The sequence below is a fragment of the Martes martes genome (genome assembly GCF_963455335.1).
Source record: "Martes martes genome assembly, chromosome: 14".
NCBI lineage: Eukaryota > Metazoa > Chordata > Mammalia > Carnivora > Mustelidae > Martes > Martes martes.
This window is the reverse complement of record NC_137902.1, coordinates 63,296,156-63,368,244: the sequence shown is the minus strand read 5'-3', so window position 1 is coordinate 63,368,244 and position 72,089 is coordinate 63,296,156. Positions and strand designations below refer to the sequence as shown.

The 72,089-nt window shown below is 35.4% G+C and overlaps 1 protein-coding gene across 1 annotated transcript; it reads left to right on the top strand.

Moving 5' to 3' along the window:
* Nucleotides 1-30,165: 30,165 nt before the first annotated feature.
* On the top strand, nucleotides 30,166-62,928 carry CABCOCO1 (ciliary associated calcium binding coiled-coil 1; the record flags this gene model as incomplete). The annotated part of the gene is made up of 5 exons (XM_080822936.1): nucleotides 30,166-30,234; nucleotides 40,363-40,466; nucleotides 45,204-45,373; nucleotides 58,210-58,354; nucleotides 62,642-62,928. The coding sequence occupies 5 exons, from the start codon at nucleotides 30,166-30,168 to the stop codon at nucleotides 62,748-62,750; spliced, it is 597 nt and encodes a 198-aa protein (XP_080679062.1). The 3' UTR covers nucleotides 62,751-62,928.
* Between the last annotated feature and the right edge of the window lie 9,161 nt (nucleotides 62,929-72,089).

Here is a 72,089-nt window from a genome sequence, read left to right as displayed (position 1 = left end):
AAACTGTACTCCCTCTTCGCTAGCTCCTTGAAAAAGAATGTTGTGATAGTTGGTGAAGAAGCACTTTCTAAAATAAGAATATCTGTTTTGGGTACAGAACAATTCTTAATATTTCAATGTTTAAAAGCAATAGTTTCCAGCAGTGTTGAAAATTAGTAGAGTATAATGTTCCAGAATTCTCATGCCCCTTTTCTGAAGACACAGAGTGGGGGAGGAGGGCTTTGCTGCTATCAAGTCATGAGCTACATATGGCATACCTCTTGAGTACTTGCTGGCACAGACCTAATTCTACTCCCTCCATTGCCAATCTACTTTTCTTACCTTTTAAGATATAGCAGAGTGAAGGTTATACCTTCATCTTTTTGATGGAGATATAGAACTTCATTCTCTAAGAGAAAGATACTTTCTGAGTATTTGTAAAGAGATCTTATTCCCAGGAGGGCTTAATGAATACCACAGATGCCCAGATGTCAAGAAGACTTTAGGAACAGTCCTGCCTAGAGGCAGAATGACATATCTTAGCAGGAGGTGTTTGAATTATGCTGGAATTCAGAACATGCAAAGACACACTATAGTACTTTATATCAGTTCATTCCTATCCCTGACTCTTAAGTAATAAAAAGAGCAAAACAACCTTCCATGTTTCTACATGCTGAGGATGTGTGGGTTGCATGCGCATATGGGGTTAGGTTTGGAAAGAGAATGTCTTTACTCCTTACTGAAGTGCCCCTCTTGGTGTTTGAGCCCCATAGTTCAAGTTTAACAGTCGATCTAAGAGAGAATACAGAGCTGAGGAAAGATAGATGCTCAGCAAAGCTGGGGAATCAGTAAAAGTTATCACCAATGTCTTTTTATGGGACCACAGTTACCTTTCTTCCCCATTGTGTGACTTTGTGATTCCCTTTATGTTCAGTTTTCCCATCCTAACCACTCTACCCTACCATTACCCAAAAGCCATATGCCAGAACTTTCCTGAGCTCTTGTCAAAATATTGACTTGGACCCTTTCCCCTTCCAGGCACAATGACATGTGACTGCACGTGTGTCTGTCATGGCTTACATAGCGTCTTTTCAGATGTGATTTAGTGCCAATCATGGAAAAGTGAACAGTGTTAACATACAAATCTGAATTTTGTACTTCTCCAAAACAACTGGGGGATCTAAAGATACTGGGTTTACCATCCTGCAGCACAACAATCTCCAGGAGTGGAGGGGCTGCTAACCCCCTCCCCTCAAACAAGGTAGACACATTGCAGTTTCCCAAGCTCCCAGAGGCGGCCTGGCCCCTTTTTTACTGTTTGCATGGGGTAGGGTGTGTGGTTAGGGGCTTCTGGCCACTGTTAGTCTCTGCCCTGGCCCTGTGGGAGCACAGTGGGGAGGAGTTCCCCATCCAGAAGCATAGAGGGGAGGTGAGCAGCCTGGAGGAGGGGACTCCATGGCCAGCAGTTCGGTCATTATTGGCTGTTCACCCATAGGCACCACTAAGGTCACACAGATTTGGGGAAATCTTTCATGCTTGCTTTGTTATTTTACCCAGAGCAAAAACTAAATTAAAATAGCAAAAGGAAGGAATCAAAGATGAAAACTACCCACAGCCTCATCACCCAAACCAATCAGTGCTGTCTTTGAATGTGTTACCTGGAGAACTTTTTCATAGGTACATTCAGTGATTACCTACTTGAGGTAATTGTAGATTGAACAGTGTTTTTCTATATGTTCCCTTTACATTATACTAGGAACCTACTTACTGTTTTGCCCTCTTTTTCTAAATCTCCTTCCAATACCCAAAGTAACTCTACAAACAGGTAACAACACCAATAAATGTAGATCTAGGAGCATTTTGTTAGGAAAAAATGGGATCATGCTGTGTACATTTCTCTGCAACCTGCTTTTGTCATCTAACAATATACCATAGATACAAGGGAGGTTTATGTGACTTAAAAACCTGTGGCAAAGTCTCAAGGAGTGTCCTAGGAAGGCTTTGTCTCTTCATAGAGGTTCTGTCTCTACCCACATGACTCTGTGAGTTAAGTAACATGAAGGGGTTGGATGTATCTCAGGCATGGCTCACTGGGAAAGCCATGTGATTGGAAGTCCGGGCTTTGGCATCAGACAGATCAAAATTTGAATACTTGCTCTGCCACTTATTGTCTCTGTCACCCTTGGGTGCAATTTCTGCTTTATTTAAGAAGCTAGCTGAGAGCTCATACTAAAGGCACAGCCAAATGAGGTTCCCTCAAACCTGATACAAGTCAACCTTTAATTGACTTACCCAAGGTTTAGCTATAAGAAAATCTGAAAGTAAGCTATTTTGACTCTAGCATATATATGAATATAATGTATGATATCTTATCTTTTTCTGAATTATATATAGGGAAGGGTATCATAATCTTCTTGGTGTTGAACTATTCTAAGGATCTTAATCATGTCTCATTTTTATGTGTGTATGAGGGAAGTTATTAATTAATTCATTCATTTTGAAGTTTTGATCATGAATGAGACCAAAAAAAATTTATCTTTAGGGCCACCTGGGTGGTTCAGTTGGTTAAGCCACTGCCTTCCACTCAGGTCATGATCCCGGCATCCTAGGATTGAGCCCCACCCATATCAGGCTCCCTGCTCAGTGGAGAGCCTGCTTCTCCTTCTCTCTCTGCCTGACACTCCCCCTGTTTGTGCTCTCGCTCTTCCTTTTTCTCTGTCGAACAAATAAATACAATCTTAAATTTTTTTTAATCTTTAAATAAAGCTAATAGCAGGGGACTCATGAAGTTTGTAGGAGATGAATTACGAAAAGTTCTCGGCTCCCTCCTGGCACCAGGTGGGCGCGCGGTTCTAAAGAGTGTTCCCTTCTCCCTTCTGCCTACTTGCTCCATCACAGCCCTCCAGGTCTGGCCCCCGGACGCCTCCCTCAGGAAACCATTGCTAACCTCCCTCTTTCTGTCTCCTCATCAAATCCCTTACAATGTTCTGGGTCGTTTTCTGCATCTTCGATCCCCTTCTCTCTACTGCCAGTCTGAAAGCTCCTAGATGAGTGGCAGGAACCGAATCCCTCCATCCCCTCAGGTTTCTTGGAAGGAAGACTTCGTATAACTCTACTCACACACTGGAAGACACATAGCACAGGGGAATGTGTGGAAAGAAAGCAGCTCCCCAGTACAGATGTCGCAGGTGGTTACCAGCTTCTTCGAGGGTATGCTCCCTCTGGGCTCTTGTCCCTCTGTCCCTTCTCCCTGTGGTGCCACTGCCTATTTTCTCTGCTTACAGTCTGCCTCTCTTTTTCGGCTCAGGTGTTGGAGTACACGTGTTAAATGCCCCATTGGCACCTTTTTGCTAGGGCCTCGGGGGAAGAGATGCCCTAGAGTGGTTCCTAAAACTAGAGACCCAGCCCGAGGCCCTGGCAATGAGGCAGGAGCCTGCCTCCTGCACTCTCACCTGGGCACCAAAGCAAAAGATGTTGCAACCTTGTTTCCATCTCAGCTGTTGCATCAGCTTTCACTTGGGGCTTTACCCAGTTTCCGGTTGTACAACCTGGCCGCCGCTTCTTTTCCTTTTAAGGGCCAAAGCGTATTCTTTATACACCATTTAAAAGAAAATACGGCCTTCAATACTCTATCAAGTATCTTTATAGCGTTGTAGTTACTCAAAATAAAATTAGGTAGCTGTGCAATGATAAAGAGGATTTTAAGATTTAAAAAAATTCATTGCCATAATTTGTCTCCTAAATAATAACAAGAGGATGAGCTATAGCCTCTTTTATCTGAATTTCTGCTGTCTTCGTTTACTCCATGACACAGGGCCCAAAACCTACATTATTGCATTAAGTTTGCAAAGCTATCGAGATGCCCTTCAGTGAGATTCATCATCTTGTCCTAAATTCTCCACACGCTCCACTAAAAGCCTAGTGGCAGACTGAAGGGATTGTCAGAAAGCATAAAAGACAAAATAAAAATTTTATGCTCTTTTAGGCAAGTGAAGATTTGCCCTCTAGCAATTTCTGATATTAACTCATTAATCCTCACAACCTATCCAGAGGATAGATTTCGGGTAGGAGCAGCCCCTGTCATCTCAATCGCCTTGAAACTTGCACCAAACAGAGCACTGGCCATTCCCCAGGGCTTGGTCTGAGCATCTCCTCGGAGCCCAGAAGGAGCCAGCACTGGGACAGACAGGATACAGACATGTCTCTCCTACTCCCTTCCTCTGTCACCAGGACCGGCAGTGGCATAGGACCTGTGCTTGGTTGAATGCACTGCTGTTACCATCTTGAATTTTTGTTCAGATGAATGTTGATCAAGAAATCCTGCGTTTTTATTTTGCGCTCCCCTCCCCCAAATAATATAGCCAATCCTGCTTCTCACAACTCTTAGAAGACAAGACGCTGGTGGTCAAGCATTTAGGTCAAGACATGTGTCCTTGATCTTCAGACTGTTGCCGGGGATGCAAGAGTGAAGTCCACATGTCCCGTTGCCTCATCCGTACTGAAGTTTCGCTCTGCTTGTTTAAAACTAAATTGGGCCGTGTGCTGAGAATGGTATCTAATGCTGAAGTCTAGATATTTTCCTTCTAAATTCTATTTATGCCACATTGACTTTATGTTTTCTTGGTTTGAAATCCTGTTTACTTTACTTTGTAGTGTTTTTAATTGTTGCCATATAATACCATACCTTCTTTGCATGTGGGATCTCAACAATGTGCAATTTCTAATAGTCAGCATGAAATCATAACTTAGGAAAACATTGCTGAGCTAATTACAGGGACTATCAAAATAAATCCAAATCTTTTCTGGGCCACAGTCCATATCTGAATCATAATAAGTGTGAAAATGTTTACAAATCATTACAAATTTTCCACATAGTTTCGCTCAATGTTAGGACCAATCGTGTTTTTTCAGACATTTGAGCCGATGTGTTGGATCGTCTCCAATGAGAACACTGATTTAGGAAAAGAGTTTCTTAGAATTTTTAAAAATCAAAAGACAAAATTAAGATATCCCCTAAAACATAAACTGTAAGGAACATATCACAGAACTATTTGAATATACCCATGAACATAATATATTGTTTATTTTGGAAAACACTGCACTGATGTTGCAAAGGCAAGAAATAGAAGTAGAGTAGATAGACAATTTAACTATTTTGTATATTTTAATGAATTCACAAATGAAGAATATCCTATTTACAAAAAAAGAGAATTATTGTAGTAAGTATTTATGTAATGTTACTTTTGTGACATTAGAACTGAGCTGCTACATCAGCATAATTCTAAGACTGATTTTTTTGTCACTTTATATTAGATTCATTGTACCTACTATGTGCAAGGCTTTGGAAGAATCCATCAGTGTTCCACGTTTCTTACTCCATTCACATGTTCTTAATTCTACAAGGTTGAACAACTAGAAATACATTTTGAGAAAGAGTGAACTCAAGCTCTTCCAAATCCCTAAAAGCTATGCCTGTAAAAAGTCAATTATTATATTTTAAAATTCAAGGAAAGGGAGTTTCGTTTTTGTATTCTGATAAAAATGGTCTATGTGTGCTTGGGTCTAAAAATCAGTTTCAGGATGTTCATGAACCCTCAAAATTGTATGTGAAATTCTGAGTGGATGCATATTGTCCTGGTATGAGCATTTGTAGCTGTCACCTGATTCTTACTCCAAGACTCTGACTGACTCCAAGCACTACCAGACTGCCTGATGTACTGCCTTCTGCTAAGCTGCTCAGTCACTATCATGAGACCCTGGTGCACTCAAAAACCATGAAGTCCAAAATAAGTCCATATTCTTTGTTCTGAAAATCCTGTGGGATTCTATAGTTGGATCATTTTGTTGTACTTGGCATCCTCTGGTTCTGTGATTATTCTTCCTGTAAGTGAGGTGTACATTCTCCATGGGGATACAAAGTAATTTTGAGCCATAATTATTTTTGGCTACTGCAGCTTAGCTTAGATACATGTCGTATCCTCTGATATTCATGCAGTGTGAGCCATGGTGTTCTGAGAATGTCAGAATTGAGAGCATAAATTTTTTTGCTAGAAATAGAAAAGAATTTCCAACTTGATTAGTATTTTGTTAAATAATATGTGTGAAAATAAGAAAGACAACATGTTGATAACACCGTGGATTGCTAAAAGCAGAAATTATGATTGTGGTGAAAATGATTCAAAGGAATTCATTGCAATCTCATTTCTATCTTACTTAATAATACTTTTTTCTAAAGAAGAAAATTTGGTTACATAACACAAAATACGACCCTTTAAGTACCACCCTCCAGAGATTCTGCAATGTGCTGTATTTAATTTAATTGATCTAGACCTCCCGTCCAATGAGACAAAACTTTCCATATGGCACTGCTTTGGGAGGAGGTTGAGAAAATTTGAATAGAAGTAAGTAATTCTTTAAATACCTTCATGATGATATACTTATGTCTATAACGATTACTAATCTGTGAAAAAGCAAAGAATTTGATGATCTATAAAATAAAGAACTATGGTTATATCTAACATTTGATCTCAAACTTGGGATACACCACTAGCTTTGGGGAGATATAGCATTTTAGTTTACTCGTTATCCATTGTCTTTCTCTCTTAATAATCCTATGCTGATTTTCTTTTGAGTATATTTTCCTCCCAAAACAGCATGTTTAGTAATGGAAAGATGACTTATCCTCAACACCAAAGATGGATCCAGACTCCTTGAAATGAGTTAGCAAATTTACTCTCTGACATAATGACCAGAGCCCATTGAGGGTCAATGAAACACAAGATCTTTGCTGAGAGTTTCTGGAAAAAATAAGTTTATACCCTCTTCTCTGAGAGCTACCAGAGGAGATCTTCTCTCTTTTACTGCTTAATGTGAGTTAAGAAGCATTTAGTTCCCCAAAGCTGAGCCTTTCTTGGATGAAGCATAGACTTTGCAGGTAGAGAGGACAGTCAGAAAGAAAATGGGATCTTTGACAATATCTAATTTCTTTTTAAAATTTTTTTATTGAGGTATAATTGACATATAATATTATATTAGCTTTAGGTGTGCAACATAATGATTCCATATTTGTATATATTACAAAATTATCACTATAATAAATCTAATTAACATTCATCACCATAAATAGTTGCAAAGTTGTTTTTCTTGTGACTACAACTTTTAAGATCTACTATCAAATATATTATGCAGTATTATTACCTGTAGTCACCATGATACACATTACATCTTTGTGGCTAATTTATTTTGCCTTTCTCTGTCTGACTTGTTTCATTTTACATAGTGCTCTAAAAGTCCATCCATATTTTTGCAAATGGCAAGGTTTCCTTCTTTATGGTTGAATAATATTCCATTGTATATATGTTCCACATGTTCTTTATCTGTTCATTCACAGTTGGACATTTAGGTTGCTGTGATGAATATAGGAGTGTATATATTCTTTGAGTTAGTGCTCCCATTTTCCGTGGATAAATATGCAAAGGGGAACTCCTGGATCATACGGTAGTTCTATTTTTAATTTTTTGAGGAACCTCTATATTTAATCCTTCATTAATTTCTGAATCAAACCTTGCTTGAACACTCACCTACCTTTGACTCACCAGCTGGTCATTAAGTTACCTTTTGGGTTGTTTTTTCTGCATCATGCAGATGAGATTGTAAAGTCTATAAGTCTAGAAATACCAGCATGGGACAATTGAACACATCTGCAAATTTTTTCTCTAAATACTATCTTTAACACTTTTTTTCAAATAATATGGAATAAGAAATATTTTTGGACATAGTAATGAAGCCTCAGAAATGTTTCCTAGATTCAAGTTATAAATAAGCATTTACTGAATAATAATGAGAGTAATATTTATTGACTACATATTATGTTCATAATAATAAACAAAAGCTATTTTCTTTATGACAAAACTGAAGCTTCGTTTAAGTAACTTGTCAAAAGTCACCAAGTAGGTGGCAGAGACAGGACTTGAATCCATGTCTGTCAAACAGCAAAGCTTACACTCTGAATGCCCACCATATATCCAAACCTCAAAAGACTAAATGCAATTATTGTTTAAAGTCGTTGGCATCCTCATGGAGATACATGCTTCACTCAGAGGAACAACACTCAAAAAGTCAAATGGTACAAAGCACAACAAAATGATGGATCTGTAGAATCTTAGAGAGTTTTCAGAACCCCATGCCCTCAAGCAAGTGACAGAGGGGTACCAGGTAGAGCTGTGACCTACTTGAAGGAAGTGGAGTAATGTAAGAATGTAATGAGTAAACCCATCCTCGGGGTTTCAGGCTCCTCATCTTGCAAATGACCCAGTGAACTGAGTAATTTTTAAATTCCCTTCTAGCTCATACAATCACGTAAGCCTTGTCAGAGGAAGATTTCAGAGCAAGCTCATATGAAGTTTCAGTTTTAGTCTTTAAATATGGAGCTAAATTCATCTTTTGGGTGATATTAGATATTTCTTTTATAACCTCATTAGAAGGATTCTGAATCATGGCTAGACAATTTCAATCCCCAGATAAGTTAGTCCATGGAATAACACAACCAGGAAAAATAAGATTCTGTTCAAAGAAATATGGCTGGTGCTCTTCCATGCATAGAACACTGTTTTGTCTAGTTTGGATTTTTCTGATCAATTGTTGGCTGATTCTGTTATATTACGTTACATAGATCTTTAAAATATGTTACTTATAGTACTGGCAGTTTTCCTGCCAATAACTTTATGATTTTGAATGTCCAATAGGAAAATCAGGAAGAAGATGAGTATTTGTTGTTGAATCTTGTTATTCTCATCTTAACACACTGTTTTCCAAATTGGCTCAAGAGTTCAAAGTCAAATTCCTGTCTCACGTTGAGGTCTTTTATCCATTTCGAGTTTATCTTTGTGTACGGTGTAAGAGAATGGTCAAGTTTCATTCTTCTACATATAGCTGTCCAGTTTTCCCAGCACCATTTATTGAAGAGACTGTCTTTTTTCCACTGGATATTTTTTCCTGTTTTGTCAAAGATTATTTGACCATAGAGTTGAGGGTCCATATCTGGGCTCCAAGGAAAACTCTACTTTGATTGCTTTCCAAAGATCAGGGTTGAATAAATGTGTCATAGAATTCCTTTGACAATGATGTTTTAGATGAAAAGCTAGTATCAAGTCACTGAATTAAGGCCTGATTTCATGTTTTCTGTAATAACACTCTATCATCATCAGACATCTACCAGTTTGCATACAAAGTAGAAAACCTGTCTGCACCTTCTAGCCCCAGAGCTCTAGCTCACCCCATCACTTCTTAAAATTACTAATGCATGTGTATTGCACAGAAGCTATTTAGAGGAACACAGTCTTTCAGAAGGGAAAAAAATCAGAAATATTTTGCAACATTACACGGAATGACCCAGTCTGACAAACTGGCATACAGTGTATCAATATAATATTGTCACAGAGCAACAAATAAGTACAAGAAGTCTGCAGATGACTGGAAGCCACATGAACAATTTCAGGTCTCCTGGGTCCTATCTAGTGCACAGAAGAAGTCATTTATTAAATGGATCTCCAGCCATGAAAAAAAATTTTTTTTTCAGCCATGTAAAATCTTATATAGCTTTGAGGAGTAAGTTACATCCTGAGGAAGTAAGGTTAATTGAACTCCTTTATAAAAAGGGGGTCCTATCCATATCAATGAACTTTGTGGAATGTGAAAATGACCCAGGGTCTGTGAGATTGCTAACATTTTATAAATTTTGTATAACTTATCCCCAAATTTGTACCACAGTGTACCACATAACACAGAGATTTTTTAAGGTGGTTAATAGTAAAAATTAGGTTGACGTGAATAGCATTCAAATCTTTATTAAAATAATATCCAAGAGGCCCACAACACTCAGCACTCATTATTAACACATTAAATGGCAGGTGCCTATAGCAAATAATAGATCACTTACAGGCCTGAAGGAGTTAATGCAATTGCCTCAGTCACACTAGGGTAAGACTGAAAACTGAGAATCTGATTCTTTAGCATTCATTCATTGATGAGAGGGCCAGTTGTCATTATTTCTAGAAGAGCCAGATACAGTATCCTTATGTCCTCTCACTTTCCAGGAACATATTTGTCGAATAAAGTGAACATTGAATAATATTTTTGCGTTGACTTGCACTATTCTCCCATAAAAATGTTCTTTCCTAGGCATATTGCTCCTTGCTGTCTACAAAACACATTTTACCTTCCTTTTTCCATCACTAACCATATTACTTAGCATTCCACCACCTGAAACTATCTCTCCTCAACCTTGCTACATTCCACCAAGACTTTTGACCCTGCTCCAGTGTTGCTACCAGTACCCCTACACACACACACACACACACACACACTCTCTCTCTCTCTCTCTCTCACACCCAACCAATATCCTCTCTTTCATTCTGTGATTTCTCTTTATGTGATAATCTCCACAATGAGTTCATAGGCAGCTAGGAGATAGAAAGCATGCCGTACCTCTCTGGGCATTCCCCACTGTATATGAGAATTCTTTCTTATAGTCACAATGGAGATACCAGAAGGCTGACTTAGATAGAGGCAGCATCTTCTTTTTTTGATTGACACTCAATTTGTAACTGACCCGGGAGATGCTGGACACACTACTATAACTTTGTCTTCATTCCATTATGCCAATCGTTGTTTTTCAAATTATGTGACATCAAGAAGATGGCTGTTTTAAGAAGTCTGGCTATGAAGGAATGAAAAAACCAGAGTCAATTGCATAAAGAGAAGGTGGGATCAGGAAAGGGATTGTTTTATGGACAGGGCTTGGAGAGAGACTGAGAGCGTCCATAAGTTGCAGGAAAGAGGGTGGTGGAGCAAGACAGCCTGAAGTGATAACTGATGATGCAACATCTCAGAAATGGTGAGAGAGGATGGCGTCAGCTGGAAGTGTTTCACATACTTAAAAAAAAAAAAAGTAGGGGTGCATCTGACTGTTGATTTCAGTTCAGGTCATGATCTTAAGTTTGTGGGGTCGAGTCCCACATTGGGCTCCATGCGGAGCCTACTTGAGGTTCTCTCTCTCACTCTCCCTCTGATCCTCTGGCCCCTGTCCTGGATCACTCTTCTGCGTGTATGCTCTCTCTCTCTCTCTCTCTCTCTCAAAAATAAACAACAACAAAAAACCCAAATAAATACATAAAATAAGATAAGATTAAAAATACACATTGGTCTGTGATGGGAAATAAAGGAAGGCATATCCAAGTTTTCAAACATGACAATTCAGGTGGATGTCCATTTGAATCTCAATATATGACGTGAAGAGGGTCAACAAGCAGCATCACTGCTGTATATTAGCACGCACCAAGTGTTCATCACCTACCACACACTGTACCAAAGCTCTCACATACATTATCCCATTCAGTTACCACCCTGGCAATTTAGCAATCTAACACCATGAAATTATTAAATGCATTAAAAACTTCCACCAGGAAAGTTTATCAAAAGGGTAATTTGTTTTTTAACTGAGTGGTAGCAGAACATCTTGATGCCATTTACAGGAATCGAAGGAATGTATTTACATAGTGACTGCCTCAGAATAACTCCCTCCACGGAAGTTCCCACGAGGCAGTTACAGTGCTGTTCTGGAGTTGTAATAAAGCAAATGATTCAGTAAGTTGAATCCTTCCATTGTGTGATTAACAAAGACACAGAACATTACACATATCACCAAACTGCAGCGTGCTCAGAGTGATACAGCTTTAGTCTGAGAGCCTTGAGGACTGGATATATACTGGATGGAAACTGCTGTCCAGAGGGAAACCAGCCTTATCTGTAAAAATGCTTAGAGCAAAGTCCAGAAACAGGGTTTTCTTATTGTTTTGTTTTGTTTACCTTTTTTTTTTTAATTACACAGGTAAACCAGGCATCATTTTAAGGTATATAAAAAAAAATCAAGGTGCACATTTTTCAGAAAACTCTTTTATATTTTTCAACAGTATTATGTAAGAATATCACTGAGAAATACCACAAAAATATGAACTATCTGGATAACATTCACGTATGAGTCTCAATCATTGTAAGTATTTATGTTCTGAAATCATGAGTTAATTTTTTTTCCTAGTCATTGGGATGAGTTAATTTGTGGAAATACAGAAAAGTGGGAAATGTTACTACTACTACTACTACTAAGGCTAGGGAAGCTACAGAATATTTCAGAGCATACAGAAAGAAGTAGAAACAAATTAAATTAGATTTTAAAAGGTAACCTAAAGCCAAGAAAGCAGGCTCAAGAAGCGCCGCATGTCATCAAGATTGCTTCACTCATGACATCAATGTCCATGCAAACTTCCCTGTGTTCCCCTAGATTCTCCCAGAGAGCCTAGAGTTACAAAGAACTAACCTTCAACTCAAGCGGACAGTCTCACCGCACCGCCAAGATACCATTTCTCTAATCAGTGCACGGGGATTCTTGAAACACGATCAAAGCAGACAGACTGAGTCATTAAAACGCAAAGAATGAAATATGAATTCTTGACAATCCTATGGCATTCCAAAATCCAAAAGAAAAAAAAGATTACATTGTGATGGGACTGACAAAAAAGAATATATATATATATTTATTTGTTGCTTTAACTCATACAGTAGAAAGATTATATTACAGCTGGATTTTATTATTCTACTCAACGCGCATAGATTTTCGAGGTACTATATCTACCTCATATCAATAAATAACATTAAATGAAGTAGGACTGATTCATGGCTGGCATAAATTTTTTCTGTATTACTACTTTCCGCGGACATTGCCGCTGTAGTGTTTGCTCTCTAATACCAGCACACACACACACACCGCAATCATAACCATAAACTAAATGACTACATACTCAGAATAGAAGGCTGTTAGAAAATACTCACACTAATTGATAATGACATCATGCTGGTGTGCACATTACAATGTAAATGAGGCTTCCAGACTCATTTATGGCTCTTTTATTCAAAGTTTAGTACTTAGTACTTTTTTTTCATGGTTTAGAAGGTTCTTCTTAAGGCTGTGGGATTACTTATTCCTTCTGATTTTGCCCCTTGGAATTGGACCAAGAGTACCAATTTTTAACTGTATTTTAAAACAGATGCTTACCAGCAATGAAACAGAATTGAAACGTCTAATGGAAACCACATTACTGAAAGAAAACAAGCAAAGAGAAAAACTGATTAACAGATTTATCCAGGCAGCCATTTCGCTTTATTAAAAATTTGAATTATTCTCTGCATCAAAATATAATAGCAGTTTCCATGCTTCCGTCTGAGTGCCTGTGAAGAGAAAGCATCCAAATGAATACTCTTTGCTACTGATACATTTTGAAAGGTGGCTTAAAATACATCTCAAGCACATCTGTACGCTTAAGTGACTTCTCAGGGTCATAGGAAAGATCAAGGAATAATGCAGAACTCTAACCTTTCCCTGAAGTGTTTGTAAAACACAGGCGGATTTTGCAAAACCTGGAAAGAAAACAGTACTGATATAAGGCCCAGCTTTCCTTTGGTTCTCATTTGTGATGATTCACAGCAAGACCACATGGTTTCCCTATGTCTCAACTCCTTTTTCTTAGAACTCATGTTTCTAGAAGCATGCATTATCCTCAACACTAAGAAGTAGAAAGGACTATTGGAGGACTGCAGAGTTGGAGTCCTGATGGAAATGTAGAAAATATTTTTTTCTTCTTCCTTAAGGTATGGAAAGCATATCAATCACAACTTTTGGTAGCAGATTCTTGAGTGCAAGTGGGTTTATGTTTAATCCACTTAGAAGACCATTCCTTGATATTTAAAATAATTGCACTTGACATATATAAATCATAGCATGTAACTCCTTGCCTAGATATTTTTTACCAATTACATGCTTCGTAACAAAGGTGGGAGAAAACTTCTGGTGTTCTCATTTTCAGAGCGCTGAGTAAGTTTTAAAAAAATTAATATAAGTTCTACCAAAGTGAAGGGGGATCAAACAATTCATTACCAAAAATAAATTACCGAGATGCAAAGTTGGGATCAGAAATGATGGAAGCATTAAGAGAAGGAGATTGTGATGATCTCACCAAGTGATATCACTGCAGTCATTCTTCAGTGCAGTAGTCATTTGGCAGAGGGATGGTCTGACAGTAGCTCTGCATTTTGCTTAGCTGAGAGCTTCCCTTGTAGCATAATACATCACGGAATTGAAAGCATTCAGCTTTGTTTTGCAATTCACAATTCAGCCCAGGTGGGCCACTATTACACAATAACTGTGCAGCTGTTAGCATCATTGCCTAAATTGCCCTTCCTTTTTAAAATTTACAGTATAATCTGCTCAACCAATAGATACTAATGTCCAAAAACTCAGCTCTTATTTACCATTTACTCCCTATAAAGGTCCAGAATAACTAACAAATCATTCTCAAAGGAATTCCAATTATGCTGCTTGTTCCCTTAAAGAGTATAAAGGAGTAAAATGTCAGCATTGTGTGTAAGAAATAAAGTGCTCATAACACCTGCTAACAATACATACTGTATAAAGCACTTAGCCTGTAATGCGTTTCTGGAAATCATTTCAGAAATTTACAAACATAATTTTTGGCCTATCTTCCCACCATTGTAAAGACTCTACCATATGCTACAATTTTTATCTGAATTGCCTGATTCTCCATTCACGATGTTAACATGGAGGGAGTGTTTTACAGATATATAGGTTACATCAAATACATAGATTTTTGTCAGTTAATGCTCATAAAAATTAATAGCTTCTGCCAAAACTTTCTGATCCCAATGAAGTTCATTTTTTTAACTGATTGTGTTTGTCTTTATCCAAAAGCTGTTGAGCACATCCAAAGAGCTTTGTTCAGCCTGACAAAATGATAAGTAGAGCATGTGTTTACTCATTTGTTTCCAAGGCTTTAAAAATATTTTTTTGATGTTCTAAGTGCCTTTAGAAAGGATAATAAATTAAGCCAATTAGTGGGCTGAGGACTGAAGGGTCAAGCCTAGGTATCGTCCGTAACTTGTCAGTGGATGTTACCGAAATTAACAAACTAAGAGTCTATATTTTACTGGTAATACTGACTACAGGCTAAAGAGGCTTTTAGTCAGTTTTGGCAATTTTTGTGGGATTTATAGGAAGGAGAAGATTTCTTTTTTTCATCAATTTCTGCAACATCATGTTTAAAATTAGCTCATATGCAAACAAACTCACTCAGACTCTCGTCCCATACAAGCATCTGGCTTTATTGTTCACACTGTCCGTGTGGGCTTAGTATCTATTTTCTGAAGTAATGTTTCCCTCTGACATGGGTATTTCCACTCCAAAGTATTTTACTAACAAGCATATGAATGAATATACCTGGCCCAGGTTATGACTATAATCTCTGTGAGCAATTTCTCAGTTTGTGTCGTATTTCCACTCCAAAGTATTTTACTAACAAGCATATGAATGAATATACCTGGCTCAGGTTATGACTATAATCTTTGTGAGCAATTTCTCAGTTTGTGTCGTTAAAAAGTTATCTGATCCTCATTCTGTTGTTTTCTGTTCTCCAAAATAGCTTCTATTCATTAATTATTTATTTTATATATATGAAATGTGTTCACTGCCCAAGGACTTCTGGGCTTACGCATAAAATTTAAACTAAGTTCAGCAGCTAAAATCCCTTTTAAACTATAATGAAATTACCAAGTTAATGGAGTGGTGTAATCAAACCAGAGTTAATAAATATGGTGTGGCCTTAATAGATGCCATAAGAACAAATGTCAATAGATATTGACAATTTGCCATGTGAAAACATGACATTTATTATGTTTATACTCATGTTGTCACACATTTATTATTTTTATGGTTCAGTTATACTGAGTGCATTGGAATCACAGTATTGGGCCTTATGGGGAAAAAAAAAGGAAACAATTTTCCACTATCCAAAAGTAAATTATCCAGGATTTAAAAAAAAAATAGTGCACAATTAAGTTCGCACAATTAAGACTAAGGGGTTAGTCTATCAAAATGCACACACTCCTACTAACACACAGTGTGAAAAGTTGTCTTTAAGGCTTGGTACAAACTCAAGGGTCTGGAGAAAGGTTTTTAGTTGTAAACATACTGGATGGTGGTTGATGCGCCTCTTTGTGTCTTTTACTCTTCAGTGGGGAAACCATTTAACTTGCGGGAGTCCTTTTTTCGCATGTAAGCACATAATCCTTTGGAGCAAACATGGGTCTTCACTTCTCCTAGAAAACCCTGGTAAACATCTGCCTGCACAGCATGTTCTGTATTTCAGTTTCTGAATTCAAGAATGAAAGAGCGCCTAAAACTGATTACAGAATATAGAGATCCTTTGACTTAAATGTGCTTTACCAAATTTTGCCTCATCCCTAACCTAGAGAAAGAAAGGCATGGCGAAGAGTACACATCACCTTTTGGATCTCATTGTTCACAGGTTCTTTTTTATATATATTCAAAGTAGCAATGACTAACTGCCAGAAAACAGAGATGTGTTTTTTTTTTTTTACTTTGATAAAAAAAAGTAAGAAATCATATTATTGATGTACTATTTTTGTTAACAACATTGAAATGCTTTTAGTTTTCCTTTATAAAAAAATTTAGTGACTAAGCCAATGTTTTGGAAACAGGATTTGGGCTGTGGAAACAAGTTATTTTTCAAGGGAAGATATGAGAAATTCTTTATGAAGAATCCTAATTAATATGATCATATAGCTCCAGGGAGTTTGAACACAATGGTTTGTGGGTAATTAAACTTTTAAAAATTTGTTTTAAAGGGACTTCTGTTGATAGCTGGTGGAGTGGAATAACTAGATACATGTAGGTTCATTTTACTATTCTCTCTACTCTTGTGTAAGTTTGAAATTTTCCATTAAAAATGGAAAATGATATTGCTTATTTACTATAGAAAATTTACAAAGTACAAATAAGCAAAAAAAAAAAAAAAGAAATCACCAAAAGAAACTAAATATTTTAATGAGCATTTCTCCAGTTCTTGCACTAAATGTGTATAGATTACACATGATTATTATGCTGTATTTCTTTGTACTATACTCTTTTAATTTATCATGAATGATTTCTGAAAAATGATACTTCACAACTATATAAAATCTCATGTCTTGTATTTAATTAGATTTATTTTATCTTTTCCTCCTTATTAGACATTATATTTTTTCTCCCCTCCACCCCCAGATTATAAACAATGTTATATCAAAAAATACAGATGGGATTTGTAGACATTTATATTTATGTCCTTAGAATACATTTATAGAAATGTAATTCACAAGCCAAGGAGTGTGCAAACGTTTATATTTTTATGTATATTGTCATATGAACTTCCAGAAACTGCACTAACTCACATGTCCATAAAAAGTACTGTATTTCCCCCCTTATCCATGAAGGATATGTCCCAAGACCTCCGGTGGATGCCTGAAACCAAGGATAATATCAAACCCTATATATACTACATTTTCCTGGTACATGCATACCTATAATAAAATTTAACTTATAAATTAGGATCAGTAAGAGGTTAACAATAATTATAATGAAATAGAACAATTATAATAATATACTGTAATAAAAGTTATTTTAAGTGGTTTCTCTCTCTCTCTCAAAATAACTATATACTGTACTCACCCTTCTTGGGACAATGTGAGATGATAAAATGTCTGTGTGATAAGATGAAGTAAAGTGAAGGATGCAGGCATTATGAGTGACATAACATCAAGCTACTAATGACCTTTTGATGATATGTCAGAAGGAAGATCACTTGCTTCCGGACCAGGGTTGTTGGAGGATAAATGAAACCACAGGAAATGAAACCATAGGTAAAGGAGGACCACTGTGCCTGAGAATGTGCACTGATCCACACATTTGTGAATCTTGATAAGCAAGACATGCTACGCTTTCTGTAACTGGTAGTTCTTTCATCCTTAGTGAGGTTGAACAGCTTTCATGTGTTTCTTTTCATTAATATTTCTTCTTTTAAGATGTGCCTATATACACCCTTGTCTAGTTTTCTCCTAGAGGTGGTGGGTACATTTTTCTCTCTCTTACTATTTCACCTCCATTTAAATAATTCCACTAGTTCAAAACAAAATAAGTTTTGGGTTTATATTGTATGTCTTGATTTTTCCACATTAAAATATGGTTTCCATATAAAGGAAACCATTTTCAACTTATTAACCAGCCACTGGAGACAATTCACTCTAGTGACCAAAGTAATAATTATGGAAATGACATTATTAATGCCTACGTCTCATGTTAGGACGAGCAATAAATAGTGTACATTCTACCTGGATAAGAAGGTGAACTTTAGGTTTAAGTCTGTAAGTGAGTTGAGGGGTGATGAGGTAAAATTATAAGGGTCTGTTGACATAGCAGTGGCAGTCTTAAATTCAAGTGAATTATCTTGCCCCCAACATCCCAACAATAATGTCCCTTCAAGTTCCATTACCTAAGTCAATGATTGAATAATGAAATTATGAAGGTTTTTACACTATTCTATTTCCTTAATGGTATAATTATATAGATTAAAATAGGTGAGAGAAAAAACCTGTTTTGATCATTGAACTATTTTATATTCACAAAAGGAGCAATATTTCCTAGTTTCATGTGGGCAAGTATGGGCACAATCTATGCTATTTCCTAATTCCTTAGGTAGTTGTCATTTCAGAATCATTTCCATGTTTGCATCAATGGATTTCAACCTATGTATGCCCGACCCTTTGATATTTTTAAAATTATGCTTCAAAACATAAATAGATGAAAGTGTTATATTGTTTATATAAATATACTGCCTATAGTCTATTTTAACATATGATTATTATAACTATAAACATTTATTTGCTGATTATAACATATACTTGTTTATAACTATAAAAATTAGCATAATGAGACTATTCTAGCCATGTCAGTCTCACTATTGAATTTATTCCAATATTCTAATCTGATAACATAGTGTTAAAACAAAAACAAAACCTTGATCTACATAAGTAATTTTAAATGATAAGTTTTAAAAGCAAGCAAACAAAAACCAAGCTTTCCCATAGTCTCAAGATTCTTAAGATATTCTTCAATTAAGTAATTCAAAACTAAAGATAAAATCAAGGTTTAGTCACTAATTATATCTCAGCTTTTCTCAAATATAAGTCAGGCAAAAAGCATCTAAACCTAACAAACAGTACTAAATTACCTTTCATATCACATTATATAAGCATGTTATGGTTTCCCTTGTTAATGAATTGTCAACAATTCCATAATGATGAGAACACATACCCAGCAGACATTTCTGATCCTACCCTGTGCTACACATGAGGTATTTCATAGTTTTATGTTGAACAGACATGCCAAGACCTGATTTTTTAAAAAATCATGCAAAATTTAAACATATGTAACCAATGAAACATTTATACAGCATTCAAATGTATGCACAGAGGTCGAAAAAAGTATGCATGCAGGCATTCAAAAAGTTCCTAACCCAGTTTTCGGAGGTCAAGAATCCTCCACTATGTTAACATGTGGATTATAGTATCATGAATACACGTTTTAAAGATATGGCTAATAATAGATGTTTTGAAAAACTAATGTCACATCAAATTTCGGTGCAACCTCCAAACACAGTTTGTGAACCACTGCCTTGAGACACAACAGTGTCATGTCACTTGGGCTTTTAATCAGATAGTCCTGAGTTTAAATTCTATCACCTTTACTAAATAGCTGTGTAATCCAGAGTAAATAATTAACTCCTTCAAGCTTCAGTGACCACATCCGTGGTGAGATTTAAATAAGATAATGTGCAGAAAGCAGTTAGCCGGAACACTAGTTATGATAACGGTGATGAAAACCTTTGCTCAGGCATCATCTTTTCTGTGCCGCCTATCCTGACCATCCTACTTAAAAATGTAACATGCCCAAATTCTTCCAAACCCACCCTTCAGATCCCCTTCACTCTGCTCTATTTTTTTCTCATAGCACTTACCACTTTCTAACAAACCATTAACCATCAACCAGTAGGATATGATTTCCAGTTCAAGAAACATCATCTATCTCATGCTCTTTGAAGATCTTAACTTCTCAGACTCACACAGGCAAAAAAGCCTTCCAAAATATTAATTAGTGGGTTCTTATATATGAAATAGAATCTAGGTTTATTAACTCACTAGAGTGGAATTTGAGAGGAAAGAGGGCTTTTGTTCACTAAAAGCTCACAATAGTGCCTGCCCCTAGTCTGTAGTAAACAAACATTTGTTGAACAAATGGATGAATGAATGGTAAGAAAATGCTTCAGGCTATATTATCAGCAGTTTTAAACTGCCTTAAATTATGGAGAAAATTCCTTTTACTCCATTTTCAGTTCTTACAACTCAGTATAATCATATAATTAAGCAGTATTATTGGAGGTGGTTAGTTAGAAGCAGGACTCTAGCACTGTGTTTGTCTTCCCATGAATGGATACAACTTCATGGGCACCCCCATCTAGGTTTTAGTAGGGAAGACAGAGAAGTCTCCCTGGGCAAAGAGGAAAGTTAAAGTTTATAGTGGTTTACCACTTTAGAAAGAGCCTAACACCTGATGTTGGAGAGGAGTAGATAGAATTTTTCCAGCAGCATATGGAAAAACAGGACATTTTCTGTCCAGTCCAGAGAGAACAGTAATTCTGCCAATGGATTCCAGAGGACACAACAACAATAAGAAACTAGAAGCATGTTCTGCCCTGTTGTTTTAGGGTTTCTTGGAATCTGGACTTAAGACTACTGCTCTACCATTCATGAAATCCAGGGAATAGTCCAGCTCGTCTTGAGTGTGGTCAAGCTGTCACATGGACAGTGAGAAGGCTGTCACATGGACAATAGCTAGGCATCCAGGGGTGGGTTGCCTAGACAAGAGCAGCCCACTAGCCCTTTCAAAATCTACATTTCAAACATATTTCTAATACTTTTTTGAGTTGCTGCACTTTAACAAACCTGCATCAGTCAACTTAGTATCTATGCCCACGGTGTTAACTACTTCGAGAGAGAGTTTAACGTTAGAAAGAAAAAAAAAAAACACAACAAAACTGTCTCATTTGCTTAGAAGATCTAGGTCCCAAAGAGGGGATTGTCCTAGCAACACTTCTACCAAGGGGAGGTAATTCCAGAGAAAGCAGAACCTATCAGAAGACTCTGGCCAAATCTCTTTTAGAGCTTACTCCTAAAGACAGGAGTGCAGTTCTGCGTTGTGGTGGTTTCAGATAAGGTGTTTTTTTGTTCTGTTTTGTTTTGTTTTTTAATTCGACTTCATTTTCTCTCTCCAAAGTCTGAAGATGACTTTTGTTCTACCATCCACCTTCTCTTCTCTTATTTTCCAATCTTATATTCTCCTTTTTCTAGGCAAATATTCTCAGTTTAGATGACTTAGCATAAGGAAATATTTAATGATTTTCTAAGAAGAACAATTGATGTTACACGAAAAAAAGTCATTTTTCCTAAAGTTACTAGCCAATCAAAAGTCTCACTTGACAGGATTTACTGTACCACCCTGTACTCAAGCTATGTCTACCAGGGATACTCGTGGCCATGAGGTGGGACCATAATGGGCATGTGGAACTATTATCACAGTTAACAAGATGGAAGTTAACCAATAGTCACAAATAGCTATGACATTGAGTTGTAATCTTTCAGAACTAGCTTTCCAGCACATATAGACAATCAGTTCTTTCAAAAAAAGTTAATGACTCCTATTATAAAATAAAATAGAAAATGACAGAAAATTCTGTGATACCTTAGTGTACTCCTCGGAAAGCTGCATAATGATATCATGAATTCCTGTAGTGTAAATGCTTAACCCAGCATAAAGGCACACAAAAGTGCATTCCATCTTAAAAGACACACTTGAACCTTTTGATGAAACAGAAAAATAATGTTTAAAATTATACAATTTATTGTAGAGAATCAAGTATCACCATAGCTACAAGTAGTTTCTATTGGTTTGTTTACATTTTCATCATCCTGCTCTACCTATTAACTGGATGCTTACTAGAGCACTGCAATAGATGCTGTGGAGGATAGAAGAAATCACAGCATCTTATGACTCTAGTTAATGGAATTAAGCTGTCTCTAGGTGAGGTCTAAGAAGACACCAGAAGAGACCTTCTGTGTCCAAAATATAAACTCCACAATTTGGCAATCCTTTACTAAAACCTCATGCATTTGGAGTTACAAAAGAATGTTCCAACTTAAGGAGTTTCCTAGTAAAATACAAATATTCCTTAGTAGGTGCTAAGTCCTATCACCTCACACTTTAGTTATGACTGTATACTTGGTAAGTAACCTGCCAAGAGTAAAACACTAAATGCATTAGCAATTATTGTGAAGGCACTGGGGAAGTGGGGCAGGGATGAGAGAAGAATGTGGAGGGTGAGGTGGAACGTTGCCAGTGACAAACCTCCTCCGTCCACCCAGGCTCTTAAGTATATAGCACAGCTGAGGTAGTGGGACACAGCAGAGCAGAGCGAGTGGGCCGTGCAACCACAGGAACTAGTTCATACTTGGGCCTGCCTGCTATATTCTTCATCACAGACATTAGGTCAGTTGGCTCTCTGAGCTTCTGTGTCCTCATCTGTAAAACAAAATAATACCATTGTATTAGGGTTCTCCAGAGAAACAGGACTGATGGGATATGTATACGTACAGAGAGACAGAGAGATTTATTATACGGAATCGGCTCGCGTGACTATGGAGGCAAGATGTCCGTGATCTTCCATCCGCCCGCTGAAGGCCTAGGAGAGCCATGGTGGAGTCCAAGTCCAAAGACCTAACAACCAGGGAAACCAATGGTGTAACTCCTACTCTGAGTCCAAGGGCAAAAGAAGACTGTTTCAGCTCAAAAGCAAATTCTTTTTTCTTCCACCTTTTTTGTTCTGGTCAGGCCCTCCTGGGATTGGATGATGCCCCCCACATTAGGGATGACAATATAGTTCTGTTTCTGTCTACTGCTTGAAACGTTAATCCTATTCAGAAACAACCTCACAGTCACACTCAGAAATAATGTTCAGCCGAATATCTGGGTACCCTGTGGCTTCATCAACCTGTCACATAAAATTAGCCTGGGGTGCCTGGGTGGCTCATTCGGTTAAGTGACCAACTCTTGGTTTCAGATCAAGTAATGATCTCAGGGCTGTGAGATGAATCTCTCTCCCGCTCGCTCTGCTCCTCCCCACCCCCACCCCCACTCATGTTCACTCTCTCTCCCTCTCTCTCAAATAAATATATAAATACATAAAAACAAATATAAAAATTAGCCATCAAAACTCTATACCTTGTCAGCTTGGCACGTGTATGCATTTCCTTAAACCATACTTAATCTCCAAATAAAGAAAATAACATGGTCATAATTCTGTTTAACATGATACAACTATCCTATGTATGACTGAAAATGCACCAACCCTTTCTCCATAAAAGAAGGTAAAGTCCTGGAGTGATATTTAGTCTTCTCCTTGATTTCCTATGACTTGAATACCATGATGTAAATTAATAATACTTAAATACTATGAAATGAAGTCAACACATCTTATGTTACATAAGAGAGGAAGGGAGGAAAGCAAAATCACACATACACAAACATATAACAAAATAAGGAGAAAATACTCATGACAATCACAGTCTTTGTTTCTCTAACTGATCCTTGGTCATAGCTAGCATTTATAACTACCTTCTTCCACTAACTCATTTTGTATTCCCTTTGCCTTCAGCAAGTAACTTAGCTGGGTCATGGTTCTTTACCTTGTGGGATGACCTGAAACTTTTTCACTCCTGAAGAGCCTGGACCATTACTAGTCCTGCCTGGTTAGGGTTGTTGTAGTTTTCCATTGACCTTAATCTCAGGCCATTGTAATATTAAGAGAGGACTTAGGGGTCTCCTGTATACCTAATATACTCTTTTTTACCATCATTATAAAGTACAAGCCCAATTTCCCCTTGGTGTTAAGGATTAGTCACCCTAGCCAACACCTTAACTTTTAGGCACAGGAGAAGCCCAAAGTGGTCAGGTGGCAGTTTTAATTTCCATTTCAATGGGATCATTGTTACATCTCCTGGTAGAACATTCCTCCCTTTGGAACTAATTCCTCTAGGCCAGCAGAGCAGAAGTTGATGGGAACAGGAAGAAAAATTTTTGCTGGTGGCTTACTAGGGTAGTAATAGTGAATGTTGTCACTACCACTTCCACTCTTTGATTCCTGGACCCATGAATCCTAGCCATGGAAGAAGTAACACCATATACTGGATGCTCATTCAGAGCCTATACAGCCTTTTGGAGAAACTTGCCTTAGCCCTGCCAGGTACTGACACCTCGCTGGTATCTTCAAACCGAGTGACTGAGCCTTCAAGAGGCCATGCCACTGTTCCATCACATGCTTCACTTCAGGATGAGGGGAAACATTGTTAAGACCAATGAATGTGGGCCCATTGCCATGCTTCTTTTGCTGTGAAATAATTTCCTTGATCAAAAACAATGCCATGTGGAATACTGTAACAGTGGATTCAGGTGATTAAATAATATAATGTATGTTATTTTACTTTCTTAGAATCATAAGCAAGCATATATACCAGAAGTGTTTAATAACAGTAATATTGTCTATTTGCCAAAGTGAGCATTTTAGACAATGAATGCTTTGGGAAATTATGTTGTAATAGCATTTTCATAGATGAAGTTTCCTTAGAGATTATCTAGAGGCTTTCAAATTTTTTCAAGCTCACAATCCTTCCTTCTAACAAAATTTATAAGAAAGCTATTATGTAAAACAGGTAAAATTAGACTTGCTATATTTAAAAGTAGGATGGGGTGGGAGGCAGTGCAGAGAAGGAGGCAACACTCACCCGCCCAGTCAGGCACTTCCCAGAATCCCCCAGGATAAGCGTTCTCAAAAACACATTGAAAGAGTAATAGATTCCCTGCCATTAATGAAGTGGCACCCAGTCACTTTTAGGCAGTTTTAAAAGGAGAGAAAATCAATGTAACTATTTTGATCCTACATATTTCACAAACGTAAAATATGGGATGGATTTTGATTTTTACAAAAATTCTTTATGAATAACACAAATTGTGTGTTTAAAGATTCTGCTTGCACTTTAAGAATTTAGGTCAGGCTGCTTTGGCTAACATTTTGGAAACAGGGTGCAGTTTTTGTCAGCTGAAGCATTTTACTTAATATATATGCCATTGCCTAGGTTTAACTTGTTTTTTGACATTAAATTACCAGTCAGCAAATATGGATGGATGATTCCAAAATAGTTCACTGAAGCATAAAAGGAATGATGAAACTATTAACATAAATAATACAATAAAGAATAATTTGTAAATTAAAATAATTAGCAGGACTTGTGTGCAAATACAATTATAAATCTAAATGTGTTGGGACGAGTGAAGCTGGGAACCACATGCATTCTCACAAGCCACTCCCCTTGCTGTTGTGGCGTTCCTGGTTTCCAGATGAATCCCAGACCACATGGCATGGGAGGTTTTATTGGGAAAGGTCAAACCTTCAGGGCCAGGATCAGCATGAAAAGAAGGCACTGCTGCTCCCCCAACACTTCCCATCATTCATGGGGAGAGCAGGGCCTGGGCTGAGGCCCAGATGATCTGCTATTTTGTGTTTTTATAAGACAAATTTTAAAGAATTGTCAACAGGGGAACTATATAGGCTGCTCGGCATCCAAAGGTTAGAATTTGGAGAACCAGGAGTTTATATGCGCTGTCTGAGACAGACAGCTGCTTAGGACATAGATGACACAAGTCCCATGGGAATTTACAATACTCCCCTGCCTGCCATCAATTCTGAGGGTAGTGGAACTTGGGTGTGGCTCTTCTAGGTAGAGAATGGGTGAGGGTGAGATGCAGTCCTACCTAAATAATTGTTTAAGATTTCTTATAGACAATATTGTTCATTGCAAAACAGCTAAACGGTAGACAACAATGGTGTTGAGCAAGCCAGGCTTAGTCTTTTGTGCTAAATATTCTGGAGTTAATTTTTGCTGATACCAGTCAAGGTACCAGCGGGAAACAGATGGCAAAAGGTGGGAATGAGAAAAATTTAGTAAAGGAGCTATTTATAAACATGTGGGCAGACATGAGGGAAAGCAGCAAGGGATGGGGAACCATCCTAGGGTTAGCAGCAGGAGGGAGGCATTACCACTTCTCGGCCTGGAAGGGAAAAGGGGACACAGTTACCAAAACCCAGAGACAGCTGGGCTCTGGAGAAGCTAAGGGATGGGCTGTGGCCTTGAAAGCCTTCGGTGTAGGAACCTGGTATTTCCAACCTACTATCCTGCAGGGAGGAAACAAGGGAGAAGAAATGACCCTCACCTCACTCTGCCCCGCCTCCAAATCCCTGCTGGTGTTTCCATTGGCCAAAATGAACCACAAGTCAGAGTTCAAGGAATGTAGTAAATCTAACTGTTGGAGTCCGTAAAGGTCAACCATCCCGGTCACAAGGATGAGTGGAGAAGGAAAAGAGTGGATATGAAAGGGAACAGAATGTCCACACACCAGCGAAGACAGAGCCTAGTGGCAGCTCTCGATGAGGGACAGCTTGGGTAGAGCAAAGGAAGTAAGGGCATGGAGTGCTTTAAAGGGAGATGAGGAGTAAGATCTCACTTTTTCAACAAATTGATCAGGAAGAAAAAGTATAAGTTATAAAGCTATCTTAAAGAGGTGTCTGGATTAGGAAAAGAGAGTATTTGCTGATTAAGGAAAGAAACTTATTCCATTTGAAGAACAAAAAGGACCTACTGGGAAAGGAATCACTGGAAAGAGAATAACAGAAAAACCCACAATAGAGAGTATAGAGTTTTGAAGACAAGTTGCACATAATGAACAATGTCAAAATTGTACCAACTGTTTGTTGAAAATCATTACCAGTTCCCATAGTTAGTCAGTCTTAGAAGTACTTAAAACTACTGCAATAGGTTTACTATGCCGTCTCCTAAACATATTTTACTTTAAAATGTTTTAAAATGCTTTAAAATGCTTTAAAATGTTCTCACATAGGACTTGAACTGGTTAAGGTACTTGATTGAAATAAGAAGGCCAGATTTGAGGATTAGGTAAAGGTTAAGAAAATGGAATAGATTTCAAAATTGATTATCTATTGGACTACTTTCTTGGCTAAAATTAAATACAGAGCAGAGAATGAGGGCAATTACTCACAAATTAACTCTTTTTATATATTTTTTGTTCCACATCTAACAATTTTAATGGATTTCGAGGCAGATATGTGTTGTCTGAATTCCATCTGCAGAATGTTGTGGTGTCTCAGAACTGCTTAAAGGCCAAATTGAAATTTTTCCAGCTTGATCACTTAAGATCATCAGGAGTGTTAAAAGATTGAAGACCTCAGGAATCACATTGTTTGAACTACTAGTATATCATTAATCACATTAGTGACATTGTTTCATTTGTTGTTAAAGAACTTCATTCATACTTAAAAGGAGCCATTAACACAGGTACCATGAAACGTTTCCTTACCCTAAAAAGTCAGCTGACATCTTGCTATTGGAGCTCATTGCCATATATTGCCACACTAGGCCATCAACACCCATCATAGCAATGTCTAGACGTTTCCTAAATGTTTCTCAGGTATTTAAAAATAGGGTTTATTTTAAACATCCAATACTTGAATTAGCAAAATTGTGAAAATGTCTCTCTTCCAGAAAATCTGATTCTATTTATAAAAAGCACAGGTTTACAGGTACATGGATGAGAATACTTTCATGAGAACAGGGGCCAATCCGAATGGTCAAAATAACAGTATCGAGCTATCCCATATTTCACTGTGATGTGGTAAAAGTCAAAGGTCTTTTCAAACAATAATTGTAAACTACAAGACCCATATGTTTCCCTTTCTCTTCCATCCTACAACAATAAGATAAAAAATGGAATTTTACAGGCTTTGGTTTGAAGCCTTTATCTTCAAAAGAGACCTGAGAAGGAAGACTTAACTGACCTTTCCATGTAAGAAAGCACATCACCTACTGAGATTTGTCTTCCTTGTTGGCACCTCCCTACAAAAGAAGTGGGAGGCTAAAATCAGCTTCAACTTGTGCAAATTAAAAGTAACCTTCAGGCTAATGGGCTTTCAACACCACTCCTTACTGGGCAAAAAATTTTGTGTCCCATAAAATGAAATTACCTCCTCGAAAATGACTTCTCCAATAAATTACACCATTAAATACAGTAAAACTGGAATTCCTACAAAACAATTCTCCCCTTTCTGAGGAAACACTCCCATCACTGTGAAAATTGATTCCATCTTTAATGGAGTATCCATCTAGTCCCAAAAAGGGGCACAGAAAACCTAAAAACTATCAAAGAAATAGCAGTACAATTAAAGGCCAGAGAAATAAATCAGACCTTTGAGGTAACTAGAATGGCAGTTTGGAGAGATCAATGCTTTAGCACTTTATCAAATGCTAGATTTAAAGAACGTGGAGAGCTGTCACCTAGCAGAAGGTGACTTGTTATTTTCAGTTTCTTTGAAGTAGCTATCAGAAGGAAACAATCAAATAATTAAGTATTGTAATGAGTTTGTGAGGTGGTAGCTCTTATATTAACTCTGGCAGTCACTATAAATTGACTATATTTTCACTAATTGAGGAAGTTCTAATGTAGTTCTCTTTGAATGGGGTTGGAAGTCATAAGCACATTGTTGAATGACTACTCTGTGTCAGGAGCTAAACCAGTTTCTTTAAGAATGAAGATATCAAGGAAAGGACCCTACAATTCACTAGAAAGATTGACCAAACATACACAAAATGGGAGAATTCATGAACAAAAGTTGACAGTATGAATTGTCTGCATAATTGAACTGTGAGGCAATTGGGCACAATTATCATGAGGCTATGTAAAGCTACAGTGCTCAATTTGACCTGAAAGGCATTGAGTATATGGAGGGGGCAAATATAAGAGGTCCATGATGAAATATTATCCTGGCTGCTGTGTACTGGGTGGATTAAGGTCACAAGAAGCATAACACAAATTAATACGAATCCTAATAACATCTAACACTTATAGGTGCCAGACACTGTTCTAAACATTTTCATATATTAACATGGTAAATCCTCACATGTAAAATCCTCATGTATTAGCATGTTAAATCCTCAATGCTTTGAGGAAGGCCCTGTTACCATCTCCTTTTACAGATGGGGAAACCAAAACATTTATGTAATGTCTGATTTTTACAGTAAACTTTCTGCATAGCAACCCCCATGCAGGTAAATTCAAAGTGAATTTTCAAAGCGGGTGTTGTCATCAGAGAAGAATACTAATAGAGCCACTAGATATATTATTTGTAAATGCTTTATTACGGAAAATCTCAAACATATCTAAAATATAGTGTAATGACCCCGCCTCCTCCATATACTCAATCTTGATTGACCTACCATAACTCCACTCAATGATCCAAACCCCTCCCCTCACTATTTTGGAGTAAATGTAAATATTGTATCACTTCATCATCCCTAAATCTGTCAGTATGCATCACTAATAGGAGCCTCCTTTTTTTTCTTTTCTCTTTTTTTTTTTTTTTAAGATTTTACTTACTTATTTGACAGAGAGAGCCAGCGAGAGAGAGAGAGAACACAAGCAGGGGGAGTGAGGGAGAAGCGGGATTCCCTCCGGAGCAGCTAGCCCCATTCGGGGCTTCATCCCATGATCCTGGGCTCATGATCTGAGCCAAAGGCAGACACTTCTGGACTGAGCCACCCAGGAGCCCCAACCTTCTTTTTTTTTCTTAATAACATCATATAGCCTTAAAATTACAATAACTCCTTAATATCCAAAATCAATGATCAAGTTCCAAAAATATATCTCACTTTAATATTCATTGAGAACTTGCTATGCTAGCATTAGACACCTCTCCACATACTAACTCATTTAAATTGCTGTAATTTAAATTGCCTTTTTTCCCCCTTCTTGCTTTCATTCTTACTAAAAGGAACAAGTCTGTCTCTACCAGATGATTCAAAGCGCTCCTGAGGGGGGTCTTTCCCGGCAGAGGAGCCCTGCAGAGGCCTCGGCCCCGCCCCTGAGCGGCCCAAGTTCCGACCCGGAAGTCTCCTCGCGGAGGGATTCGCTCCCCAGACTCGCGCCTGCGGCCCCGCCTCGGTTGCCTAGGCGACGAAGGGCCGCAACTCCGGGGCGAGATCCTGAGGATGTCCATGGGGACCACTCCCGGGGGGACGACCCCCGCGGCGACGACCCCGGCGGGAACCACACCCGAGTCGGAGGTACGCCGCCCCTTCCCGGCACCCGCGATCCTCGACCTCACGCCTCAGGCCCACGCGATCCGCGGCTGGAGCCCGTCCCCAGGGAGGCGCCTGGCTCCCGGATGGGGAGCGCGGCGACGAGTGGCGGCGGGGCAGGGAGCGGACCGGAGCGGACCGGAGTGGACCGGAGTGGACCCGAGCGGTGCCAGGGTCGACCCGAGCGGTGCCGGGGTCCGGGAAGCGCCCTGCGCTCCCCGAGCCTTGCCGCCGGCCGCGCCCCTGCCCCGGAGCGCCGCGAGAGGTGCCCTGGAGTGAAAACTGTAGAAATTCCTCCCTTGGTCGGTTCCAGGTCCCCGCGACCTCACAACGCCGTGCTCTGCCAACGCTCTGCCCTTGAAACGGGATCTTGGAATCTAAAATGGACCTCTCCCTTTTGGAAAGTGCTGCTAATTCTTTTGCAGTGATCATAGCTCCTATTGCTCAAAGGTGTCATGGAATAATAACTCTTCATTGTTAGTAGATTGATTAATATTTGAAGGTCAGGGCTTGGTGTCTCCCTGATTATTTTACCACTTATCTAAATACGGAGATACATGATAGGACAAAGGAGGGGCCCTGGAAAATCGACCTTTTGGTTTTGGCTTAGTTGCTCATCATCCACTTGTCTCTTTACGAAGGTTAACTTTCTCCAGTGGTTTCCTGTACGTGGGGAAAAAAAAGAAGAAGAAGAAGAAGAAGAAAGGATTTATCTTTAGGCCCCTCCCAACACCAGCTCTCAATAATAAATGGGTTTTAGATAACTTTAATTGCTCATAAGCTTAGTATCCTGAGATTTTAATTAAGAACATATCTGCTATTCCAGATACTGCTAAAAGAAAATGTTTAAATCTTCACACGGAGTCCATCATGTTCTAGAAAGTTTTTTCTTGAGTTTTTTTTAAGACTGAAGGTGAATAATAATGTTGTAATTAACATGGGTATACTCAACTCCCTTAGTCTAAATAACATTTTTTGTGCAGAAGCTAAGTATTAGCTGCTATTTTCTAAATGTAGAAACACACAGCCAATAATCTGGTGCCTTGCCGCAGAGATATATACAAGTCGTTCCCAATCCAGATTCTTCCCAATACTGCAGACCACTAAATTAGCACACTGTCCTATGAGCCTGTTGAAATTAGCATACATTAAAAATACATTTTAATGTGATAAACTGATTACTAAGCTAGTTACTCCCTTGTGATCTCTAATGTAAGTAATACAATTTCGAAAGTGGCAGAGAAAATTTCCCAATTAAGTCGTGTTATTTAAAATTATACAAAAATTTACCTAACAAAATGCGCAATTGTCAGTGTACACTTGTATGTATGTACTTATCCATGTAGATATAGATACGTCCTTTCTGATAATTTGGGGCGGATGAATCTGCACTTCAAAAAAAATAAAGGAAGAAAAGAAAAAGAAATACCCCCCCCCAACCCCGTTCTTTTTTGAAGATGCAAAGAAGTGCTATGCCCCAAGGGAAAAGAAAATCACTTTTATTTTTTGGATGGGTCAGATGAGTTGAGTTAATTATAGACCCCGGGAGATTGCCATCTTAGCACTGTTGGTGGGCACATTTGTTAACTTCTTGGAGGAGCAGGTATTCCCTGTGACAAGCAATTCAGAAAATATTCAGTCTTTTAGTTGGTAACAAACTGAAGAAATCAGGAGGGAATTTGGACTCATTGAGCTGTACTCGCTTAGCCTGTACTGAGATGAACAGGCTGATACACTGCATGGTAGAACCCAGTTTCTATTCCAATGATAGCAGGGTTCCTCTAGGTCACAGAGAAGCCAGTGGATCTGTAGAGCCTGCATTCTTTAGAGTAATGAGGTATGTTGGCTGCCCATTTGTGCCCACAATATGTTTTAGGGGTTATATGGAAAAGATGGCAGATACTCCTCTTTCAGTTAGATACTGAAAAGTTCTTCTTAGGTCAGATTCTTTCCAGTGTTGATCTCCGAAGACCTGAGGAGGACCATGGGGAAGGATGCCAAAATTATTACTTAAAATACTGTTGAGAAGACAGTACTAATATTCCTCAAAATGTTAATATACTGTAGTATTATTTATAAAACATTTAGAACTTCTGGGAGTAGTGGCTGTGGGTGTGGAGAATTTGACAAACATTTGGGCTTGTCCTTCTTTTTATTAGTGGTCTTTGGGTTTCCTTTCTTATTTTCAAAGTCCTGTTTCTCCTGTTTTCATCCTCCCTTTCAGATGATGCAAGTAATCTTTGCTCATTTCCTAATATATAAAGTATTGTTTTACTAAGGTTTAGCCTTTAAGATGGCTAAAATTAATTTTTGATAGATATATTTGATATATTTGAAATGAGTACCTAATTTTATTTTCTTCTAGACATGAACTATCAATTATGCCAGCTTCATTTACTAAATAAACCATCCTCTCTCTTCCCATTGAGAATGGACTACCACTATCACATTATGTGTATATACATGTGAATGAACACAAGGATGGGCAGAATAGTGGAACAGAATAGAGACTCCAAACATTTATTTATTTATACACACACACACACATATGTATACATGTGTATGCATTTTTGAATTTCTGAAAATTTATATATATTATTATAGATATATTTTTGAGTATCTTTTTCTTTTCCACTGACCAGTTTTCCCATTCTTATGTCAATGCCATACTATTTTATTTTTAGCTTTAATATCTAATTTGGAAAGGTTCCTCTCACTATTTTTATTTTTAAAAATATATCTATTCTTCCATGAGAATTTTAAAAAATTATTTTATAAAGTTCTAGAATGATACAGTTGAGATTTAAAATTGCCATCACGTTACATTTATAATGTAGGAAGGATTTAATTTTTTTTAAGGTTTCCAATAAATCTCCTTTATTAAGTTTTTTATTAAACTTTTGATAAAGTTTATAATTTCTATAGGTCCTATATCTTTCTTATTATATTTATAACCAAGTATAGTTTAATCAGATTTCTGCCTTTTCCATTTCTAATTAGTTTTGAATATAGAGAAAAGCAATCAGCCTTTATATATTTGTGTTATGTTACCATCTTATCAAATTTCTTATTAACTGAAACCATGTTAGTACAATGTCAGGTGTCTTAGGTATACAACCATGTAATCTTCAAATAAAGATTTCTTTATTTCTTCATTTTTAATATTTAAGCCACATGTTTAGTTTTCTAATTATATTAGTTAGAATTTCTACAGAGTGTTAAATTACAATAATGTCACTAGCCAGAATCCCTTTTTAGTTTCTGGTTTAATGAGAATGACTTCAGTTTTTTACCATTCAGTCTGATGTTTTGACAAATAATCTTTTTTGTGTTTAAGCTATTTTTTTCTTTTCATGTTTTACTAAGAGTTTTGCTCCTGAATTCTAGCAAGTGCCCGCTTATTATTTCATTATTATATCATTTTTTATCATTTAATTTGACACAAAAAGTATCTTGTTAATGATGATTCATCCTTGAATTTCTGAAATTAATCTTATTTGGTCATAATGATGGCTTATTTTTCCTAGTACACTGTTGGATTCAACTTTCTAAAACAATATTTTAATTAAAATTTTTACATCTGAATTCATGAATGATTTTGATTTATAATTTCCATTTTGTGCTTGTTTAGGTTTTTGTGTGTAGACTCTCCCAGCTTCTTAAAAATGAATTGTCTACAGTCTGTAATTATTAGTCTAACAGAATTTATCTGTTTTTCATTGTTAGGTAGAACTTCAAGTGTACAACTATCTGGGCGTGGTGACTTTTTTAAAAAGTAGACTTACAGTTTAGTTTATGTGGTCAGTTCCGTTCTCTTTCTTACCCCTGTTCAAATTTGATAATTTACACATTGTCTTATAATTTTCAAATGTAAGTCTATAGAATGTGTTGTATGTTTACTTTTTCATTTCATCATGTTTGCCAAATATTTTTGCCTATTTTATTCATCACTTTAAAGAACTAGTTCTTACTTTCACTTATCCTTCTTTAATCTGTTAGTTTTTTTTTAAAATATCTTTCTTTTTCTTAAATTGGCTCCTTAGCATGGCCTGGACTGTAATGAGGCAAGTAGGGCAGTCTTCTTGGGCATAAAATTTAAGAGATGCCAGAAATTCAGTAGTCAAGATACTTGACTTCAGTGGAAGGCATTTTTTTTAAATTAAAAGTTAATACAAAAAGCTCATAGTGGATCAAAATTTTAAATAAAGACGGAATCAGTAGTACTGATCTTTCCTTTTGCCTCAGACTCTGACATGGCTCAACACAGTGTTGCTCCTTAGTTCATTTATTTTCATGCTTGAAGAGAGACTTTCTAAGTATAGAAATTGTAGGCTAGTCTATAGTCTTTATGACTGTGAAACCCCTCTTAGTCATCTTTGATGAACTATGTTATCTTTTTTTAAATGAAAATTTATTAAGAATCTTTTGGGGGACACCTGGGTGTCTCAGTTGGTTAAGCAACTGCCTTCGGCTCAGGTCATGATCCTGGAGTCCCAGGATCAAGTCCCACATCAGGCCCTCTGCTCATCAGGGAGCCAGCTTCTCCCTCTGCCCCTCGCCCCTTTCATGCTCTCTCTCTCTCTCTCTCTCAAATAAATAAAATCTTTAAAAAAAGAAAAAAAAAGAATCTTTTGGGATACTACCAGTGATGGACAGAAATATATCTCAAAAGCTTAAATTCTAGAAGGAAGACATACAATGTGGAAAGTTTAGGTGAATAAGAGAAGAAATTCAGAGAAAAGATTATCTGGCATGTAATATTAGGCTTACAATTTTATTGCTTCTGGAATAATTGCTAAAATTACCAGGTGGTGGAATAAAATGAGTTACAGTGAAGTTTAGCTTATGTATTTTTCTAGTCAGAGGTGGAATTTTACAGAGAAAACCAAATTACATATCACATTTTTATTAGCCTATTCATGAATTTTGTATTGTATCTTTAATTTTTATAAGTCAGAATATATGTGTTGAAAGATTAAAGAGTTTTACCACCTTATATCCTTTCAAGTGCAAGGCACTATATAAACAAACAAGAAAGAGCACTAGTTTAAAATAGGTTCGGGAATTCAATTTAAGACAAAAGAAAACAAAACAAAAACCAGAGGCAAACCCTCCTACAAGATGATTATCTTAAACTATCATGTTTTAGTAAAAAATGAGGTACTAATATTAGGCATCTTACCTAGAATTATTATTGTACAAAAGGTTTAAGATTATTGTATTCCCTTTCATACAGTCTTGTGTGACCTATTTTTCTCTATCCAGAAAATTTTCACATCAAATAAAATTGATCTGAATGTCTGTACAGTGTACCTTCCATGCATATTTTTATTAATAATGACAGTAATCTTGTGTTTTAAAACATTTCAAAATGATTTTTTACCATGAATTCAGCTTAGATTCGAATGACTTGCTGTAAGTCACAAAATTAATCAGTAGTCAAACACTCTGAGCCCTCTAAATCCAAGTCCTACTATTCATCATTCACTATCATCTAATAATGTCATCAGATGATAGAGATGAATTCAGACAGTCGATTAACAACCTATGTTGACATAACTAGCATCTGCAGAATTGTAAAAAGAAGTAAAAGATTGAATGACTGTCCCTGAGGAATTTATAGTCTAATGGAGTTGACAGTATAGGAATAATTATACTTTACAGCTAATAATAAAAAACATAACCAACAAACATTTAACAAATATGTAGTCATATGTTATTGACTAGAATACCATCCTGTCTAAAAACTGAGTTCATACAATGCAATTTACAAGATCTGAGAGCCTACTAGGTGAAAGGTGTTCTATTAGGTACTAAAATATTTTTTTTCTTATTGAGTTTATAAACTAATTGAATAACCAGTTTAGTTACTTTGCTAATCCTAGGTTACAAAAAGATAGCTAATAAAGTAGCACATTTTATGTCTAAATTAGATTTTTAAAAATAAAAATACAATAACCTAATATTAAATACAAACATTAAGTTGTTTGCCATTACCAATAAGTTTTAGTTTGGGGATTTTAGTACTCTTAGAAAGAAATAAGGAAAATGTAAGATGTGGTCTTGTTAGCTATAGCAAAGCATTTTGTTCTTCTTATTCCCTAGAACCCATTCACATGGAAGGATAAATTAATATTTATTGAATTGAAAACATTTGCCCCCACCCTCCCCCAAAATCTCACAGTTTTTTATTTTTATGGAGCTACTGCTTTTTACCTCTGCTTCTCAGTCTCCTCTTCCATCCCTCTTTCACAGCTCTTCTCCCCATGCTCTGGCTCTGGGCAGTTTTACCCATTCTCATACTTGGAGTGACTCTTAAGCCAATATTTTTAAACTGGATTTTTCTGAGTCTAGCGTTTCTAATTACCTTCTAAACATTTCTTCCTCGATATGCGTATTCTACCTTAAATTCAACCACTGAAATCAAACTTATCATGTCGCCCTCTTGGGCATCATCTTCCAATGCTTTTATTTTTATTGGTGTAACAAGAGTACCACATACGGTTTTTACAGAATGTACTCTGAACAAAAGGACTCAGCTTCTGGAGGGCCTGAGAATTTCCACCTTTCTCTTTTTTCAGTCATCTATTTCAGATACGCATACTATTTATTCTTACAACTTTTAGTCCCCCAGATAACGTTGCATTCACCCCTTTCTTTTCATGCACACTGCTAGGAACCCAGTGCAATCCCATGCCTCATTCCTGACCAGTTTCAAAGACATTGTCATTGAACTTTCCTCTGTGTCCTTTCTCTGCTCCTTTCCTTCCTTCATTCCCCTACAAATTGCCTTTCCTTAAAGGACAGTTTTATCTTGTCATTTCACTGCTAAAAAACTTCATGGGTTCCTTACTGTCTGTAGTATTAAGAACAAACTCTTCAGGGGCATCTGGGCGGCTCAGCAGTTAAGTGTCTGCCTTCAGCTCAGGTCATGATCCCAGGACCCTGGGATCGAGCCCCACATCAGGCTCTCAGCTCAGCGGGAAGCCTGCTTCTCCCTCTGCCCCTCCTCCCACTCTTTCTCTCAATCTCTCTCTCAAATAAATAAATAAAAATCTTTAAAATAAATAAATAAAGAACAAACTCTTCAGCTTGTCATTCTTTGACCAGCCAAGGATCTAAAGTATTTGTGATCTCTTGTGCAATATGTTGCATTTTGTAATCACTCAGTAAATATTTATTCAAGTATTAAATTTGAGATCTCCCACAACATATTCCCAATGCCCACTTCCCACTTAGGTCCAACTAGTCCCTGACTTATACCCAAGGCACCATTGTGTGAATTACTTGATATTTACAGAACCAGTCCACAAGTATTCTGTTGCTGATTCATTCCATCATTCTTGTCCAGTCTTACCAAGTGCATTTCTGGACCTCCTCTCTATAGGCTTTCTTTGTCCTGTGTCTATTCTTGTCCTTTTATTATGACTCACTTATTTTATTTTCTCGTTTTAAAGTCACCCTTGGTTTGTTCCTTCCACTAGATGTTAAGTTATTGAGGCTAACAAGTGTTTTTTACTTGTCTTTGCCTCCTCCTGAGCCCCACACTCAATGAGGAATATGTAGGTATTTTTTAAAGTTTGTAATTGACTCATTCTTGTTCGATCAGTTCCTGGATGCCTAAGAGGACACATACAACAAGACCACAGTCCTCCATTAAAAACTCCAGATACCCAAGCAAAGATGAGGCTCATGCTCCTTTTCCTTTCTGAGTCTTTAGATGCTTTTACTGTATCTGCTCTCATCTCCTTGGCTTGCATTTGATTTCCATCCTGCATGAAGCAAGCACCCACTTGGCTGGTCCTGTGGGACCCACTCTGGGTCCTCAGACTTGGGTTGCCTGCATCATCTTGGTAATTATGAAGTGACACTCAGAGGAACAATGGTACCCCCAAATTAAGTCTGCACAGCATAATTTGACTTTTGGGGATTGCTAAGTTCCTCCTCTGTGAAACAGAGTTGGCGTAATGCTGTTGTAATTTCTGTCTCTGTGCACCTCTGTGTAACTGGTCTATTTTCTGGGGAAAAGGAAAACTGGGAGAACTGATATGGGACCTATTCTCATTCCCTATTCTCACTCTCTTTTCATTCCCTGTGTTCTGGATTGCTTTAGTTGGCTCTGAAACTTTACTCTCACTTTAATTGTAAGACTCTCTGGTTCAGTTCTTGGACAGTTTTTCTTTTTTTTCTTTTTTTTTAAGATTTTATTTATTTATTTGACAGAGACCACAAGTAGGCAGGGAGGCAGAGAGAAAGGGGGAAGCAGGCTCCCCGCCGAGCAGAGAGCCTGATGTGGGGCTCGATCCCAGGACCCTGAGATCATGACCCGAGCCGAAGGCAGAGGCTTAACCCACTGAGCCACCCAGGTGCCCCTGGACAGTTTTTCTTAAGGCTATTAGCTGGCATAAGAGACTGAATCACTCAGCTCCAAAGAAAAGGGACACTTGTTTCTTCCCATCAGAAAGTGTTTTTAGGTGACTAAGAACCCAGGGAAGTGTCAGAAGTTATTTCTTATGTAGCAGTCCCTATAGAGGAAATCTTCTGCATGATAATTTATTTGTGGCTTGCCAGGAACACACACTTAAGACTGATCATCCAAGTCCTCCAAACCCCCACAGTGATTTAAGACTGTCACTGGGAGAAACCAAGACACATTTGGGGATGATCAGCCTATTGGTGACTCTCTGGGAAGTTCTTCCCATAAGCAGCACATTTGATCCACCACATTTTCCCTAGAATAGAACGCAGACTTCTAAGTCTTTCTTTCTTTCTCATTGCTGGGTGGATGTCTCTTCATTGTAATAATATGATGTTGGTATTGCATTGAGGACTGGTGGCCAATCCTGTTGAGGGCCAAAACTCTTAGAATAAAGAAGTGGTCCTACTATACCCCTAGTTGCACTGGGTTTTCAGCTTCTAGGGGTAAGATATATGGCATGCTGGTCACTGCCGGGTAGACGTTGTGTCCTTTAATGAAACATAGTGGATATTTCAGTGAGACACATGGCAGACTGGTTACTGCTGGGTGGATGTCTGCTTGCTGAATTTCCTAGAGACATGTAATCTACCAAAACTAAAGCAATAAAAGAGAGAGAGAGAGAGAGAAAATTTGAGCAAACCAGTTACTAGCAATGAAATTTACTCAGTAACCAGAAAATGCCCAAAAAACAAAAGCATGGGACCAGATGGCTTCACAGGCAAATTCTACCAAACATTTAAAGAAATGTTAATACCTGTTCTTCTCAGACTATACCAAAAAAATACAAGAGGAAGGAAAACTCCCAAATTCCTTCTATGAAGATAGTATCACCTCGATACCCAAACCAGATAAAGACACCACAAAAAAGAGAAGTACTGACCAATATCTCTCATGAATAAAGATGCAAAAATCCTTAATATCCTTAAATCCTGTATATATAATATTATATAATATATAATAAGAATATGTGGGATGTATAACATAGTATTATATAATATTTTATTTAACAGAATATATAATTAATTATAATTATTAACAATAATTTAATATAATATATAATAATTTATTATATGATACTATATATAATAAGCTATATATAATATATACACATTATTCAGCCATAAAAAAGAATAAAATCTTGCCATTCATGACAACATGGATAGAGCTAGAGAATGTAATGCTAAGTGAAATAAAGTAGAGAAAGACAAATACCATATGATTTCACTTGTATGTGTAATTTAAGAAACAAAACAAATGAACAAAGGTTAAAAAAGAGACAAACTAAAGGACAGACTCTTAACTACAGAGAATAAACTGATGGTTACTGAAGGGGAGGAGGGGGATGTGGAATTAAAGAGTACGTTATCATGATGAAAAAAAAAAACAAAAACGAGTTTGTTAATTGAAAGCCATCACCCAGTTTTAAATATGCATAAAAGACAGTTTAACTAGACATTCAACTTTTGAGAGGTACCATTACTTGAAAATGAAGAGAAAAATGATTATCTAGAAGACTGTTGTGTTTCACTTTTATTTCTGATAGCAACTAGAAACAGTAAGCACATTTTGATATTATTGGGTTAATAATATTATTTAAATAACTCATTCCTGTTGTTTTGTTTTTGTTTTGGTAGAGAGATGCTGAATTCCAGGAACATGCAAAGATTCTGTCTCCAGATTTTCTTTCGGCTGCTCAAATCACTGAAATGCTGGCAGAGGACATAGATGGAGTTCAACAGTAAGCATTTCAATATTACAACCAAATATAAAACAGTTCTAATTCTGCATCTGTAAATGATCACAATATCCTATTACATATTTTAAACTTTTTTCTAAAGAATTGTTATTATATCGTGCAAATATAGATAGATATGTAGATATAGATATAGATATAGATATATCTCCAAATACATATAATCCCCAGAGTCTGGAACACCAAAATTCTCAAACAACTGACTTTTTACACTGCTCAGCTGTCATCTTTATGCGAGAAATGCATTTCAGACCAACATGCAAATGTTAATAGAGAATAGGGATTTATTGTTAAAAGCAGTCTTTAACATATGCTGTCTTCTACTTCTTTTCTCTTTCATTCGTAAAACTGTCAATTATGCACAGTAACCTTTAGGTCTTCTGTCTCATCATGACAAGAATAAGTTGTTTTTTCTGTAATATTAAGAATTAATATATTTTAATACTTTGGAAATTCTGAGTATTAGCCATCCACCTGTGATTTTTATTGGATATGAAGCTATACTAAATACTCTAATTTCATGTTTTTTCCTAAAAATGTGAATATAACTGAATTTATGGGAATAATTCTAATACATGTACATCTCATTCTCAAGACCATTGATTTCTATAGCAAATCATTTACGTAGAACTCTAATCAGATATATATAACACACAAGTTCCTAAAATGTGTTTTGAGTAATCAGTCATCTTAAAAGTTATCTTGCTCTAATAATATGAAGACTGATTGACTATAATGTGTAGAGAGCCCACTTTACACATGACGTGATGTTCTGGACTGTAATGTCTCTTCTGCAGGCCAGTCATCTGGATGTTAGGAAGGTATTGTGGACCATAATGGACAAATAGAAAATGACTCTGTCAGTGGCTATCATTTGCAAATCTTTCAAATATTGTGTAATAGAGGTGATTTACTACTAAGAAGGAAATATGACAGATGTACTGGCTGGAAGAAAAATCTGAGAAGGGAAGACATATTAAGAGCAGACAAATGACACTGACAGGCCTTTTCCCAGGATGGTCTTCAGTTTCAGGGCCTGCAAATCTTGCTAGAAATCCTGGTATCTGTGATTTGGCCATATTGCTTACCATCTATATCTTTGTAAGTATTAAGTCAATTAAAAATTTCACAGATTTGTAAAGAAGTATATCATGGTAATTTTAACATTTTTATAGAAATGAATGGCCATTGGAAATTCTGAATTTTAGTATCAGAATTGATAAGCAAAATTCTTTTATTAGTATCACTGATTATTTATGCTTTAATTAAATAATTTCCATTCCTAGATAATTCCAAATATTGACCATTAAAGTGCAAAAAATAGGTATTTCATACTAGGCAAAATAATATGATGACAGATATTTCTTAGAGTTTACAATTTATTTGTATTAAATATCAAAAATGTTATATTAAATGCAATTAATATTAAATAAAAGATCATGCAAACAAATTTTTTATACTTGTTTCTTTCTTACCATATCTTAAGTTGTACTATGTACCATACCTTGTGTGACAATCTTTTTTTCCCACTTAATGGCTCTTTGTTGCCAAATATTTAAATTCTGAAAGTATTTTTAATCTTTAAGCAGTGATGTCTAGGGTGAAGGAAATAACACAGAGGGTGATACAGAAGTTAACTGTATAAAAACAGCCACGTTCAATATGGGTTGACCTTTTAGACTGTTTCATTAATAGAATTCACCTGAAGTAATCTCAGATTTTGGATATCAATTTTGGATAAATGACAGTGTTATGTCAGGAGCTATTTCTTTGCAGAGTAATTTTTTTGAGGTTCTTTATAAGATTTTTGTAATAGTAATCCTGAAATATTTGCAATCAATCATTCACTTCCCATTTAAAATAGCATTATTATAGATAGGGATTATATACTTTTCAAAATGACAGAAATATAATTTAGGTACCCTGTCACCAAGTAACAGAAGTATGCCAAAATCATGCAGTCTACAAAGCTATAAACCTATTTAAATAAAGTATAGGAAATCACATTTCCCTACATTTTAAAATTAAAAACTGTTTCATGAAAGCAGCCAACCAAATGAAACATTATAGTATCATTAATACATATTTCTAGATTACACTTCAAGTAAAGTTAAACCTCTGAGTACATTTCTCATGATCTCCTAACTATTATCAAACATTCATGCTTTTAATGTAACCCTGATTTTTTACAGATACACCCAAATCCTTTTTGAAAAAAATATTAAGGACTAAATTGAAAATAATTAAACACAGAAATAACCCTGAGAGATCTTTTAATAACCTTCCATAACTGGGCTTCCATGAGCTGTTCAGCTCTTGCCTTAAGGCTTATTTCTGAATGTCATCATATTTAAAAAATAAGATGCACTCCAATTTCAAGAGCATGTAGGAATAATGTAATACCTTTCCTGGGCTTCTTGATGAGACGAAGTAGATAGTTACATCACCTGTCACTATAGTAAAACTTCCTAAATCCCAGTTAAGTATCTTTCTCTTTCCCCATAGTCTCTAATGCCACAGCTATAGCCTTCTCTCCTCTCCCACGTCCCGTCTTCCCTTATCCCCAGACGAAAAACTTAAAGATTTGCCAGTAAAATGCATGGAACCTTTGCATTCAAATTGCAGCAGCATCTTGCTCCAGATGCTTCCCTGCATAACCTCCTTTGGGGTGAAATATGTGAGCAGAGAATAGAAATGGTGAATATTCAGCCCTGCAATTGAAGTTGAAGGTTAAGATTCAAATGGTACTAGGGAAGGTGGTGGAGGGGAGGTGGGGGAGAGCAAAGATAGAGGTAGTCAAAGAAGTTTCACTAAAATACTCTTAGACAAATAGTTGGCTTCATTTAAATATAATCAGACACTGAAAAAATGAAAATTAAAAGCAAAGAGCACATCAACTATTTAAGTCAAATATTTAATTTTTTTTTAAGGAACAGCATGGAGATGGCAGATGAAATGTACAGTTAGAAGGAAGACTAACTGTTGGGAATAAAATGTTCAGAGGTATTTGACTCCAGAGTTGATTGACTCAAGTCCTCCATAGTATCATCAAGAAATTTATAATTTTAGAATTGATTTTCTTATGACTATAAGATGGCTGCCAGTAGCAATCAAACATACTTATTTACTCTTGTATTTTTGTTCCACAGAATAAAATAAACCTCATCCTTAAGAATTAGAACAATTTAGAAGAGTGCCCACCACAGACCAGTAGTTACTATAGAGAATACCATATATTGAATACCATTATATTGCATTATGGGAAGAGGGGGAGATTATCTTAATTGGTTTAGAGGAATCAGGACTCACTTTTGCCATTGAGGTCTACCTTGACACCACTGTAGATGAGTTGGATGTTAGAGGTTAAATGCAACATCAGCTTAATTTTTTCCCAAACTTGTTTCATCCTGCTCTATTTATTCTGATTATAGAACCTATTTCAATATTATGAGTAATAAGGACTTCCTTTTTTGAAAATGGTAGTATAAAGTTGTCACACACCCACACACAGTCCTTCAGAAATGACATATAAGCAACAAGGAAATACCAATAACTTCTTTATCCAAACAAGGAGAATGCTATACATCCAAACCACAAAATAGAGGATGACTGCCAGAAGCATTATAGTTCAAGCAGAAGTGGAAGAGAAAGAATGAGAAAGATACACATAGTTGAAGATTTTAGAGTGAGTTAAAAAACGTAATTATTCTCCTAGGTAAGAAGAAAACCCTGAAGTGCTATTTCAAGAACACTTGTTTGCAATAGCAGGACAGGATATACAGGCTTAGAACAGATAATTCTCATATTTACAAGAAATAGATTGTTTATGTTATGGTAATGAGAACCCATCCTACTTTTTTTTTCCTTTCCCCCACTAATTGAAAAAACAGTAAAAAACTAGAATAAATGACACAAACTTATTCTGTACAGAAAATAGCTTGTCACATGGCCAAGTCTGAGTAAAAAAAAAAAAAAAAAAAACAAGGAATATGCATACAAAACCATTTTGAGAAAAAAAAGTAATTAAAGAGTAGGGAGAAAAAAACTGGCAAGAAAGAAAATACAACCAAATGAATATAGCCATGAGCAGAAAAAAAAAAAAAAGATAATCAAACAATTATCATGAATTAAAAAGGACAACTTATGAAGCAACCACAACAAGAGTATAAAATAGAGATATAAAAACTCAAGGAAGAGATAACAAGAAATAAAAGGTAATAAAGCACGTAAAAAGGCAGAGTAGAAAAGAGAGAGCTCTGTAAACAGCCCAAGGGGCAATTAACACTGCTGAAAACACTAAGAGACCTAGAAGATGGTATTGAGAAAAGTATAAAAAAATGAAAAGGAAATGATTTGGAAAAAAAAAATTGAAGGTTAATAGAAAATTATAGCATAGACAAAATGAGTTGCTGTACTTCAAAGACAGAAGAAGGAAGAAGAGGAGGAAGGTGAGAAGGAGAATTACAAGAAGAGACCAAATGGAAGAAGAAGACCAACAATAGTGCTGACTCTTGCTCTCTTTATCTCTTCTTCCTCTTCCCTCTCTCTGTTTTCCTTTTGAATGTCATTGTGGACTTAGAATTTTGATATGACTGAATATTTTTGGATTTAGGGCATTATAGAATTTTCATTCAAGAAAAATATTTGTGTTTTCAAAACTTAGAAAAGGAGCTGTGCATTTTAATGTCTGATTTTAATGTCTGGATTTTCTTTTTGTTACAGAAAATTGAAAAAGTTTTTGAATTTCAAAAACCTTCACACCTGTCTAAAGGAAGCCATTCTACTAGATTATTATGTATCTGGATTTTTGTGGGCTAGAGGAATGGAATTTTCTGTTATTCAATATTCAAAATTTATGACTTTACTAGATATGTTACTTCATAATCTTAGAAGTAAGTACATTATTTTTTCTTTTTTTTAAAAGAAAATTTAGTCCACTATCTAAATTAATGTTCTTAAGCAAAAGTTCCTAATTTTCTTGTAATTCCTTCAGTGAAAATTACAGGTTTATTTTCTGGGTAGAGCAAATATATATAGTTCAACCCTCCTTAAGTTGTGAAATTCAAACAGTATTTAATAGGCTCAAGTTCTCTTAATTAACTTGCCAAAGATATGTTAACTTCATTTTAAAATCTTATCAATGCTATATGTCCCCAAAATGTCATGTAGTTCACATTTATTTAGGTATTTTTTCATTGTTTGAACTGTTTTCATTTCATCTTACCTACAAGTATTACTGGGATATCTCATAAATGACTAATGAGAGGAGGTACTTTTTTTTTTTTTTAAGATTTTATTTATTTATTTGACAGACAGAAATCACAAGTAGGCAGAGAGGCAGGCAGAGAAAGAGAGGAGGAAGCAGGCTCCCTGCCGAGCAGAGATCCCGATGTGGGGCTCAATCCCAGGATCCTGGGATCATGACCTGAGCCGAAGGCAGAGGCTTTAACCCACTGAGCCACCCAGGCGCCCCTGAGAGGAGGTACTTAAGTCGATATCTAAACCCCATTAAATGGACATTACTCACATACACTTAGATTTTGTGACTTTTTTTCTTATATAACTTTGGAATGAGTTACTATAGGAAATTTGGAAATTCTTCCTTAGAGCACTCTTCAGTTGATTTTTTTTTTTTTTCAGAATAAATACAATTGCTTCTTGGAAGAAAGAAAAGAGAGAAATCTATCACTGATATATTGCCAACTCTGTGTGCTAGGCATTAGTTTGGCTCTAATCTTTAACATGCATTATTGAACCTCAGAGCAACTCCTGCATGGGAGGTATTATAACCACTACCTCAGTAGGTTAAGCATCTGCCTTCAGCTCAGGTCATGATCCCAATCTCCTAGGATCAGGCCCTGTGTCAGGCTGCCTGCTCAGTGGGGAGTCTGCTTGTCCCTCTCGCCTGCTCATGCTCTCTTTCTTTCTCTCTCTCTCTCTCAAATAAATAAATAAAATCTTTAAAAAGCAAAAAGATAAATAATTGGAGCAATAGAAGAAAAAAATAATTAAATTTGATAATGAAACTAATTTGTATGATATTAACTGATCAGACAGACTTTGGTTGTTTTTTTTCCCTAATGAGGAAATGGACAAATATTTATAGACTCCTTGAGTACTACATGTCTCTAAACAGTAATCTTTCAACACCATTGCCAAAATTACTTGGCAAACAAGGAACCATGTAACTCTCAACTTGCATGGAAAATAATAATAAATAGATGCCAACTATAAGATGAAATAGATATTGAGATTATATGTTAAAGACTGAAACTGGTATTACAAAAGTGCTTAAATGAACAACCGTGAACATCCTTGAAATAAATTTTAAAAAGAATCATGAAAGAAAAAATGGAAGGTATAAAGAAAAAATAAATGGAAATTTTGGAACAAAATTATACAATAACCGAAATTAAAATCTCATTAGATAGAAATAATAGCAAAATGGAGAAGAGACAAAGGAAAAAAATCAGTGAACTTGAACAAAGAGTGATGGCAATTATCCAATCTGAACAATACAGAGAAAAGAAGATTGGCAAACAAATGAACAAAACCTCAGGGACCTGTGAGACAATTAAAGTTCTGATATACATATTGTTAGAGTCTCAGAAAGACAGCAGAAAGAGTATGTGCTAAACAAACATTTGAAGAAATAATGACTGAAAACTTCCCAAAGTTGGCAAAAGGCATAAATTTATAAATTCAGGAGGCTGATTGGACTACAGACAGACTAAACCAAAAGAAAAACACCATCCACTAACTGGGTCTATTTGACATTTACAGAACAGTCCACCCGAAAACAGAATAGGCATTGTTTTCAAATGCACATGGAATATTCATCAAGGTGGACCATATTCTGGGTCATATAACAATCTTAAATTTAAAATAATTGAAATCATACAAATATGTTGTCTGATCACAAAGGGATTAAACAAGAAATTAATAGCAGAAATATGCCAGGAAAATCTTCAAACACACATTAAACAATACAATTCTAAGTAGTATGTGGGTCTCCTATATCTAAGCAGATACTAGAAAAGATTTGTAAGTAAAAATAGAACATGAAAATTTATGTGGTACAGCTGAGTCAATGATAAGAGGGAAGTTTATATCATTAAATACTTATATTAGAAAAAATCTAAAAATAATCTAAACTTAAGCCTTAGGAAGCCAATTTTTAAAAATAAGCAGAAATCAAGCAGGAAAGAAAGATATACTAAAGAACAGAAATCAATGAAATTGAAAAAAAAACCCAATAGACAAAATCAATGAAACCAAAATCTGGATATTTGAAAATATCAATAAAACTGATAAACATGAAGCAAAACTTGACTAAGGAAGAAAAAAGATACAAGGCACAGATTGTCATTATCAGGGATAAAAAAGATGAGGATATCACTACAGACTCTGTATACATTAAAAGAATATTAGGAAAAAACTACTTATGTACATAAATTAGGAAACAAAAAGGAAATGAACCAAATCCTCCAAAACCACAAACCAGCAAATCTTGTGCAAGATGAAATAGATAACATGATAGTCTTATAACTATTTAAGTGATTGACTTATTTAACGTTTAGGAAAAGATCTCCAGGTCTAGATATTTTCACTGGAAAATTCTATCAAACATTTAATGAAGAAATGCCACCAATTATACATAATCTCTTCCAGAAATAGTAGAAGAAAGAATTCTTCCTAACTCATTTTATGGGGCTAGAATTATCTTCATACCAAAACCTGACAAAGACAGTGTGAAAGAGAGAAACAGAGAGAGAGAGTGAGAAGAAGGTGGAGGAGGAGAAAAAGGAGAGGGAGGGAGAGGAGGAAGAGAGCAGCAACAACAGCAAAAGGAGGAGGAGGAGAAACTACAGACCAACATCCTTCATGAACATAAACAAAAAATTTTTCAACAAAACATCGAAATGAATCAAGCAACCTATAAAAAGAATAGTACACATGACTAGTTGGGGTTTATCCCAGAAATCAATGCTGGTTCAATATTTGAAAATCTCATCAATGTAAATATTCTAAAGAAGAAAAGCTGCATGATCATATAAATAGATGCAGATAAAGCATTTGACTAAATACAACATCCATTCATAATTTTAGAAAAGAGTTAGAAAACTGAGAAAATCGATATTCTTCAATGTCATAAAAGACATGTACAACAAACCTAAACCAGTTGGTACACTTAGTGGTGAAAGACCAGATGCTTGTCCTGTAAGATCAGAGTCAGGGCAAGAATGTCTACTCTCACCACTCCTATTTAACACAGAACTGAAAGAAAGTCTTAGCAATAAGTGCAATAGTGTAAGAAAAAGAAATAGAGGAGAAGGAGAAAATAAAACAGTCCCTGTTCTCAGATGAAAGGATTGTCTATATAAAATATTAAACAGAATTTTTAAAAATCCTAGAACTAATAAGATTGCAAGAATAAGATAAAACATAAAAGTCAATTGTATTTCAATGCACTAGCAATATACATTGTATACCAGAATTTTAATAAATAGCATTATTTACAATAGCTCAAAAAATAAAAAATAAGCATAAATCTGACAAAAATCTACAAGATCTGTATACTAAAAAAACTATAAAATGATGATAAAAGACATGGAAGAAAACCTAAATAAACAAAAAACTTACTGTGTTGTTGGATTAGAAGTTTCCACATGCTAAAGATGTCAGTTTTCCCCAAATTGATCTGTAGATTTAATGCAATGTCAATCTAAATTCTGGCAGGATTTTTCTCTATACATACCCATGCTGATTTCTAAATTTATATGGAATGGCTAAGGAATTAGAATGGGTAAAACAACTTCAAAAATAAGGATAAAGCTCCAAAAAAGCATACACCCAGTTTTAAGGCTTACTATAACGTTACAATAATAAAGTCAATGTTGAATTAGTGAAGGGATAAAAGCATAGCTCAATGAAACAGAAGACAGAATTCAGAAATACACTGATGCAAAAGTGGTCATCTGATTTTTTTTTATAAATATGTAAAACAATTCAACAGAATAGTGTAGTCTTTTCAACAAATGTTGGAACAATTTCTATCTATATTGAAAAAATATATAGTTCAGCCTAAGCATTTTATTTGATACAATTAGCTCTAAATGGATCATAGGCATAAAGTTAGAATGGAAAGCTATAAATTTTTTAGAAGAAAATTGGGAGAAAATCTTCATGACCTGGGTTTTACAAGAATTTCTTAGACATGACCCCGAGAACATGATACATATAGGAAAAAAAAAGATAAATTAGACTTCATAAAATTATAATACTTTTGTTTTATGAAAAGTCATTGTTAAAAGAATGGACAAGTTACAGATAGGGAAAAAATATCTGTAAATCACATATTTTACAAAAGACTTGTCTCTGTAACATATAAAGAGCTCTCAAAACAATAAGAAAACAAATAATCCTATTAAAAATAGGCAAAGCTATCAAAAGGCATAACTCATGTCAACCAAGAAGAAAACGTTAGACAAACCCAAACTGAGGAACATTGTACAAACTATCTGACTGGTACTTCCCAATCTGGCAAGGTTATCAAAAAAAATAGGAAAAGATTGAGAAATGTGCACTCTAGGGGAACCTCAGGAGACGGGACTACTAAATATAATGTGATATCATAGATGGGATGCTTGAAATTTCTTATTCTTTTTCTAGAATATTAAGTAAAAATTGAGGAACTCTAATAATAATTTAAAAATATATATGTAGAAAAAGAAAGGGATTTAATGAAAACAAAATATATATACACTCTAACAAAAAACTAAGAATAAACTTTAAAAAGAAATGTACAAGTCCTATGTGAAAAAACTTCAGAACTTTTAAAGGTCACAAGGAAGTTTTCTACATTCAGAAAAACCTTACAACATTCTTGGAAACACTCCACATCATAAAGAAGCTAAATCTTTCTAAATTAACAGATAATATTAGTATTTCAATAAAAATACCAAGTTTTTTGTTGTTGATGTTTTTGCCTGGGGTGGCTTACTAGGCAAGATGATTCTTAAAAAATATGGAAAGTAAGCAAATACAAATTGTCTTTAAAAACTGTAATAAACCATAACATATTTTGTTTTTAGCAGTAGAATTAGTAATAGTAGTGTTATAAAATCTCAAATATTTGAACACAGTGGTTAATGACCAAACAGACCAAAAGAACACAATGGAAAGTGTAGAAATAGACCCAAGCATTGGAATTCAGTATTTGATAGAATGACATCTCAAATCTATGATGAAAATATGTACTATTCAATAAATAATATTGTGTCCATCTAGAAAAAAATAAAATTGAATCCAACCCTCTTTCTGTCCATAAACCAAAATATATTTCAAGTGTGTCACATTTTTACTTAAATATAAAATAATTGGAACTATAAAAATGTTGTAGGAAAATATGAATTAATTTCTTACAACCTTGGGTGGGGAAAACCTTTATAAATATGCCTCAAAATTCCAAAGACATAAAGACAAAGATAATTAAAGTTGATATATAAAACTAAAAGTCTACAAAGAAAAAATACCAAAAGAAAAATTAAAAGAAGAATAAGTAACTGGGAAAATTATTGCATCGCAGACACCAGCAAACTATTAAGTTCTATAATATAAAAAGAGTATGCAGAAGCAAGAAGAAAAAGACCAATAATGCAATAGAAGATCAAGCCAAAGATCTGACTAAATAAATACAAGAGGTTTTTTTTTAAGATTGGATTTGAGAGAGAGGGAAAGAACGCACGTGCGCGCGCGCGCGCACACACACGTAAGTTGGGGGAGAGGCACAGGGAGACGGAGAAAGAATCAGAAGCAGACTCCCCACTGAGTGCAGAGCCTGACACCCGGCTGGATTGTGAGATCATAACCTGACCTGAAACTAAGAGTCTGAAGCTTAACTGACGGAGCCACCCAGGTACCCCCAAACAAGTGATTCTTAAACAAATGAAAAATGTAATTAAAGATAATAAGGAAAATTCTAATTAAAACTACACAGAAATGTCATTTGTCATATATCAGATTGACAAAATTGTAAAATTTTGGTAGCATTTTGAACTGTCAAAGCTATGAGAAAATAGGTACTATCTTATATTACTAAAGGAAGTATATATATAAATCCCTCCCCATGAAGTTTAGGTTAGCAGCTATCTATCAAACTTACAAATATACTGTCCCCTTTGACCCAGCAATTCTACATTTGGGAATTTATCCTATATATCCACTTACACACGTGTATGTAAAGTCATCAGTTGCAGTAATGTTTGTAAAAGCAAAAACTTAGAAATATCACCTGGAGACATTAGCGTGACTCATGTTTAACATAATGTAGATACAGATGTATAGTTGTATGTCAAATTTACACATATATGCATCTTAGCTCTCTCCATGGAGAGGGCCTAGAAGCAATGACATCCAATATTAATGAGCATACCCAGGATCCAGGTCTTGCTTTATAATTTAATTCTCCAATAAAAGAAACCAGGGCTCATTAGAGAAATGGCTGATTGTAGACCTGGAGCAGGGAACATAGAAGATGAGCCTGGCGCATATTGTAGTAACTAAGAGTAAGTGCTCAAAAAATCAAAATGCTGGTGGTATGTCAATGGAATAGAGAAGACAACTGAAAAAATTCCACTGTCCCAAGTTGGAACAATTTGAACAAAATAACATAGTATATTGAATTATAGTCCAAAGTATAAAATTAACATCCACAAATCCATACTGATACAAATTAATGATTTGTATAAATAATCAACTGGGTAACATACAAATTCCTAATACAGAATTCCTAATAATTTATGTAGATAATTCACCTTCCAGAAGTTAAAGCACAATTCTTCACCCTTTCAGTATGAGCTATACAGTGACTTCCTTCCAAAGAGGACAGCGTGGGAAGTGGGAAAAACTGGAACTCTACAGCAGAGAAGCCAAATAAATACTGTTTCAACCAGGTGACTAAGGCTGACATCGTTAATGAAGAGCCATGTCAAATATCATATGCCCTTGATATAACATGATAAGAATGGCACAGTGGTCTTTCTCCCCCAAATCCTTAATCCCTGTCTAATCATGAGAAAAATTTAGACAAACCCAAATTGAAGGACTTACTACAATATTTCCAACTCGTACCTCTCAAAACTGTCGAAGCTATCAAAACTGGGGCAAGTCCGAGAAACCGTAGGGTCTAAGGAGACATAATGACTGAGTGTAATGTGGTATCCTGGATGGGATCTTAAAACGGAAAAAAAAGACTTCAATAAAAACTAAAAAATAGGGTGCCTGGGTGGCTCAGTGGGTTAAGCCGCTGCCTTCGGCTCAGGTCATGATCTCAGGGTCCTGGGATCGAGTCCTGCATCGGGAGCTCTGCTCAGCAGGGAGCCTGCTTCCCTCTCTCCCTCTCTCTCTGCCTGCCTCTCTGTCTACTGTGATCTCTCTCTGTCAAATAAATAAGTAAAATCTTTAAAAACTAAAAAATAAAGAAATCCAAAGAAAGTATAAACTTAGACAATAATAAAGTATCAATATTTGTTCATTAGTCGTGTCAAATGTACTACAGCAATGTGAGCAATATGGGAAACTGTCTGGGGTATATGGGAACTCTCTGTGATATTACTGAAACTTTTCTGTCAAGCTAAAACTATTCTGAAATCAAAAGTTTATCAGTAGGGATTAACTCATCCCTAACATGGAATACTATGCAGCTATAAAAATAAAAGAGTGAGGACGTTTTCTGGGTATGATATGGGGAATTGTATATTGTTATTGAGTAAGACAAGGTGTAGAATTGTGTGCTTTTGTGTATGAAAGACAAACGTGAGAATTTATGTGTTATATATACAAAGAATACTAAGAAAATACAGAAAAAAAAACTAATAAAAACTTTCCATAGGTATCTAAAATGTACAAAGAACACCTACAACTCAATAAAACAAAAATAAATAACCCAGCTTAAAAATAGGCAAAAGACTTGAATAGATATTTCTCCACGGAAGATATTCAGAAGGCTAACAGGTTTATGAAAATATCAGTAGTCATTATGGAAATGCAGATTCAAACCACAGTGAAATACCACCTCATGACTGTTAGAATGGCCATCATCAAAAAACAAGAGATGACAAATGCTGGCATGAATGTGAACAAAAAGGCAGTCTTGTGCATTGTTGGTGGGATTGTAGACTGGTACAACCACTATGGAAAACAGTATGCAGTTTCCTCAAAAAATTAAAAATAGAACAACCGTATGACCTGGCAATCCCACTTCTGGGAATATATCGAAAGGGAACAACAACACTAACTCAAAAAGATATCTGCATCCTCATTTTGGCATTATTTAGGATAGTCAAGATACGGGAACAACCTAGTGTCTATTGATGAATTAGTAAATAAAGAAGTTGTGGTATAGATATAATAATGGAATGATATTCATCCATAAAAACTAAAAAATTCCTACCATTTGTGACAACATGGATGGCACTTGAAGGCATTATGCAAAATGAAATGTCAGACCAAGAAAGACAAATACCGTACAATCATACATGTAGAATTTAAAACAAAAAAAAAAAACAAAGAAACAAAACACTGAACCTATAGAAAAGGAGATCAGACTTGTGTTTACCAGAGGTGGAAGGTGGTCAAGTTACAGACTTCCAGTTACAAAATAACTACTAGGGATGTAATAAACATGATGACTACAGTTAGCACCACTGTGTGGTATAAAAGAAAGTTATTAAGAGAGTAAATCCTAAGAATTCTCATCACAAGGAAAATTTTCCCCCTCTATCTTCTTTCCTTTCTTTTCTTTTTATTGTATCTATGTGAGATGTATATTAACTAAAGCCACTGCAGCCACCATCTCACGATAAATCATGCTGTGTGCCTTAAACTTACACAGTGACATATGTCAATTATTCCTCAACAACACTGGGGAAAAATTTTTTGTAGGGAAGGGTGTGGGAACTGAGCATGTGTGCAACAAAGGTTAAGGAAGCCTTTTTACAATGTATTTCACATATGGTTTTTGAACCATGTGAATGTATCACCTATGCAAAAATTAAATTGTAAAAAAGAATATATGATGTGAACAGTCCTATGGTTTGCAAACTTTAAACTGAGTGTTCACAAACTAGAAACAGAATAAAGAAAAGTAAAACATTTTCATGAATCTAACATTCCAAATTTGACAAGATATTTCCATTTTAAATTTTTTCCATAACTTACAACTGACTCAAAATATTTCTTTTAGGTGAAATTTTATATTGTTGATATCAGTTCAAAAATGAATTTTAAAAAGTTGAGCAGGATCCATCCATTTACTCATAAACTAGGAGAGAGTGAAAGTGCACATATAAAACTCAAGCAGGACAAAAAAGTCAGGGATCTAGTTTTTCCTTTGGGAAGGAAAAAAAAAATCCTCTCAAACTTTTAAACCTAACAAGGTTATAACTATCATGAGGAAAGAATATAATTTTAGCCAAGCATGCCAGAAAAAGAGGAAAAGTCTGTTTATACTTAAACTAAAAGGTGGTAGAGTCCTGAGCCCATAGTGAACATTCCCATCCAGCAACATTTTAATAGAAAAAGCTACGGAGAACATAGTCGGGGCTGTTAGTTGTAGCATGGTTGCCCATTAATAAAACTCCAGTGAGGGAACTACATTTTCTCCCGATTCAGTTTCTGATCTGTTCCTTGTCTCAAGCTTGCGCTACAAGGCATACTGCAGACAACCCACCTGGAATCAGAGTGAATCAAGCTAAAAGATTATGCAACATGGGATATATACAGTTCTCTCACTAATACACATTTTGGGGAGCCTGTGTGGCATAGTCGTTTGAGCAACCGACTCTTGGTTTCCACTTAGGTCCTGATCTCATTATCCTGAGATCAAGCCCCAAGTCCAGCTCCACGCTCAGCATGAAGTCTGCTTTTGAAGATTCTCTTTCTGTTTCCCTCTGCCCTCCTGCTCCTGTTCTCTCTCTCAATCCATCTCTCTCAAATAAATATATAAATAAATCTTTAAACAAACAAACTAACAAAAAACCAGTATACATTTTTGGATTTAGTTTTTCCAGAGCCTGACCAAGAACAAAGCTGTCAAGTATTAGATTATTTGACCTCTGTCCAGGTCCATAGGCTTAGATTTATTCCATTGTATATAACACGAATATTAGCAAATAACCTTGGATACTTTTTAGTTCTATGAAATTGAATTGTTTCCCCCTAATTAAGAATGAAAATAATAGGTAACATTTGGGTAGGATTAACTTTCGCCAGTTACCGTGCATTTGCTTTCCAAATTCTGTCTCATTTAATTCACACACAATCTTGAAATAGTTCTATTATTCTCTCCATTTAAAAATTTTTTTAAAAAGTAAATGAGATTTAGAAAGATTAAGTAACTCCTTGAAGTCACAAGCATCAGCCACTGTGAGTGAGAAACTCACCCTTCTTACTACTATATCAAATGTTGCCAACTTTATGCTAATTCTAGAAAACACTATACATACGTAATATACTAGTGTACATAGCATTTCAGTTTCCCAAGTATTTGGCATGCATGTCTTATTTGATCCTCACAACAGCACTATAATTTTGAAAATTGGTCTTATTCTACATTTATAGATATAGAAAATGAAACTCAGCTCACCTAGCTAGTAAGTTAGGGGTAGTTAGCAGTTACAAGGTACCATCTTAAGTCTTCCAACTAATTGTGACTAGCATGCTCTTTCATTACCGTAAATTTTTGAAGATAAATTTTATTTCTAACAGAACTTACTATTTAAATGGTTTAATCTTTCACATTTTAATCACATCACTAAATGTGGTTTTTAAAAGAGCAAATATTTCAGTTAGATAAGTGAAATGATAACTTTCCTAATTTTTAAAGCCATTATATATAGAAAGACATTAGACATAGAAAAACAGTTTTAAAGTGTCAATTATATTTCAACATAAGGAAATAGTCATATAAATATATTTTTGTGCTTGATAAGTATAATTACATCTGGAATTATAATCAATTATCTAAGAATTTCTTTTTTCTCTGCATCTCTAATTAATACCATTTTAGTAATAAAATGATTCAGATTTTTAATCCATTCATTTTTGAATTGCTTTTATCCAGTAGATATTTCATTTCTGAAGTTATCCCAAGAAAGTTTCAAAAGAAGCTGATCGTAGGGAAAAAAGTGTACAATAATAATTGAGCTCCCCTTAGAATGATATAGGAAAGCTCAGTTATCCAGCAATAATTTGTGTATCTAACATATATAAAGGATGATCTGGAGGGAGGCTATGAGAGAGGGACGAATTGCCACTCATTAAACCAGTTTTTAATTGTTAACGTAGTTTGTTTCATTCTAATTCCTACAAATAGGAATCTAGATGAAACAAATTGCAAGTTAGTGATTATAGTGTCTTCCTAAAATTTTTAATTGCTTTACTATCATTTTATCAGTAATCTGGGGTCATAACACATCCCAAAATGAAAGGGTAGCTGTGTAACCGGAAGTGGCTATTTCCAACAATCAGCTTATGTTCTCATAAATCCTGTGCATTACCCCCTCTTGCTGCCCTGAGAAATTCACTCGGTTAGCAAGAAGTGCTAACCGCACTGGTTTCCTGAGAGACAGAGAGGTTTGGTTGGGACTGACCTGGAGGGAGGAGCTTACATGGAACAGCTCAGTGTTCCCTGGAGCCTTCCTCCAAGCCCCCAGCTGACACCTCCCCCAGGACGCTGGTCCAAACTCGCCTTTGCTAGAGACTCAGTTCTCCACCTCCAAACTCTTCCGTTTTACGTCTACACTCGTCACTTGTGTGTGTGTGTGTGTGTGTGTGTGTAATAGTATTTTGCCTGCCACAAGTAAAAATGAGCATAACTAAACAGGAAAAGAAGATGGAAGTTCCTATTTGTATCATAGACACTATAAATGTTAAGTCTAAAGTTTTTGACATTTATCTACTTTTTTTTTCAACTGGACACGTGCCATACAAGATACTTTTGCTTTTTTGTTTGTTTTTAGTTGCAAGAGAAGAGACCACAATCACTGACTTGTTTATTTTTGGTAATGGTGGCAAAGTGGTGTCAGCGTCACTCGGCGCTGTCATCTGGCTCTCACCACAACCACCAGGCATACATTTGAGAAACAGCTTACATAAGTTATAAGTCTGTAGCTTGGAAAAGAAAAAAATATCTTGATGTTTTACATAAAAATACATATTTCTGGCATCTATTGAAAATCTTCAGTCCCAAATTCTCACATGTTAACAATCAGTCAAAGCCAAGTGTTGGTTGACTCTGTTCATTTACATTTTCAGTTCTGATCAGCTCTCCTGTCTACAGTAACCGAACCTACTATGTAGGTCTTCCTCACCAGCTAATCCAAACAACTTTTGTTTCATTTCCATATATACTCTTATTCTAAGATCATTAAAAAGCATATTTTCTATTTTAAAGTAATTTTGGGGTAGATTTTAAATTATCTTTGCATCTTAAAATGGAAACAAAGTCTTTAGACAATTGTGTTGCACTATATTGTTGGGTGTATCAGCTGCTATTCTTTTACACAAAATGTAATTATTAACCTATCATTAAAAAAAACATTGCTATTACCATTGTCCACACAAATATTGAAAAAGTAAATATTTGCACACTAAGGACATCTTGGATTATTTTTTCCCAAAACATCTATCGAAATAATGCTTAAGACTTCCTTGGATCTTATTTTAGCACTGCATATGTCTTTGGAAGACAGCATAAAATGGCTTGGAGAAGTTATGGCTGAAACAGGACCATCGCAGTCACAGAAATATGAGGAATGGAATGTCTTTAATATGAAACAAGCCAATGCTGTCATCGATTACTTAAAAATCAGGTATGGATTTTCTTTCAGTAGCATGTATTTTTTCATTTCATTATCTTTTACAAAATGTCTATTAAATAAAAATGAATTCAGTTTTTAGATATTTACAGAATTTATGCTGTAATTAACCCAGCCAATAATGAGATAATATTAAAATCTTTCATCCAATAAGTAAAGTTCAGGACATTGAGATTTTGGCTAGCCTTCCATTCTTAAAAAAAGGTTTGTATTTGATAAGTATAATTTCATCTGAAATTATAATAGATTATCCAAAAATTTCTTTTTTTTCTCTGAATCTCTAATTAATATCACTTTATTAACAAAGTTATTCTTTTAGATTAATCAGACTTAATTACAATAGACTATATTTTAGTAGTTGGCCTTGGCATCAAAATTTCACATTTTAGAATAACATTCATTTCCATTTAAACATTTACTTTAGATGTTTTGTTTAGAAATTAAAGAGATTTATGTGCAAGTTTCCTTAGGTTTATTATGTGCCCTGAAATATTTTGTAGTATTTACCAATTAAATTCATCAAGTTTTTCTTTATGCTTAGAAAATGATGGTGAATGGAGGGAAAGTGTTTTTATTACAGTGATTGTTCATTGGTGAACTAAGAAATCCTTTTATATAATCTGTCACAAGGTCTGCATTAGAGGCATGCATCTCTCCCAAGGGACATTTATAGAGTTCACAAATATTTAAATAAGAGTTGGTAAAATCTTTCTTTTGCCCAACTAAAAGCTTCTACAGAATATCTCTTTTCCTCCATTACTATATACTGCAGTGTTTTCCAATTTTAAATTTTAAAAATTCCAAAATAAAGCATGCTGCATGATGTCTTAGACATGCTCATCATTTGCTTGGCAAAGATCCTGGCTGTTGTCTGGAAGCTTTTTAAATATTAATATGTTTAATTTGATAATGCTTACATACTGGTTTCTGGCATGAATTAATAATAGTATATGATATAATATGTTTTTTATATAATAACACCTGATATAACCTGATTTCTTAGCATAAAACATATACCTCCTAATGTATGTCTCTCACTAAAAACTACAGTACTCTTCATATTAATTAGAGTAAAACAAGGTCCTTGTGTGGGAGGAAGGAAAGGAGTGGAAATTCAGAACTGGAGAATCTTTTCTCCGAGGTCTTTCTGCCCAACAGAATCAGTGGGTGAGGGGAATTCTCTGCAAACTTATATAGCATCCTCTTTCTCTTCTTTATCTATTTGAGACCACCAGGTCTCTCTTTGAAGAACACATTATTACATCTGAGCTCTAAATCCCGGAGGTTTATAATGGGCACTGGGACTGATAGTTAACCATAACGGCTAAACCCATGCAGATGTCCTAATGATATCTTCTAGATGGTGAAAGATGGCACCTCTTTTCTCTTTCGTCTTGTCTCCCTGGACAAACACTCATCAGTGAATTTCTTGACATTTCATTTCAGAAAATGGTTAAGTTAGGAAAGGATGTCAGTGTTAGTCACCATTAAATGCTTACCAGGATAACTTTACTTACCAAAAATTTCTGGTCTCATTTCTAAAAGCAACAACAAAAAGTAGTATTTGAGAGATAGTCATGTAAAGTAAATCAGAATTATTTTTGATGCCATTAAATCTTCATATTGTGATTTAAAGAAATTGTACATTTTAAATGCATCTGTTACAAAAAAATAAAATATCAGTTAGTGTGATATCTAGAATTGATACTGAAGTTGTGTAAAGACAAATGTCATTTTCTACAATTCCTATTTAGAATGACTCATAGGTCCACAAAGATAAATTTAATGGCAGTTAAACCATATAATATTTTTCATTTTAATGACTACAAAGTTTTATAAATATGAAGCTAACTCAATTATTGAAAGTATAAGCATGTTTCAATTTAATCTGATATTAAATTTACTCAACCAGTGAAAACTCTCATCAACTTAAGAGAGAGTAGTTTTTAGAACATGACCTATAGAACATGAAACTTAACTGGCAATAAAATTGAAATTTTATTTGATGCTGTTAATAGAATCTAAATTGTATATTCCATCATGTGTCTGTGAAAAAAAACTAATACCAAAATTCCTCTCTAATGTTATTGTAAGTACTGACCAATCAACTCATGTAATATTTACATTGATATGTTTTATGTAATATATACAAATATAAACGCTACTGCAGCTTGTCAGTATAAGACATCATTTAGATATATGTGGTCCAAGTACACTTCTGTCATTGTGTATTCTACCCATTCATTGGGAATTAGGTAAAGGTAATGTGCACAGGCATTTCTCAATATAAGAAAATCAACACTGCCCCTCTGTGCACAACAGGGTATCCTACTTCCTGGCACAGAGCCCAGATGTCTTGACCCATTTTATTTCTTCCTTTGATTTAGAACTAAGACAAGATGTTTAACAAAATAGTCTAGGGGTTTGAGTCAGCTGGAAGTCTTCCTCCTAAAGGAAGAGAGAGGAAATGTATTCCCATAGCAGAGGTGTCACTTTGTTCCCATAGGAAGTCATCGAATAGTTCCTTGATAAAGTTAGAGAACCTCAACCAATATGGGGACCAGAGTGAGGCAATGGAGGCAACTATCCTACCCCTGAAAAATGCCTCCTACGTAGGTGTCCTCCTCCCCCCATCTGTCTTACACTAGTCCTGGCCTTGTCCCAACTTGTATCTTTGACCACTGCATCCAAGTCATGAATTTTATTTTCATTGCAAGAAGTGAATTTTCCTTTTGGCATGAGACAATCTAATTCCTATATGCAATGAGGAGAATAAGGCTGAAAGATTATAAAATTGCAAGAAGGAAGATTTATGAATTAACTTATTTGTGTAACATGATATGGAAGGAAAATTTTACACTAATTCACTGAAAGGAAGTCAAGTTATTTCCAAATACTCTACAGGCTTCAATTTTTCTACTCAAAATCAGTTATTGCCAGTCTAATATTTTTAACCTTAAAGCACTCTCTAGGTAAGCAATGTAAGGGAAGGAGAATTTGAATTTATTTTGCTTCATTGAATCATCAAACTTCACTAATCTTGATGTATTTTCTAGCCAACAAATCAAGCTAATGTCAAAAGCTAAGTTAGTTTTCTGAGTGTTGATGACTAATTTGAATATACGAGGGTTTTTTTTTTTTTCAAAAAAATTTAAAAACCCATGACTGAAGTCTGCATACCCATCACTTTTTAATGGATTGTGTTAGTAGTGAAATCAACTGCTGATAAAACTCAGAGAGACCCAGCTGCCTGAGGATTTCTTCATTGATTTCAAATGAATTGAAACTTTGATCCATTACAGCATTCAGGAGAAGCCATTATTATACATGCTCTGTAGCTACATTTTGCAAATGTTAATTTCTCAGTTATATTAAAATCAATTTTCTTAAATAGCAAAAGGCACCAGAGTGAAAGAGAAACCACTAAGACAATTTTTTTGTTCTTAGGCATTTTGCTGTATTATGAGTCTATTAATTTTCCCAACCAGCAGGAAGAGAATTAGAAAAATCCAAATATTATCACAAACAGGATATTAGAAATCAGCCCTTCAGTAAATTTTTAACTCTCAATAATACTTCACTGAAATCTTTAAACTTACTAGAAAAACTTGTTTTAAGACTCCTATCCTTTAGCTCTTCACAGTTCTTATATACTGACCACCTAATCTTTGGGTAGAAACTGAAGAATCATCTTTCTTAAATTAATTCCTCTCTTTGACCTGTGATCAAATAAATATTCTACAAGAAAACCAGATACCTTCTAAATGGATTTCAGTTCATGTTGCATCATTTTCAGGTACATCAGAGATTAATTTAATCTTGAAACAGTTTGAGAACATGAGAAGTAATTGATATGGAAGTAGATTATAGAATTCAATGCCATTCATTCCAGAGGAAATTGACTCCGGTTTGAAGCAAAACATGAAAAATAATGTGAAATTTAATGTTATTTAGGGACAGTGCATTATTTGATTGTCAACCAAGAAAAGTCAAAATGTAGTTGCTCCCTTATCCCAAACCTATCCACACATCACAGATTAATCTACTGATCTTATATTATGTACTGTGTTATACTGTCAACGTCTCAAAAGAGTAAATCATTAGTTTCTCACCATTTCTGGACAATTCATTTGGAATAAAAGATGTAGCTAACTCCATATTAGTGTTTAAAGTCTTTTGTTTGATCATTATGAACAACTTTCCTTTAATAAATACTCTTACATATTTGTTTTCTTTCCCAATATAAGCTTATCAGAGTTGCACATTTATTTTGTATTTCAGCTTATTTCAACACTACAAGCTATATGAGTTTTTATTCTACTCTACCAGGGAAGAAATTGTGATAGGAACTGAGGTAAGTAATTTATCTAGATGGAACCAATTAAGCTGAATCACTTAATGCATGCTGATCAGCATCTGGATCTTTAACTGCTTAAAGCAACTTCTTGTCAAGATTACTCAAGTGTTAATATAACCAACTAGTAGTTTGCAAAAAGAATAATTACATAAAGTGAGCTTTGGATTAAGAAAATAAGCTGTCTTTGGGCATTAAAAGCATTGTTAATCACATATACTTTATGTATTTATGGATTATTTGACAAAGCAAAATTGAATAGGTTATGTATGTCTTCATACAAAGAAAATTTAAGGAAGTGAGATAAATTAATTGTTAAATCTCTTCTAATTTCACATTTTTTTCAATCTACTCATTTTTTTAAGGTCTAATTCAAACCCCACTTCCTCAGTAAAGCAAATCTTCTTTAATTGCATCGCATCTCAAAGGAAGGGTATAGACAATGTCTTTAATCACATTCTATTATTTTATTCTAGTTTATCTCTTTCTGCTGAATACTGGGTACTCTTACTACACCAATAAGCACATAATGATGCACTATGCTACACACTTTTTAAAATTATTTTTTGTGGATTAAAATAGTCAACACAATTCAACTGTAATTTCCTTGAAGGCAAGGATGAGGCACTGTTTTTCTACCAAAGCGTCAAGTATAATGCACCATTGTGGCCCCTCAGTTAATACTATGTAAGTGATTCAGTGACGTTGAATACAATGGCATTTCTATAAAAAATGATCTACCTAAAGATACCTTGGAACAGCTTTACATATTAATTACAAACTCGTAATTGCTATAAATAAATCCTGGGTAAGAAAACATCTTAAGGAGGCTAAAGATGCCATAAAAAGTGCTCCTTTTGTTGTCAACTACTGGAGAAGGTAATGTTGCCCAGAAGTACCAGACATAGGAGAGGCCCTGGTCACAAATAAAGAGTGAATATGGTATATTTACATGATTTTTTAAATTTTCTGGATATTAAGCACCAGGTGGAATGCGCCAACTTTTTTGTCTGCCAGAGTGTTGTTTTTCTGAAGTTTATAAAGTGCTTATTTCTTAAACACCTAAGTCACTGTTACTCATCCTCCATGTGGGTACTTTTTCTAATGCTGGCCTTTTAAGTGAATTGAAGGAAAACAAGGAGCCCTTCTTGCCTTTGACTTTCCTTAAAATTTCTTCTTTGTGGGGTGACTCGGTGGCTCAGTGGGTTAAGCCTCTGCCTTCGGCTCAGGTCATGATCTCAGGGTCCTGGGATTGAGCCCTGCATCTGGCTCTCTGCTCAGCAGGGAGCCTGCTTCTCCCTCTCTCTGCCTGCCTCTCTGCCTACTTGTGATCTCTCTGTCAAATAAATAAATAAATAAATCTTTTAAAAAAATGTTCTCCTCATATTACATCTTTTTTTTTTTTTTAAGATTTTATTTATTTATTTGACAGACAGAGATTACAAGTAGACAGAGAGGCAGGCAGAGCAGAGAGCCCAATGCAGGGCTCGATCCCAGGGTACTGGGATCATGACCTGAGCCGAAGGCAGAGGCTTTAACCCACTGAGCCACCCAGGAGCCCCTCTTCATACTGTATCTTAAATATGTGTCACTTGACAGCGTTTTACTGAAAACATTTCCATTGGAGAATTACATTATTAGTGCAGCAGAGCTGCAGTAATGATCAGTTTGGAATACAACCCTATCTCATCTATTCAGCAAAACTTTGGGAAAATGATAATGGTTTTAACAGCAGCATAAGCAGATATTTAGAATCATCAAGAAAAAATTTCATAAAGAACTCCCTTTTCCCTTTGTTAGTTACACAATCATGCCTTTCTTCTTTGTTGTAAGGATATATTTAGGTGACATTTATGCTTATGGAAAGATAAAATGGAGAAAGTAGACTGGGATTGGTGCCTTTATTTTCCTTTGTCTTTTTTATTTTCTCCAAGCTGACCAGAACTATAAAAAAAATCTTTAGTGAATGGATATTGGGTCTTCAAGTATTAGACCACTCATGGTACTTTAAAGGATTAACCAAAGCAGATATTATACTATAATATTTAATGGCATTGTAGAAGTGTCTGATAACCCTCGGTACAAATATGTTTTTTAATTAACAACCTTTCATAAAGGAGGCAGAAGTCTGCCCTGCTAATGTGATTATTCACGCTGACTTCAGTGCTCTGGGACCAAATAAGGTCCACACAACAATTGCATAAATGTTTCAAGTTTAACTCTCAGGCTAGTGTCCAAATTAAAGAACACTAGCAAAATTTAGTTTCTTTCTTAATTATTGATAGATGGTTATAATAAAACATATAAATCCCCTCTAAAAATAATTACTAAATATTAATTTCCATCATGAAAAGAACATGAGTAAACTATATTCATACTTTTCTTGGGTTTTAGTTTAAAAAAATCATCTTTTTGTTTTGGAATTTAGTGATCATTTCTGGCTGTGTCTACTCACCTTTTCCAAGAAATTTCATGTTATGCTTAGATCACTGAAGCACATTTTCAGTAAAATCATAATCCTTGACTTGAGATGCTTCATAATCTAGAAACATTTCTAATAGATATAGTTCTATAAGTGGCATATTTTGTAGTTCATTTGGTGGTTCACAGATCATATATGTTGAAAGGCAGTAAACAATCTGATTGAGCTAGGATAATGACAATGGAAGCAGCAAATTCCCATAGTTGTGTCCTCCTGAGAGGATGCAGTATATGAGATTCACTTACTATTTAAAGAGATGAGTCACTGATTTCTACTCCTGAAACCAATTTGCACTGTTTGTTCACTAAAATTTAAATATAAATAAACAAACAAAAAGGATGGAAACTAACTAAATAAATAAAAAGATGAGGACTCCCTTTTAGTCCCGTAAGCCAGGAGCTCTCCAAGTCTAGTTTTGACAATGCAATTAACCCAGATACTCTGACACAAGAATTGTAAGGGAATCAGATTCTCCTTTGGGGATATGTACTTTCTTTAGCCTAAGGCCCCACCCAGCAAGAAACCTGGAAACTGTTATGTTCTCTGCTTTTGTTACCTAAAAACTGCATGAAGCATTTAAAAATTGCACACAAGGAACACTATCAGATATTAACAATGGCGATGATCAAAACCTCATAGCAGATATCCAAAGTCATGGTTTTAGTTGGGTATCTACCACCCGGCATCTATTAATATGAGATGATACAACTATAAAATTATTTATTTATTCATTCAACATATGTTACTAGGTCCCTATTACACTGTAGGTTTTGTTAACTTCCAGGAATACACAATGATAAGCAACAATTCTTGTCCTCATGGAGTTGGCTGTCTAATGAGAGGAGAAAGGTGGTTAAATAATTAATTATAGTATAGAACCCAAAATGTTATGATCCTATGGGAACAAATAGAAGACAAAGAGGAACATCTAACATTTATAGGTTTATAGAAGTTTCTAAGAACAAGTAAAATCCTAAGAGAAAATCTAAAGGTTGTGAATGAGTTAGGCAGTGTACTTTCGGCACCAAGAAAGAAATCCCACTCAAAATAGTTCATACAATTAAAAAAAAAAAAAAGAAACGGATATATTACTTGATCAAAAAGTGGTAAATAGAAAATGAGCTGAACTAAGGTTAACCGACTCTTGTCAAACGATGTGAACATGTGAATGTGTGTATGCATGCATATATCTCAATTCTCATCTCTCTTGACCTTTTTCATCACTTTTCTCTGATTCTTTTTGTTTTGGTCTCATTGACCTCTACTGCACACAGTCTTTCCTCCAACTGGTGGGAGATATGACAGAGGCAGCTCCAGTTTAGCAACTCCAGGAGAAAGGAACATTCCTTCTCACATTGTTCACATTATTGGCTATGCTTGTGCCATGTGTCCACTCTCAATTAACCACCGTGGCCAGAGGAGTGGAGTCATGCTACTAGAAGACCCAAGCAGCCATAATGAATGAGTGTCAGAGGATGAATAGCTCCCCAAAAGAAACAGAAAGAGCCTTTGCAAAAGGGAAGAGTGACTTTATCAAAAGAGTGAACTAAGCAGACATGTATGACTCTTCCATCCAAAATTCCATGAGGCAAAAAAAAATCCAAAAATCCATAATGTTATGGATAAAAGATTTTGTAACATGTAAAACTATGGATTGCTGTTTAGATGAAACCACAGTTAATACATGCAAAGAAGATGCTATGGAGTTAATGACGTTTCCGTAAGCATCCCTCACTGATACGGAAATGGGAGAAAGCTTTAGAAGGAAAAAAGCATGTAGGGGACTGCTTTCAGAGCAACTGCACTGTTCATCTCCTTTACCCTCTGCTGCTTGTGCAGAGCACAGGGACTCTATAGTATTTGCTCCCAAACTAAAGAAACTAGTATGGATGTTGACATCAAAGAGGAGAGCAGTTCTGAAGTTTCCAGGAGAAATGATGAATATACCTTCAGTATAAGGTACTGGCACATATAATTGCCACAATTATTTTCCCTCTCCTATAGTCTCTGGCAGCAAACTTTGGCAAACAAACATCTCCAAGCAAGTGAACCAAGACCATCTAATGTAAAGATAAGCTGGCAGCCCAAAATCACCAAGCAGTTGAGGAAAATAAAATCATAGATAGACATTAAACTCTATTAATAAATCAAGAATAGCTAAGGAACAGAGTTGACAGAGCAAATGGTAGAAGGCTTTAAGTCTGATTAAGATTCTCAAGAAAGTTTGAAAGTTTATTGTATTCTTAAAAAAGGAACTAATAGAAATCTCAGAAATTTAAAATAAGATTTGAAAACTTTTAATAAAGTATCAGGTATAATGTTGAAATCTAGGAAAAAAACATGCTTAGAACTGTGAATTACCAATATTTACTTGAAGGGATGTAGAAAATCTTAATAGAATGATAATTACATAAGACATTGAAAAATCGAAATGTAAAAATGGCTCCAGTCTTAGAAGATTTTACAGACTAGTTTCACCAACATTTCTAAAGTAGATAATTCCCTTTTATATAAAAATTATGATAGAGGATAGAAGGAGTTAGGGAGCTTTCAACTCATTCTTTGAAGTTTTTATAATTCTGAGAATGCTTTCAACTTATTCTATGGTTGACAATAAATTATAATCAAAAATAAAAAAGAATGACACAAAGTTATGGTCAATCTCAGGTATGATAATAGATACAACAATCTTAAATAAAATATTAGGTGGTGGGATTGTGGACATTGGGGAGGGTATGTGCTATGGTGAGTGCTGTGAAGTGTGTAAACCTGGCGATTCACAGACCTGTACCCCTGAGGCTAAAAATACATTATATGTTTATAAAAAAATTAAAAATTAAAAATAAATAAATAAATAAATAAAAATAAATAAATATTAGGAAGTGAAATATAGTAGAAGATTGTATGTTCAAATAGGATTTATTCCATATGTGCAAGGGTGGTTTAACAGTGGGATATCTATTAATGCAATTCAGTACATGATCAGCTTAAGAGGAGAAAAATCAAGTGACCATCTCAATAGATATGGTAAAGTATTTGATAAAATTAGACACCCATTTTTCACTTTAAAAAAACTTCAGTTAATCAGTAATATATAATGAGAATATACCAACACAAGAAACTCTCTAAAACCATCTTAATGACAACATTAAAATACCATAAGGAATAAGACAAAGCTGATTATTATTACCAACATTGCTTTTTAGTTCCTAGCCAATGTAATAAAACAAAAAAGAAGTCAAAGTAGAAGAAAAAGAAAAATATTAAAACAAGACACAAAGCTTTTATTATTTGCAGATGGTATGATATGAATCCATCATTAAGAAAATAATATTTTCTTATACATTAGTAACAGCTAATAGAAATAAAAAAGGATCACAATGATAATAATGAAAACCATAACATTTTAAGAAATGACCTTAACAAAAACATGCAAGGATAATACAAAAAAATTAAGTAGTTTTAGTAAAGTTAATTGGTTTTGATTCTGAGTAAATAGAAAGTAAAACATGTTCCTAATTGAGAACACTCAATTGGTGAAGACATCATGTCATTCCAAATTGACCTGTAAACTCAGTGTAATCAAAGAGTGCCGTGATTATTGTGGTACTTTACCAAGTAATTTTTTTAAAAATTTTTTATTGTGGAACATTTCAATCAAATACAAAATAAAAAAATAGGATATTAACCCTCATATATCCATTACCTAGCTTCAACGGTTATGATTTTGTGGCCATAATGGTTAAGTATTTTAATATGTGATTCTAAAATATAATGAATTTAAAGTAACTCTTTAAAATCATCACATATGCAGTTAATGTTCAAAATTATCTTATAACTTGTCTGTATTTGTGTTTTATGTATCCATGTGTTTGTTTGTATGTTTCTTTGAAGTAGCACCCAAATAAAATAACCATATTGCAATTAGATTCTTATGTCATTTTAAATTTATAGGTTCACTATTTGTATTTTTTTATTTCCTTATAATTTGTTGAAAAGTCCACATCTTCTATCCTATGGAATTTTCCAGAGCCTAGTTTACCAATTGTGTTCTTGTGCTATTCTTAACATTTCTCTATCTTCCATATTTCTAGTAAATGGATAGTTAAATGTTGGAAGACTGACTAAATTAAAGTTCAAATGCTTAGAAGAATTTACAGGTGGCTATGTTCAATTATATTAAGAGGCAAATAAGGTTTAGTTTTCTTTTTGGTGATGTTAGCAACCACTGATCATCATTACTTAAATCTATTATTTCATTAAGGGTTAAAAATGGTGATATTCTACTTCATCATTCTTTTTTTTATTTATGAGCTGGATACTTCTATGAATAGAAACTTCTACTCTTTAATTATTTGATTAAATTGTGGTACAGTTCATATAGAAAAGACAGGATAAGTGCTAGGTTCTTCTCCTTTCTTCAATAGTTTTTAAAACAGTAAGTTGGATTTTTAGTATCCTCCAAAATTGACTGGTAGACTGCATGATTCCCCCCAAGCACCTCAAGATGCTTGGATACTAATTCCTGAAACCTCTGCATATGTAGCTTTACGTGGCAAAAGGAGCTTTGCAGATGTGACTAAATTAAAGGATTTGAGATGGGGAAATTATCCTGGATTATTTAAGTGAGCTCAATGTAATCATAAGATTTCTTATAAAAGAAAAAGGGAGAAAGGAGAGTCAGAGTCAGAGACAGGGAGAGAAATTTAAAGATGCTATTACTAGCCTTAAAAATGGAGGAAGAAACCAGGAGCAAAGGAATTAAGGTGGCCTCTAGGGGAATAGATGAGGCAAGGAAACAGATTCTCCTCTAGAGCCTCTAGGATGAATGCAACCCTGTCAACATGTTAAGTTGAGAACTTCTGACATCCATAACTGTAAGATAGATCTGTGCTGTTTCAAGCCACTCAGTTTGTGGTAATTTGCTATAGCAGGAATAGGAAACTAATATAGACTTTGATATAATAGCATGCATTTGTTGCATTTTGATCTATTTTAATTACTATTTTTAGTAATGCTCAAGTTGTCTCATCTTTGATCAATGATCACATTGATCTGTTTGCCAATCCCTGTCTGATTATCATATTGTTTTAACTACCATCACTTTATAGACTGTGCTGGTATCTGATATGGCAATGCCTTTTCCTCTTCCTCCTCCCTTAATCTTCCTCCCCTCTCCACGTCCTCCTCCTCCTTCATCATCATCATCATTACCATCATCATCATTATCATCATCATCATCACCATCGTCATCATCAGTATTTGATTGATTATATAGTTCATTATATGATAGTTTATATTTCCATCAATATGAAATTTGGAATTAAACACATGTGTGTGTTTCTAGTATGTTTTAACATATACAAGTATTTAGAAAAGTGACATTTAAAACCAGTCAGGAAACTAGAGATACAGTAAAACACACCAACGAAACTAGAAGCTGGTTTTTTGAAAGAATCAGTAAGATCGATAAACCATTGACCAAATTAATCCAAAAGAAAAGAGAGAGGACTCAAATTAATAAAATTATGAATGAAAAGGAAGAGATCACGACTAACACCACAGAAATAGAAACAATCATCAGAAATTATTATCAGCAGTTATATGCCAATAAGTTAAGCAACCTAGAAGAAATGGATGCATTCCTGGAAACCTATAAACTTCCAAAACTGAATCAGGAAGAAATTGACAACCTGAATAGACCGATATCCAGTAACAAGATTGAGGCAGTGATCAAAAGTTCCCCAAAAAGCAAGAGCCCAGGACCTGATGGATTCCCTGGAGAATTCTATCAAACATTCAAAGAAGAAATAATACCTATTCTCCCGAATCTGTATCAAAAAATAGAAACAGAAGGAAAACTTCCGGACTCTTTTTATGAAGCAAGTATTACCCTAATCCCCAAACCAGGCAAAGACCCCACCAAAAAGGAGAATTTCAGACCAATATCCCTGATGAATATAGATGCTAAGATTCTCAACAAGATTCTAGCTAATAGGATCCAAAAGTACATTAAAAAGGTTATCCACCATGACCAGGTGGGATTTATCCATGGGTAGCAAGGGTGGTTCAACATTCGCAAATCAGTCAATGTGATAGAACAAATCAATAAGAGAGAAGAACCACATGATCCTCTCAATTGATGCAGAAAAAGCATTTGACAAGATACAGCATCTGTTCCTGATTAAAACGCTTCAAAGTATAGGGATAGAGGGAACATTCCTCAACTTCTTAAACTCTATCTATGAAAAACCCTCAGCGAATATCATCCTCAATGGGGAAAAGCTGACAGTCGTCCCTTTGAGATCAGGAACACGACAAGGATGCCCACTCTCACCACTTTTGTTCAACATAGTACTAAAAGTCCTAGCAACAGCTATCAGACAACAAAAAGAAATAAAATATTCAAATTGGCATTGAAGAAGTCAAACTCTCTCTCTTTGCAGATGATATGATACTTTATATGGAAAACCCAAAAGACTCCGCTCCTAAACTACTAGACCTTACACAGCAATTCAGTAATGTGACAGGATGCAAAATCAATGTACAGAAATCAGTTCCTTTCTTATACACTAACAATGGAAATACAGAAAGGGAAATTAGAGAATTGATTCCATTTACTATAGCAAGAACCATAAGATACCTTGGAATAAACCTAACCGAAGAGGTAAAGAATCTGTACTCGAGGAACTACAGAACACTCATGAAAGAAATTGAAGAAGATACAAAAAGATGGAAGACCATTCCATGCTCATGCATTGGAGAATAAACATTGTTAAAAGGTCTATACTGCCTAGAGCGATCTATACTTAAAATGCCATCCCAATCAAAATTCCACTGGCATTTTTCAAAGAGCTGAAACAAACAATCCTAAAATTTGCATGGAACCAGAA